This window comes from Bradysia coprophila (assembly GCF_014529535.1).
Source record: "Bradysia coprophila strain Holo2 chromosome IV unlocalized genomic scaffold, BU_Bcop_v1 contig_5, whole genome shotgun sequence".
NCBI lineage: Eukaryota > Metazoa > Arthropoda > Insecta > Diptera > Sciaridae > Bradysia > Bradysia coprophila.
The window spans coordinates 2,970,211-3,042,299 of NW_023503374.1; the positions used below are offsets into that span (position 1 = coordinate 2,970,211).

Here is a 72,089-nt window from a genome sequence, read left to right on the forward strand (position 1 = left end):
CCGGACACCCCAAAATCCGGATGCTTCAAAATCTAGCCGAATTTGTAGTCCGTATTTTGTAGCCACCAATATTTCTCAGTAACTCAATCAAGTAAAGTAAAAATTTATTGTCTGAAACGATAAAATCTAATTTGAATCAGGTTGGTTTGAGTCCTTAAATCAGGTTGGGTTGATGTTTTTGTGCAAAATAATATTCAAAATGTTCCTAGCTAATGCCCGCAATTGTTCATAGCTAATTTTCGCAACAGCTCAAATCTGAACTGAGAAAATCTAATTTCAATCAATCATAGGAAATTTTTGGAGACCATTTGCCGTGAATTTTTATGTTGATGAGAACATTGAACACGGATTTTAATTTTTTGGAGAACACTATACACGACTTTTATTCAATAGTATATAGTAAGCTTATTGTTGTTAATAAAATCATCACAATCAACCAACATCAAAACAACAAATCTAAATTAGAATTCAAAAATCAATAATAAAAAACGAGTAGTGAGGGCTAGAATTCTGTCAACTGTCACTTTTTCGTTGAACCACTTTGTCACAAAATTACGCAACGACAAAACGACTCTTCCACTGTTACCCGCTTCATCGAGGCTGTTTAGTATGAAATATCTGCAATGTCTTGATATATGTTAGAATCTAACATTGTTAGATTTATGTCAATCCACACCAATTACTTGCAAGGGGGGATACTCCCCCCTTGACCCCCCTAAACGGGGGCTGCCGCCCCTCGACCCAGCTCTTTGGTTGGTTTATTTAACCTACGGCCTGCGGCGCGTACAACTACTTATTCATGAACAAATTATCTACATATCTATAAATATTTTTTTATGAAGTACCCTCGCCTTTTTTTGTTGCCTGCTGCGCTATGCCATCACTACAAAACAATTTCAGAAAAACAACATCATTAACTAATGCCGCAATAACATTTAGATTTTTTGATGAAGCATGGGGCTGCCGCCCCCTGTACCACCGCTTCTTTTTGTTGCCTGCGGCGCTATGCCATCGCTACAAAAAAATTTCAGAAAAACAACATCATTAACTAATTCCGCATAACATTTAGATTCTTTGATGAAGCAGGGGGCTGCCGTCCCCTGTACCCCCGCTTTTTTTGTTGCCTGCGGCGCTATGTCATCATTCCATAAAATTTTCAGAAAAACAACTTCGTTAACTAATGTCGCAATAACATTTAGATTCTTTGATGAAGCAGGAGGCTGCCGCCCCCTGTACCCCCGCTTTTTTTGTTGCCTGCGGCGCTATTCCATCACTACAAAAATTTTTCAGAAAAACAACTTCGTTAACTAATGTCGCAATAACATTTAGATTCTTTGATGAAGCAGGGGGCTGCCGCCCTCTGTACCCCCGCTCTTTTTGTTGCCTGCGGCGCTATTCCATCACTACAACACAATTTCAGAAAAACACCATCGTTAACTAATGCCGCAACAGCATTTAGATTTTTTGAAGAAGCAGGGGGCTACCGTTCCTGTACCCCCGTTTGTTTTTATTACCTTCGGTACTATGCCATCACCAACGAAAAACAACAACAACACCGTTACCTAACGTCGCAGTTATTTAGATTTTTACCTTTTTTATTTGTTGCAAGCGAAAAATTTTTAAAATCCTTTACGTTTTAATATTCTGTAACTTCCACTTTGGACTAATGAGAATTAAAAAAAAAATCCGGAATTCCTGATTTTTCCTGGATGATTCTACCGTATTTTGAAGCATCCGGATTTTGGGGTGTCCGGATTTTGAAGCATCCGGATTTTGTGTCGTCCGGATTTTTTTGTCCGTATTTTGAGGCTCCGTATTTTGTGCGTCCTGATTTTGGCCGGTCACCATAAGTTAGAGTCAAATCAAAGAATAATTTAGCGACCGAATATTTCTGATTTATTGAATCTTAAAGCTTTGACCTAGCGACTAATTCGTTTTCCTAATCCTAAATTTATGCGGTTCTTAACCTATGATTTGCAAATTAATGCAAATGTTCACGTGTATTGAAATTACCGAGAAGCGGTATGGTCTATATTTATGCGCATACAAATTTCAAAATTTCACTTACGGTGGAGCTCTTGATGTTCGGTCGTAAGCATTTGGCTGAACGGATATTATGCACCATGTATGACACGAGACCCAAACCAAACAGCGACTGTCCGGAACGCACAACGTTATAAAAAAATCGTATAAGGGAGGGACGGATCGATTTTTTTCGCGATTTTTTGTCACGTATCAGTAGAAACACGAAAAATAAGAAACTGGTACATCGGGCATTCTCAAAATATTGTCTCATTAAAAAGATTTTAAAGAAAATCGATGAAAATAGCACTTCCCACTCAATTTCACACCCAAATCATATCCACTCTGAACTTAGTCAAATATGGCTTAACGAAGAAAATTGTCGTTAATCTTAACATGAGTATTGTTTTTGAAACGTCAAATCACCAACACAAAAATTTAGTGTCGACTGTGAAAATTGTAATAATTTCGGTGATTTCGATGTGATTTAATTCAGATTTTGTGCGGAAATGTGCTTCTTGTGTTTTTTTAACAGTGCAATCAACGGTTGACCTAAAATATTCGTCAAAACCACCGAAATTACGAAAAATTTACATTGAACAATCACGTAAACAAACAACAATATTGTCGTTTGGTGTGATGCTGAAGTTCAAAAGAGATGACCCAGTAGAAAAGCAATCACTTTTGAGGAACTTTACGATAACACCTTTAGTTAGGGGTAGGTCACATCCCTCATTGGAATTAGCACTGTCGATCGGATTTCGATCAGATAACTTTAAACTTTCGTATTTCTTTTCATTTTAATGGGCAACGACGGCCATTTGTTTTTCACTTCTCGTTTCACATATGCGGCCACAATATCGCCGAATTAAATCTGCTTGTATCCTAGCGTATATCAATTTCTCTTTGTCAACAAATTACTGACGCCTGATGAGTTCGGATTGAATTTATTAGTTATAATTTGTGGTGGCCTATACTGGCTTTAATTAATGCTAATATTATTCCGATTAAAATTGGTATTGAATAAGACTGCACGCCTCGATGATCGGAAATGAACTGATCAACCGAGCGAAACGAAAAGAAATCGTCCTCTCTCTCGGACACTTTACAATTTCCGTCTCTAAACTCTACAAACATCTTTTATCACTAAATGTCAATCGCAGGTGACTTATTCTAATTGGCTTGTTTAGTTGTCTAACAGAGGGCTAACAGATTGCCTAATATTTGAATTATATATTTCTTAATCGATTCGGTCGCTGTGTTTATTTATTTTTGTTTGGTTTTTGTGAAAGGGAAAGCATTTACTGGCGTAAGACCCTTCATCTTTTCGTATTACGTTATAATTTAAGCTTAATCTAATACACAATTCTTATCTTAGCTATTCGGCCGCTTAATTACTATCGTTTATTAACACCGGGTATTTCATAAATGGGTGAATAGGTGAGCGAGAGTCGGACCAGATACGGGCAGAGGAGGGATTGATTTATAAGGATGAGATAAAGGGGGCGGTTCTTGTAATGAGTCATTATGACTCCTTACAGGCTTTGAGACTACGTACCTGAAAACGTCTGACTTATTTCACAGGGCGAAGTAAATTAAAATATTTAATTAAAGATACATTTTTGACTTGACGACGCATTGGGAAAAAATATGGACATGGACTGTTTCATTACAAGACGATAGTGGTAGAAAGGCCCTTGATTCACTTGATATTATTCTTGCGTTAGAGGGAGAAAATGACGAAGACGTCGCTGTTGCCGATTTTATCTTAAACACGAAGAATCTAGTGTATCATTACTTGGAGAAAGAGCCTGGCACATTCAATTTAGCAGACCTTGCTGACTCGTGCCACACTCATTTCCGCTTCGACATTACTAGATTAATAGCTGCCTTAGGGAACACCTAACCAAAATATTATAAAATGATGACTCGCATAATGTGCAAATAGCATCTAGCTTAAGAATAACCATTAGGCGTTTCATTCGAATGAAACAAGGTGGAGCCACAGTATTTCGTCTGTATCAAAACCGTAGACTCGGAGCCTCTTAAAAGAAGTGGGTTATTTAATTCATAAGTGTTTGCATACCATGATTATTATGATGATTATTATTCGAATCGTGATGGTGTATCAAAACAACAACTTATAACGTTACGGTTAATAAATTGAAGGAAAAATATTCTCCAATATAAAAAAAAATTAAAAAGAACGAAAAGAAATTGAGGGGATTGAATTTTGTATTAAGTTTTACCATAACATGTGAGAGCAACATTTTCATCTTCTTCCATATCTTAGAAAAACCCTAACCTAATATCTGGAAATGTGTATCTACCTAAAGCTCAAGACAAATAAAGGTACAATTTCTTATCTCTACGAAAAATGCCATCGGCAATTTGATTATAGGCAGTACAAAGTTATATGAACAAAACATGTTTTTAAAAAGACGCAAAAAAAAACTGGGAAGACGAAGACGACCATTTTTACAATAGGCGCTGTGTATTTATTGTGTGTGGGTTATTTTTCTTCCGTTATGAATTGTGTTTTCGACAATGCTGCTCCAACTCATACGTTATTTATCAACGTTATTAACCAGATTGAACATGAAATCGTATTGGGTCGTCGTAAAAGTATTTTAAAATGCGATAAAAATAGAGGAATTTTTCGAATTTCACCGTCTCTATCATGACGACTATTCTATTGACAAAAGTTTAATGGAATGCGAAAGTTGGACGAACTTGATGCTAAGTCAATAAATCAATTCGTGCAAATAAGTTCGTAGCTGAGTAGCATTCGTTCAACTGTCGCAGACGGAATTCAGCGCAAGCATCTGATGCTGATCACGTCGTCGTCACTATGCCGCATTTTGTTTTCATTTAAAAAGGGCATCCCGGACGATAATATCGCCCAGAATTCGAAAATATGCAGTTGTGGACAATATTGTCGCTCAGAGATGATATTATTGATCGAAAAAGCGATCATTAACATCCTAAACACGATAATATCTCCTAGAAAGAGATAATGTAATCCTCTGGGCGATATTATTGCCATGGACAGTAATATCTTTTCAAAGCTGCATATTTTCGTCTTCTGGGACAATAATCACATGGTAGAAATGTGATGTTTTCGGGCATACAAGCAGTTGAAATTTTTTTAGACCGGTACGAAGTACTGGGGTCTGACAGGTTTGCCACAACATTTGCAACACGTCGACATCGACTTCCTTGAGTAAGTAGAACCCCTTACTTTTAACGAAGATTTTACAACGAAAGTTTTACAAAAACAAGGCATCAGAACAGTCGGAGCGTTTGCTGCGACTTAGCCCCGTACAACCCGTAATCCTATTTCGTCAGCAACCATAATACGTCCGTAGCCCTAATAAGCCCGGAACCCTAATACGTCTACAACCCTCTAATGCGTCTGTTACCAAAATGCAAGTCAAGTTGGGCATTGTCAAATTTACTGAAACTGTTCATTTTTAAAATTGCGCATAGCGCAATTACGAAAGCCCGTACGAAGTACCTTTCAAATAAAACCAACAATTTACGACATTATTTTAGAAACCCAAAATTTTTTGCCAACTTTCCATTGGGTATTCAATTACCTCTCAAATGAAACAAAAACTAGCAAAATCGGTTGAGATTTACTCGATTTATGTGCAAAAAATACTTAGGGCCGACTAGCGGCCTTAGTCCAAGGGCCCAAATTTAAAACTTTTTTTGCCACCATTCTATTCGGCATTCACTTATCTCTCAAATGAAACAAAAACTAGCAAAATCGTATGAGATTTACTCGATTTATGTGCAAAAAACACTTAGGGCCGAGTAGCGGCCTTAGTCCAAGGGCCCTAATTTGAAACTTTTTTCGTCACGTTCTTTTCGGTATTCAATTACCTTCCATAAAAAACTAAATCTAGCAAAATCGGATGAGATTTACTCGATTTATGTGCAGAAAACACTTAGGGCCGAGTAGCGGCCTTAGTCCAAGGGCCCTAATTTGAAACTTTTTTCGTCACGTTCTTTTCGGTATTCAATTACCTTCCATAAAAAACTAAATCTAGCAAAATCGGATGAGATTTACTCGATTTATGTGCAAAAAACACTTAGGGCCGAGTAACGACCTTTGAGCCCTCCCAACAAGCCCACGTTGCATCTTACCCAAAAACAATGTTCAGCAACTTTGTTCTACTCGTCAATACCTTTCATTTGATATATCACAAGCAGCTATTGCGTGCGTATTTCGGTAGATATCGTCGAAAGACTGAAAAACACCTATAGGGCCCTAGCTCTGGAGGGGCCGACCCTACCATGCCCATTTTCGAACTTGACCTTACTTTTGTCTATACCAATAGGGAAAAAAAAGAATTTTGAAAAAAGTTTGTGATTTACTCAAGCTAGAGGGGTCACGGACGGACGGACGGACGGACGGACGGACGGACGGACGGACGGATGGACGGACGGACGGACGGACGGACGGACATTTTTTTTATTGCGGATTCGTCATCTATGAACATAACCGAATGCTTTGCCCTTACTGGCTGCTTCCAATTCGACGTGTTACAAACGGCATATTAATCTTATAAGCCCCCAGTACTTCGTACGGGGCTAAAAATGCGTCACAAAGTGGCAGACGATTATTGTCGTATGAGGAGTTTCGTCAGCATCTGCCACTTGTGGCACATTTTTTTTTGTAAAACTTTCGTTGTAAAATCTCTTCGAATATAACTTCTCGTTGACATATTTTCTTGCTAAAATTTTCTTGGTCAAAATTGATTACGTTGAGGCGCAGAATGCGTCACCAAAACTGATATCAAATGTTTTGGAAGTTTAACTTTTAAAGTACTAGCGTCACCTCTTCCTCTTTTGAGGTTTTTAGAGTTAAGCAAGCTCTACAAGTGACACTTTTATCCCAATTCGCTACATGCCCTATAGCCAAAAATATCTCAAAAATACGAAATTTCAAGACAACCGTCATTTTCTTGAAATATCGAAAAAAAAACTTTTCATCCAACGAAACTGTACAAGCGATACTCTATCATCTCAACTATACATGCCGTATAGCCGAAAATATCTCAAAAATACGAAATTTCAAGATGGCCGTCATTTTCTTGAAATATCGATAAAAGTTTTCTGTCAACGAAACTATATGATTAGCAATTTACGTTAACTAAGTTTGTGCCGTGCCATATAGGCCTAAATACAATAAATACAAAAAATTGATACAATTGCCGCCATTTTGTTGGACATTTTAACCCTAAACACACATTCCCCATTGAAACAAGCACACCAAATGAATAAATACCTAAAACTCCAAAATGTTCCAAAAATTTTGTGAAGAAACAAATTTTTCAATTTCATAATCTTCGCCATCTTCGCGTACATTTTATATGAAGCATGGCAACTAGGGGTGGTCGATTTTGTAGGATCGGAAATGGACCCCTCCAGAAAAAATTCTAGTTGTACATAGGTACCAAAAAGCCACATACAAACTTTTTCCAATTCTAAAAACCACCACGACCAGGTTGTACATTTTTTCAACCTTGAAACAGCATTTCATCTTTCTATGAGGTCCACTCTAACTATAAAAAAGAAAAAAAATGAAAAAGTTTACTGGCCGAGTTTTTGTGAGTCATTGAGTTTCGCCGAAGTCCGATTTTCCACAATTTTCAATATGAAAAAAAAACGTTTTTTTTGCCGAATTATTTATAAACTTGTCTTGCGATAGCTCATTGGAAAGGAATTTCCATAGCGGAAGCAGAAATAGAAACATTACCAGAAAAAAAAATCTTGAGTTATACCTGTTACAAAGCCTAAAAACAGGCTAAATTTATCAGTAAGGAGAAAATTGACTTTTTATTTTTTTATTATTTCGTATGGTTTATACATCAAGTTTTCTTTTTACATTTATATCTGTTCATTACATTGCACTTAGCCTATTATACATTCTTACATTATAGTAATTCTATAGTATATTTTGTGTGGATGTGTTGCATTGTACATTCAATGTAGTTGTGTGCCGGGAGGAAGGTGCATTACCAACAATTGTGCCAATGGTTGCTTGTGATCCACGATTCTTTGTGGCTATCATCGTTCACGAATTCTCTCCGCTGTTGTTAGCGCCATCTATGATGAAGTAGCAGCGATAGAGCTTTGCAACCACGTGTTTCCAGTGCATCGGCTTTTTCGTTTCTTCGTACACATTCTTGCAACTTATGAGTGACATCATCAGTGCTAATGATTGTGTACAGTTCGTTACGGGCATCGAATACCATAACTACCCAATTTATGAAGCTTGGGTGAACTTAGGGACGTTATTCTTCTCAGAGAAAAATTCCTAGCAATGTCAGCACCGGGGATCGAACCCGGGCCATTTCGGTGGAAGTCCAGTGCGTTCACCACTGAGCCACCCGACCCGTTAATACAGAAACTTAATGCGATTTTTTGACAGAAATTCATAAATTAGTAACGAAAAATACGTTTATAACCAAAAGAGCGTAAAAATAAGCAAATTAAAAAATCCAATTTTCTCCATGCTGATAAATTTAGCCTGTTTTTAGGCTTTGTAGCAGGTATAACTCAAAAAAAAAAAAAAATATTTCTGGTAATGTTTCTATTTCTGCTTCCGCTATGGAAATACCTTTCCAATGAACTATCGCAAGACGAGTTTATAAATAATTCGGCCAAAAAAAAAAACGTTTTTTTTTTTTCATATTGAAAATTGTGGAAAATCGAACTTCGGCGAAACTTGAACACTCACAAAAACTCGGCCAGCAAACTTTTTCAATTTTTTTCTTTTTTATATGTTAGAGTGGGCCTCATAGAAAGATAAAATGCTGTTTTAAGGTTGAAAAAACTGTACAACCTGGTCGTGGTGGTTTTTAGAATGGAAAAAAATCAACTACTCGAAAATTTTCAAATTTTGATTTTTCGCCACCTGCAGATGATGAAGAAAAAAGTTTGTATGTGGCTTTTTGGTACCTATGGGCCACTAGAATTTTTTCTGGAGGGGTCCATTTCCGATCCCACAAAATTGACCTTTCATATAAGTGCGTTTTTTGGAAATGTTCATGAAAATGTTTTAATTAAATTTACAGAAATTAAGTGAGGTTTACAGAAATTAATTTATTGATTTACCGGTGAAAAAGTCTTAAGATTGAATTAACGTAAGTTTTAGCAAAAGTACGCGCGCAGTTTTCGTAAACAAGTGGTCAGTGTGAACGCGTATATCAAACCCCAGAGAAATGATAATGATATCATTTCTTTCATCAAACCCACATGAAACATTTCTATTAACTCGAATATGGTGAAAGTGCTAAAAATGTGTGACGGTGTTTTAGTTTCAAGTAGTGTTTTCTCCGGATGTAGGTAACCGTTTGTAATGATCTATAGCTCGTTAAACTCGTATTGAAGAGTACTTTCTCCGGTTTAGTATGGAAAAGGTAAAATGTTCCCCTATATGTATATAGATTCCTTAGATCTCCCGTTGGTTGTTCTTTTTTAGGGAAGTCGACCTAGCGTCACAAACCTCCGCTATCGCTTATGATGTCGATAAGTTGGTCGTTTCCGCCAATACAATAAAACTTTATATATGATACACAGACACTCGTTGCTCTCTTGAATTTCATTCCGACCGTTTTGATTTTCATTCCACACTCATGTTTAGTGTAATATACTCTACGGTAGCAATATGGGACTGTGAGCCAATCAACTTTTTACAAAAAATAACTTTTTTTTCTCCTTTGCAGAAGGAAAATAATTTCTTTCTGGATTAAGCAATTCAACAGCATAACTTCCCACTAAAACAAAACATGTTAAAATAACCTTTAGACACCAGAGTTATATTACCAATTTATACTCATAATCGTATCATGTAAAAGTTTGAGTTCACACACTTCCATTAAGCTTTAACTTCTGTTTTCACCAAGATAAAATATAAGTTAGCATCTTGAAAGTAAAAAAGAAGAAGAAGCCAACCACTCAAGTATAACTCCATAAATTTAAATTCTAATCTACAACAGAAACTAAAAACTTTTCCACCCAGACATGTGTATAGCTTTTAATTTGCATGAAAAGACAAAATAATATATTATAGATCTTTTCCCCGAAAGCACACCACCAGCTATCAAGTGCACACACATAACTTCATATAATAAAATAATAAATACATCAGCAAAACAAAATGCTAGTCTCCGAGTGGAAAATAAATTACATTTTCTTACATAACTATGGGTTTTAAACATCGCCAACCGCACCATACATAGTTTTATTACACTTTGCTCGAGTGTTTTTGAAGCGATCATTTGCCTCTGGTGTGTAGTGTTTGGTATAATTAGAATGCATCCCTTGATATTACGAAAATTTGCATATATCGTTATTGCTTGACTTTTCTCATTTCGTAAATTATAAATGTAAATGATTTTGAAAGTATGGTTGAAATAAAAATATCGTTATGCTGGCTGAAACAAACGAACAGGATGTAACTCCTTCGCGCTATAAAACATGGCCCATATTGCTATGCTGATGCTTTGCAATTTTACGTGATCGCTATGTAACATTCAGTTGCTGCACTGCAGCATTATCATAGTTGTCTATAGGACACATCAGTTTGGGAAATGGAGCTCAAATGAAATAGATTTTTGTATCATTCTATTCAATACCCTCTCTAGCAAACAAACTTCGTTTCGACGCTCTCAAAATACCACCATATTCATTTGTTTGTAGAATCGAACACTGTTGACTAATTTCTAATTTTATACGTAAAATGCAAAGGCTACTTTGCATTTTTACCACCTTAATAAATGTAGTTGTACGTAAATCCTTTCACTTTTCCGTGTAACGAAAAATGAGATCGATTACATCATAACTGGCTGTAAGTCAACCGTTAAGAACGTTACGGTCCTAGACAATTTTTCAGCAGGTAGTGATCACCGAATGGTTCGTGCAAGAGTCACGTTAAATACCAGATTTCAAAGATCACAACTAGTTCAAAAAAGTGAAAGGATTGACGTACAACTACATCTTATTTTATCCAGACAAAAAGAAAGTAAGAAAATGATGTTTTGTTGACAGTTAGGGGAAATTGGAAATTCCAACAAAAGAGAAAGTTTGCGTAAAGCAGTGAGGGCCATAATTTGCTCGAGCTGGAATTGCCTATTTTCTCCGAACAAATAACCATTTCAACCGTGCGTGGCGTTAATAACTGTTTTTATCCACGAATCAAAAATATCATTTTGTGTCAACAATTTTACAAAACCAAAACAGTTGCGAAAATGAAATAAAACTGTTGTTAATGGGAAAAACAAGAGCTTAAAAAAAAAACTTTTCTTACCTGAACTAATCACCAGATAGAGCGTCTACAAAATACCATCTTCTCACCGCATTTGATAGGAAAAATAGTTATTTACGTATCGATTGAGGAGGCCGAAAGAGTTACGTATTAAGTTTTGTATGCTTGCTAAGAGGACCGAAAGTAAAGAAATGTCAATTCAAGGGGCGAAAGCGAAAGCTTTCGCCCCGCGAATTGACAGCTTTACTTTCGGCCCTCTTAGCAAGCATACAATAGACATTTTCTACCCTGAACAATAGTGATATGTTGTTGCTTTAAAAAATGCACAAACTGATATTTCGCACATATATTACGACAAATATTGTGTTCCCCACTTGGAGAAATAGGAAATACAAACTCGAGCGATTCGTGGCCCTCGTTCCGCACTGGCCATAAAACTTCGCTATCGTTGGAATTTCCTATTTTCTCCCCTGTTGGAGGGTGACAGCGACAATAGTACATTGAATGACAAGGGGCGAAAGTAAAAAAATTCAACCGTGTGCGAGAGTTGATGCCCGCGCCGAAGGCAAGGGCCTCAATCGCACAGGTTGAATTTTTTTATTTTTGCCCCGAGTCGTTCATACTATTTTTTTTGATACCAACATCGAAAGTTGATACGTATCGCAAACAGCAGAACAAAATGTTGAAATATGAAGGCATTTAGCCAGAAAATGCGGGGGTCCAGGGGGCGGCAGCCCCCTGGTATATCAAAAATTTAATTATTCAGCCATCACAACAATAACACACACAAAAATTAACAAATAACTAACAAATCATTCAGCAACAAAAAGTATCAACTTCGTATGTTAATTTCAATAAGAGCACTGGCGCATGCTTCATTTCAATTTTGATCGCAGTACACTTATTGACAAGAGTTGACTATTACCAATGAAAGTAAATAGATAGGTATGGCCAAACGTTCAAATTTGTTCTAGCCGGAGCACATACGGATTTGCATGGCGCCACCTCAAACGAACTCATTTCTAGTGCAAATTTCCACTAGAAATGAGTTCGTTTGAGGTGGCGCCATGCAAATCCGTATGTGCTCCGACTTGTATGGACTGGCCATACCTACTTATCTACTTTCATTGACTATTACATTATGTAGTCGACTTTCGCATTATGTAAATTGACTTTCGCTTTATGTATTCTTTCTTTCTCCCCGCTCAAACACATAACTTGCATTTTTTTACTTTCGCCCCGGATTTCGAGGGCGAAAGTATCAACTTTCGATGTTGGTATCAAAAAATAGTACATTTCATGCTTCGGGGCCGAAAATGAGGGTAATTTTTCGAATTTTCTCGGGTTTCCGGCCCTCTGCATGAAAACCTACATGTGCACCTGTTTGGGACGGTTGATTTAAGGCACTTTCGCTTGTAAGCCTCACTTCGTTCGGCCTACAATCCGCGAAATTGCCTAAAATCAATCGTCCAAAACAGGTACACAAATAATTATGTATTTTCAAATTATTCAACTAAAACAATTGTAATGGGAACATTCGTGGTATTTATTTCGGTTCAGGTGAACTATAGTTCAGCTATAGCTGAACCTAAGTGTACCAAAGTGTTCTAGGTGTTATTATATAGCAAGATTACTTCCCTGTCTACATTAAAAACGACTACGTTCATCTAGTCATATTAGTTCTTAGGAGTTGTCGGAGTATTGTTTGGAAGTATGTTCTTTCATTTATCCGATAAACCCTCTATAGACTCCACATTTCCGATTGAGACAAAAGATTGATAACAAGAAACGATAATAAATCCGAACTGGTATTTTTTTGTAAACAATTTTCTCAAATACTTTTCAATTTGCTGCTGTTATGTAACTTTGAAATGCGACAGGAACGTTTCATAATTTGTACGAGTCATATAGAGAAACAGTAAATTTTGTACTATCAGCAAAACGTACAAGCATAAATGAGTATAACAAATAATCTAAGCTCGAAACGTCTGCTATATTTACACGACAATTTTGAAATTTAAAGTTTCTGTAAAGTTTGCAGTTTTTTTTTTTTGGAGGGATAAAAACTTCTTTGTGCAATCATTTCCAAATGCAATTCCTCGCTTTTGTTCACAAACACAAGATATTTGTATTATTAGTAGCAGCAGCAGCGATTACATTTATCTCATATATGATACTAACTGGATGAAAAAGCAGAGTTGTTCTTGCTGTGTGTGGAGTGTTGTATTGCTGCAGCTCATATTAGAGTTTTAAAGAGGCAATAAAAAGTTTTTTTTTTCTCTCTGTACATTTGTTGTACCTTCTGAGGAGGGAACTGAAAAAGTATTCCTTCCATTCATATTGGTGTGTAACTGTATGTATATCGTTGGGAAAATAATGTACAAACTAAGAGAAAAAGATAGTATCGCTGGAAATTTGTATGCTGTCAAACGACATGCACGTGATAGAAATTAATGTTGAGTTGACGATTTTTTTCTCTTTTATATTATCGTGAACATTAACGAGTCAAACAGTGTTTGCTCATTGTTCTGGGATAAAATGTATGTGTGCAGGCCCGTAATTGTGATAAAAATTACCATTTGCGAATTCAATTTCACCCAACTAAATTGAATTAGTTTCCGTACAGTCTGATCCAATAGATTTGAAGTTGGACGTCGAGTGGGGTAGTGACTGTATGGAAATTTGGGCTAGGCGAAGTTAGAGATGTTTGTCCTGGAGTTGTTAGCTACCATGCTTTAAGTCTTTAAGTATAGGCTTTCTTCGAATCTTTACTTCTTTGATGAAACTCTGATTTCAAAGAGAGTTTTTCAGCAGGGAGATAAGGTAGGACCTTCTGGTTTCTGTATAGGCAGTATAAAGATGACTCATTCTCTTATGTGAAGATTGAATGGTTGGTATTTAGATGATGTTAACGTGCTTTTAATTGTATTTGAAGATATTAGGGAGGTGTTCGATTTTTGCGACATGTAAGGCCTTTGAATGCTAAGAAGTGTGAGGTGTTTTTGTGAATACTAGTAGAAGGAAGAAAAGGTTCATATGTACTGTCAACACACTCTAAGAAGTGGAGTGAGTTAGTACTGTGAAATTTCTTCTTTGATTGCCAGGGATTAGATAGGTTCATGAGTTCTCGCTGGAAATATTAGGCTCGCCTGTGTTTGAGCTAGGTTTAGAAAGGATGTTTTCATCTAAGATTGAAACTGTCAAGTTGATAGTGTTAAATTGATAGATGTTCATCCCGCTTTGTGTGTCTTTAGAAAGTTTCTTGGTAGTTGTGGGTTTAATTATTTGTTGCGCGTTTTTCTAAAACTTTTCTGTTGAGGGGAAATATAGGAGGTTGTTGGGTTATCAGACTTTTCTTGGGATCAAGCTTTTCTTCCTTTGATTTTTGGGGTGTTAGGTATTAGAAAAGTTGAAGATATTGCTGGGCCAGCTTATCTGTCATCTACTTTCAAGAAATTTTGAGGAAATTTTGTTTTCAAATCGATCTATCTAATATTTTCAGATTAAAGTGAAAAAACGCTCCGCGATTTTATTCCATTACCTTCTGGAAAAGAAAAAGAAGCAAATGAATTTAGATCTACCGAGGATTATGAGTAAGTTCGATGTTTACTCAAGTGAACCTTTTGGACATGCCAGACTGCTTGCGTCATCAACTAAACAATCAAGTAGATCCATCGTGTTAATTTGAAAAGCTTTAAAAGGATGACTTACACGGTTTATCACACAAGAAGTAACAATTTTTGAGTAAACGTTGTCTAAGTAGTCGACGTTGTATTTAAAACAAGGCATCAGAACAGTCGGAGCGTTTGCTGCGACTTAGCCCCGTACAACCCGTAATCCTATTTCGTCCGCAACCATAATACGTCCGTAGCCCTAATAAGCCCGGAACCCTAATACGTCTACAACCCTCTAATGCGTCTGTTACCAAAATGCAAGTCAAGTTGGGCATTGTCAAATTTACTGAAACTGTTCATTTTTAAAATTGCGCATAGCGCAATTACGAAAGCCCGTACGAAGTACCTTTCAAATAAAACCAACAATTTACGACATTATTTTAGAAACCCAAAATTTTTTGCCAACTTTCCATTGGGTATTCAATTACCTCTCAAATGAAACAAAAACTAGCAAAATCGTTTGAGATTTACTCGATTTATGTGCAAAAAGCACTTAGGGCCGAGTTGCGGCCTTAGTGCAAGGGCCCAAATTTGAAATTTTTTTTTGCCATCATTCTATTCGGCATTCAATTATCTCTCAAATGAAACAAAAACTAGCAAAATCGGATGAGATTTACTCGATTTATGTGCAAAAAACACTTAGGGCCGAGTAACGGCCTTAGTCCAAGGACCCAAATTTGAAACTTTTTTCGTCACGTTCTTTTCGGTATTCAATTACCTTCCATAAAAAACTAAATCTTGCAAAATCGGATGAGATTTACTCGATTTATGTGCAAAAAACACTTAGGGCCGAGTAGCGGCCTTAGTCCAAGGGCTCAAATTTGAAACTTTTTTCGCCACGTTCTTTTCGGTATTCAATTACCTTCCATAAAAAACTAAATCTTGCAAAATCGGATGAGATTTACTCGATTTATGTGCAAAAAACACTTAGGGCCGAGTAACGACCTTTGAGCCCTCCCAACAAGCCCACGTTACATCTTACCCAAAAACAATGTTCAGCAACTTTGTTCTACTCGTCAATACCTTTCATTTGATATATCACAAGCAGCTATTGCGTGCGTATTTCGGTAGATATCGTCGAAAGACTGAAAAACACCTATAGGGCCCTAGCTCTGAAAGGGCCGACCCTACCATGCCCATTTTCGAACTTGACCTTACTTTTGTCGATACCAATCGGGGAAAAAAAGAATTTTGAAAAAAGGTTGTGATTTACTCTAGCTAGAGGGGTCACGGACGGACGGACGGACGGACATTTTTTTTATTGCGGATTCGTCATCTATGAACATAACCAAATGCTTTGCCCTTACTGTCTGCTTCCAATTCGACGTGTTACAAACGGCATATTAATCTTATAAGCCCCCAGTACTTCGTACGGGGCTAAAAACACTTAGGGCCGAGTAGCGGCCTTAGTCCAAGGGCCCAAATTTGAAACTTTTTTCGCCATCATTCTATTCGGCATTCAATTATCTCTCAAATGAAACAAAAACTAGCAAAATCGGATGAGATTTACTCGATTTATGTGCAAAAAACACTTAGGGCCGAGTAGCGGCCTTAGTCCAAGGGCCCTTATTTGAAACTTTTTTCGTCACGTTCTTTTCGGTATTCAATTACCTTCCATAAAAAACTAAAACTAGCAAAATCGGATGAGATTTACTCGATTTATGTGCAAAAAACACTTAGGGCCGAGTAACGACCTTTGAGCCCTCCCAACAAGCCCACGTTGCATCTTACCCAAAAACAATGTTCAGCAACTTTGTTCTACTCGTCAATACCTTTCATTTGATATATCACAAGCAGCTATTGCGTGCGTATTTCGGTAGATATCGTCGAAAGACTGAAAAACACCTATAGGGCCCTAGCTCTGGAGGGGCCGACCCTACCATGCCCATTTTCGAACTTGACCTTACTTTTGTCGATACCAATCGGGGAAAAAAAGAATTTTGAAAAAAGCTTGTGATTTACTCAAGCTAGAGGGGTCACGGACGGACGGACGGACGGACGGACGGACGGACGGACGGACATTTTTTTTATTGCGGATTCGTCATCTATTAACATAACCAAATGCTTTGCCCTTACTGTCTGCTTCCAATTCGACGTGTTACAAACGGCATATTAATCTTATAAGCCCCCAGTACTTCGTACGGGGCTAAAAATCATCGAAGACAATAAATAGTTATTTTCGTGTGTGCGGTATGATTTACCGTATTGTCTCTCCTCAATAGGCCATGAGAAAATTCCGTTTTTTGACGATTGGAGAAGAGTAATACGGGAGTTTTCATTTTTATCTGTCAAACTTTTATTACTTACATGATTTATTACTTTATTACTTTGATTAAAGGGTTGCCGCCTTTTATTGTTCATTAATTAATTTATTACTTTATATAAGCGGTAAATTTCTTTTATATCACCGCTTTATATTATAGGGTTGCCGCTTTTTATTGCCCCTTAATTACTTTATATTACCGCCAAATTTTCTTTATATCGTCGCCTTATATAAGCTGTAAATTTCACTTTATATCGCCACATTATATAAAGAGATTGCCGCTTTTTATCACACATTAATTACTTTATATAAGCGCCAACTTTTCTTTATATCACCGTATTAAATAAGCTGTAAATTTCCTTTATATCACCACTTTATATATGCAGTGTATTTCATTTATATAACAGTGATACCACTTTATATACGCGACGTATATCCTTTTGTGTTGTTTTCATCTAGGCGGTATAGTCACAGTACCTTTTACTATAGGCGGTAATTACTTTATATAAGTGGTAAATTTCCTTTATATCACCACTTTATATATGCGGTGGATTTCGTTTATATAACAGTGATACCTCTTTATATACGCGGCGCATATCCTTTTATATGTAAATACACTGTATAATTGATATATTGTTTACGGTATATTTCCTTTGTAAAAAACGGAATATAGGAATATATAGGTTGTAAACATTCTGTGAGAATTTTGTATTACATTTTAGCAAAATTCATGTTTCAGGATCTCATTGCATTGATTATAATATTTCTGTTGTACAGTTGCACAGTTTTTTGTTTCCGATAAAAAAAAATGAGTTTTGGTCGCACATCTAGTATACATTTTCTGGTATTCTTAAAATGCAATGTTATTGCTCTTGTTTTTTTATCACACATTAATTACTTTACATAAGCGCTAAATTTTCTTTATATCACCGCCTTATATAAGCGGTAAATTTCCTTTATATCACCACTTTATATATGCGGTGGATTTCATTTATATAACAGTGATACCACTTTATATACGCGGCGCATATCCTTTTGTGTTATTTTCACTTATTCTAGGCGGTATAGTCACAGTACCTTTTGCTATAGGCGGTGTATATCCTTTGCAAAGACTATGCGCTGAACTATGCGCATATATTCCGTGTATAAACGGTGTTTCTTTTAAGTCCTTAGTGTTGAATAGTTTGTGAAAATATCGGTTTTTTTCTTTTTAAGTCGGTGTATATTCTCAGATGTGTTCCTAGAAGGAAAAATTGTCTGTGGAATAGATCCGTGTGAACGTTGATTTTTTCTCACATTTTTGGTGATATTTTCTGTATAAAAAGGACTCAGTGCAGAACGAACAGCACAGTCTATTTCTGGAGAGAGGTACGATAGGTTGTACTTGTGTTTTGGTTTTTTTGTTGTTATTATTATTTTTTGAATATTTTGCGAAGATAAAAAAGTAGTTGGTGTTGTTTTGCTTTCATCAAATTGTTTTTGTCTATATTTGAGTGACACCTGGCGCTGAGAGTTTCTGGTAGCTGAAAATATAAAATCTAATTCGTTGAGAGAAAAAATCGGGTTAGAAAAACTAATTAGAAGAATAATTAGGGTGAGCAAAACAAAAATCCATTAAAGAAAAATTTTGGTGAAAAAAAATCTCACAAAACGTTTCTAACAAGAAAAGAAAAAATCGCATCAGAAAACTATTTAAACTAATTTGTGTTGAAACACCTGACTGTGTAAAAAATGGATGCACGGAACGATCATCCTATTTGTGAAGAGGTCGATGCGCGCACTGAGAGAGGAGACTGGTTCAATGAGTACTAATTCTTGGAGGTTGACTTGACTGAATGTTCGTCTATATCAGAATCTGACATGAGGGCCTATTATGAAGAAATGGGTCGTGTCATGAATGAACTTATCCTGTGGGCGAAAATGGTGCTGTGCAGTGTATTGATGGTGAAAGTTGTACTGTACCCGGACAAGGAGTATTGAATATGCCTCATGAGAGAATGTCGGTTTCTTCTTTAAAAGTCGGTGCAAATTCTCAGATGTGTCTTAGAAGGAAAAATTGCCTGTAGAATAGGTTCATGTGAGTGTTTGTTCTTTCTCATAGTCTTTGTGATATTGTCTGTATAAAAAAAGACTCGGTGTGGTATGAAGAGCCTATTCAAAGCACCTAGCAGGGTAATAGAGGATTTTACACGTCAAATAGTGTAGTTTAGCAGCCTTAATGGTAATTTTACAATGACATTATGAAAAAAAGGTATGGAAATATTCGCATACTTCGATTAAAGTACTACTTTATTTTTTTCTATTACTCTGCTGGGGGCTTTGGCCTATTTCTAGATGTGTTCTGTGAAGGAAAATTTGGTTTATGAATAGTTCCATGGGAACGATGGTCCCTTCTCACAGTTTTAATAATATTTTGTCTTAATAAGACCTCTATGTTGAAGAATCAGCACAGTCTTTTCTGTTGCGGCAATTTGTACTTGCCTTTTCGTTTGATTTCATAAATGTTGTTTATTGTTATGTTTTTTGTGACAAGTGGAAAGCCAATAAAAATTAGCTGACAAAGCTTGCGGAGAAGTGACATTTAGTTGGAAAAATTTTGTATGATCAGTTTCTATTGTATTTTCCTACATCATTGTGACTCGTATGCAGCGCCGATATCGTCCATAGAACCATGGTTCTTTTTCTCAAACTGTGAGAAACTGTCTTTAAAATAAAAATATTTGAATATAAAACAACTCTGATCGGTACAGTTTTGTTCTGGGGCTCGTAGAGTCAGGCTGTTTGCATTTTCACCAAACTAAAAAAAATCAGTGGTGAGAACAAGGCGTACGATTCTGACAATTCGGAAGGTAAGGACAAATTTTCTGATTGCAAAGACTATATAACTGCACTACTATACAGACGATCAGTGAAGATCCTGTTTTGAAGCTGTGTTTCTTCAATGTCTTTTGTATTGAATATAACTCTTGAGAGAATGTCATTTTTTTTTTAATTCGGTACAGTTTCTCAGATGAAGGAAAAAAATTCCCGTGAATATCGGTTCTTTCTTAGATTTTTTGTGATATTTTCTGTATAAAAAGGAGACGGTCCAGTATGAACAGCACAGCCTATTTCTGTGTTCTGTGAAGGAAAATTGAGTTTATGAATACATCCATGGGAACGATGGTTCTTTCTCACAGTTTCGACAATATTTTGGCATAAAACAGACTCTATGTAGAAGGACCACCACAGTCTATTTCTGTTGGGGCATGCTGTCCTTGCCTTCTCGTTTGATTGTAGAATTGCTGTTGTCTTGTTATATTTTTGTGACAAGTGGAAGTGGAGGGTCAATAAAAATAGGTTGACAAGGTTTGCGGAGTGACATTTAGTTGCAAAATTTTTGTAGGATCAGTTTCTTTCGTATTTTTCCTACATCGTGACTCGTACACATCGCCGATATCGTCCATAGTTCCAAGTAAATAATGGTTCTTTTTTTTAAACTGTGAGAAACTGTCTTTTAAATAGACATATTTGAATATGAAACGACCCTGTGTAGTGAGATCAGTACAGTTTTGGTCTGGGGTTCGTAGAGTCAGGTTGTTTGCATTTTTACGAAACTAAAAATATCAGTGGTGAAAACAAGGTGACAATTTGGAAGGTAAGGAGAAAATTTCTGTTGTAAAACCTTATGAAGAACGGTAAAAAGGGGGTACTGATGAATGAACATCTTTCTAGACCTACACTTTGACCGTACTACAGCTGAGTCAACCACTGTAATCGCTTTGTTGAAATTGGTCAAAGATACAATGAATACCATTGTGCTGCAGCATTTCTTGGAAATCAATAATTCAGCAAAAAATCGGAAATTTAAAGTCTCCACAATGGACAAATTGAAGAATGTTATAATGTCGGACAAGGATGAGTACGGCTTCATAATCAACCTTTCGTCATCGTATTCACCCGGTACTCACTGGGTAGGACTTTATGTGGATAAAAATCGTAAAGGTTCATTTTGCGACAGCTTTGGATTTCCCCCATACATCTATGACATGACAGATTTTGTTATTAGAAATTGTTCAACTTTTGAATCAAACGAGCAACAGCTCCATCAACTTGAATCAAAGTTTGTGGTATGTATGCTGCGTGTTTTGTCCTACATATGTCAAACGGTGGTTCAATGAAATCATTTATCGATAAGTTTTCTTTAGATTTACATCTTAATGACATGTTCATTAATAAAAATTTCAATTATTATATACAAAACTGTGTTGTCAGAAACTTTTTGGCACAAAAAAAAGCGGATCAATCAATTAAGAAAAAAAACTTAAGGAAAAAGATGACGAAGTTTTGTCGTAAGCCAAAATATACCTTTTTAAGTTTTAAGTAGTGAAAAAATTTGATTCAAGAAATTTGATTGGTAAAACTGTGTCAATAAAAAATCGGATATTGATTTACTGGTAAAATTGTACTTTATATTAAAATGAAAACAAAGGAATTAATTGAAGAGCTTAACTGTTACATAATCACTGACAAGTAAATAATTAAAAAAAATCATTGTTGTAGTTGTTGGTGTTGTTCCAGATAAAATCTTAGTACTGCTACAACTTCGTCGTATGTGTATGTACCATCTTCATCGGCTGAGTCGGTAGCTTGACTTTCGGTAGATTCTGGTCCTCCTGAGTAATTGTCTCCTTTGTCTTCTTCTTCTGCATCCTCATCATCTTGATCACTTTCAGTACCAACATTGTCGCTTTCTTGATCACTATCGCATTCTTCAACTTCTTCGTCACTATCATTTTGGATATATTCTGAATGTTTTCTAGAAACATGCCTTTTTAAGTTGTAAGTGGTGGCAAGAGTGCTCGAGCAATGCGGACAGGTTACAGCCATTCTTTATCTTTACTCGCCACCGTTTGGAGTAAAACTGTGGTAGTATTATTCTGGAACTCCTTATTTATTACAATGATGCTTATGAAACCGAAGAATTGCACGAAGCTCTTTATATGTATAACTTTGGAGGTCTCTAAGAGTCCCATCGCGTAACATCCCGTTTCCAGTTGTCAAGTCTGTTTCGAACTGTTTTGTTTCATTTACTTTCAGAGGGATTCTTTTGAAAAACAGCCTACCGAAATCGGACGCATTTTCCAGTGGACTTTTTTATATGTACCTAGAAAGGACTTCGACCCTAGAACCCAAAACCACTTTCAAAAAAATTCTTCGAAGCTTTTGTGACTGGTGAAAGGTGATCAAAAACCGAAAACTTGCACTTTTCTTACCAAAATTTCTCCGGGTACACGTTTCGTACAGGGTCGTGTGGGGTGTCATTAGAAAGGTAATCACATGTACTATTGAGCCGTATAGAGACTCATTGGTTTTAAAATTGATCCACACTGAAATATGTCCAGTTGAAGTTTTCAACCGAAAACTTGCACTTTTCTTACCAATATTTCTCTAGTTACACGAGCCGTACATGGTGGTGTGGGGTATCATTTGAAAGGTAATTTTATGTGCTTTTGGGCCAAATAGGGTCTTATGGGGTTTGGATGCATATGCGATGAAATATGAGAAGTTGAAATGTTTAAGTGCCGACGGCTGAATGCCAATTTTTGTTTCTTAGCCAATCAATGAGAAACGCTAAGATGGCCTTTTTGTCGGCATTGTGTACGTCATCACTAGTACAGGCAGTTTTGTAAGCTAAATCGTGTTCTTTCGCAATTAAGTCGTCACTATCAACCGGAGCACCATTATTCAATTCATTGCCTGGACCAAGATATTTGTGCCCCGGAAACAAGAATATGTTACCAAATGTCATTCTCATCAGTCTTTAGTAGTTGAAGCTTTCATTATCTTTAACACTTTTTGTGCTAGAAAATTATTTTTCGAAACTTTTTTGTCAGAATTTTTTTTTTTCAACATTTTTTTTTAACAGAAAATTGTTTTGTCAATATTTTTTCGTCAGAATTTTTTTTTCAACAATTTTTTTGTCAGATTTCCTTTTTCAATATTTTTGTGTTTATTTTTCAACTCTTTTATGTCAAGTGAGAAGATTGCGACGAATCACTCGGTAATGAGCTGCTAAATGATTGTAGCTCTTTATAAAATGAAACTTGTCCCCTTCCATCGTTGAGGAGGACAAAGACCAACCCCGTCCCCCGACCAATAATATATACACGCTTCAGCCATGTGGCCGGGGGACGGGAGGAGCCCCAGAACAAAACTGTACCGATCAGAGTTGTTTTATATTCAAATATTTTTATTTTAAAGACGGTTTCTCACAGTTTGAGAAAAAGAACCATGGTTCTATGGACGATATCGGCGCTGCATACGAGTCACAATGATGTAGGAAAATACAATAGAAACTGATCATACAAAATTTTTCCAACTAAATGTCACTTCTCCGCAAGCTTTGTCAGCTAATTTTTATTGGCTTTCCACTTGTCACAAAAAACATAACAATAAACAACATTTATGAAATCAAACGAAAAGGCAAGTACAAATTGCCGCAACAGAAAAGACTGTGCTGATTCTTCAACATAGAGGTCTTATTAAGACAAAATATTATTAAAACTGTGAGAAGGGACCATCGTTCCCATGGAACTATTCATAAACCAAATTTTCCTTCACAGAACACATCTAGAAATAGGCCAAAGCCCCCAGCAGAGTAATAGAAAAAAATAAAGTAGTACTTTAATCGAAGTATGCGAATATTTCCATACCTTTTTTTCATAATGTCATTGTAAAATTACCATTAAGGCTGCTAAACTACACTATTTGACGTGTAAAATCCTCTATTACCCTGCTAGGTGCTTTGAATAGGCTCTTCATACCACACCGAGTCTTTTTTTATACAGACAATATCACAAAGACTATGAGAAAGAACAAACACTCACATGAACCTATTCTACAGGCAATTTTTCCTTCTAAGACACATCTGAGAATTTGCACCGACTTTTAAAGAAGAAACCGACATTCTCTCATGAGGCATATTCAATACTTCTTGTCCGGGTATATATAGGCCAGTAGTAGGTGCACAATCGTAAAGGTTAAATAGCCTCAATACAGACAACACACACTCTACGGATAATAGCGGCAGAGTCGAAGTTTTGCTTGATTTTTGCAAGTGGTTCCAGGTGGTTCCGGGTGGTACCTGTGGTCCAATCGAAAAGTGATGTATGGAAGGTGCCCCTTATTTTTGATAATGTACAAGTCGTCCATACATCATTTTGTCCAAAAACTTCAAATTTAGCCCATATAATTTTGGGTCATTTTGACTCTGCCGCTATTATCCGTTGAGTGTGTGTTGTTCGTATTGAGGCTATTTAGTAAAGGTTACTCAACCACGCACCACTCGAATCTACAGCTGCATTCGTATTTTCAACATTACCAGATTGGACAGTACCGTATTGTATACCAGTACACGCGGTAGTACCCCCTACAGTACAACTTTCACCATCAATACACTGCACAGCACCATTTTCGCCCACAGGATAAGTTCATTCATGACACGACCCATTTCTTCATAATAGGCCCTCATGTCAGATTCTGATATAGACGAACATTCAGTCAAGTCAACCTCCAAGAATTAGTACTCATTGAACCAGTCTCCTCTCTCAGTGCGCGCATCGACCTCTTCACAAATAGGATGATCGTTCCGTGTATCCATTTTTTACACAGTCAGATGTTTCAACACAAATTAGTTTAAATAGTTTTCTGATGCGATTTTTTCTTTTCTTGTTAGAATCGTTTTGTGAGATTTTTTTTCACCAAAATTTTTCTTTAATGGATTTTTGTTTTGCTCACCCTAATTATTCTTCTAATTAGTTTTTCTAACCCGATTTTTTCTCTCAACGAATTAGATTTTATATTTTCAGCTACCAGAAACTCTCAGCACCAGGTGTCACTCAAATATAGACAAAAACAATTTGATGAAAGCAAGACAACACCAACTACTTTTTTATCTTCGCAAAATATTCAAAAAATAATAATAACAACAAAAAAACCAAAACACAAGTACAACCTATCGTACCTCTCTCCAGAAATAGACTGTGCTGTTCGTTCTGCACTGAGTCCTTTTTATACAGAAAATATCACCAAAAATGTGAGAAAAAATCAACGTTCACACGGATCTATTCCATAGACAATTTTTCCTTCTAGGAACACATCTGAGAATATACACCGACTTAAAAAGAAAAAAACCGATGTTTTCACAAACTATTCAACACAAAGGACTTAAAAGAAACACCGTTTATACACGGAATATATGCGCATAGTTCAGCGCATAGTCTTTGCAAAGGATATACACCGCCTATAGCAAAAGGTACTGTGACTATACCGCCTAGAATAAGTGAAAATAACACAAAAGGATATGCGCCGCGTATATAAAGTGGTATCACTGTTATATAAATGAAATCCACCGCATATATAAAGTGGTGATATAAAGGAAATTTACCGCTTATATAAGGCGGTGATATAAAGAAAATTTAGCGCTTATGTAAAGTAATTAATGTGTGATAAAAAAACAAGAGCAATAACATTGCATTTTAAGAATACCAGAAAATGTATACCAGATGTGCGACCAAAACTCATTTTTTTTATCGGAAACAAAAAACTGTGCAACTGTACAACAGAAATATTATAATCAATGCAATGAGATCCTGAAACATGAATTTTGCTAAAATGTAATACAAAATTCTCACAGAATGTTTACAACCTATATATTCCTATATTCCGTTTTTTACAAAGGAAATATACCGTAAACAATATATCAATTATACAGTGTATTTACATATAAAAGGATATGCGCCGCGTATATAAAGAGGTATCACTGTTATATAAACGAAATCCACCGCATATATAAAGTGGTGATATAAAGGAAATTTACAGCTTATTTAATACGGTGATATAAAGAAAAGTTGGCGCTTATATAAAGTAATTAATGTGTGATAAAAAGCGTCAATCTCTTTATATAATGTGGTGATATAAAGTGAAATTTACCGCTTATATAAGGCGACGATATAAAGAAAATTTGGCGGTTATATAAAGTAATTAAGGGGCAATAAAAAGCGGCAACCCTATAATATAAAGCGGTGATATAAAAAAATTTACCGCTTATATAAAGTAATAAATTAATTAATGAACAATAAAAGGCGGCAACCCTTTAATCAAAGTAATAAAGTAATAAATCATGTAAGTAATAAAAGTTTGACAGATAAAAATGAAAACTCCCGTATTACTCTTCTGATTGGTCGAATGACAATTCTAGTGAGAAAACTGCAACACTATTCTCCCTTGAATCGTCACTTTGTTTATTAATAAAAATGTTGTTTATGTTTTCAAAAATGGTATTCAATTTTCTCAACTCAGTGACGAAAAGTAATACTTTCGTCGGCTTTCTTGAGAGAAACGTTGTATGCAACTCGGTCATACCGCCTTCGTGATCGACTCAGAAGTGTCTTAACCTGCCGTTCCACAACCTTGGGAGTATAGCAGAACTTTTCGGCTGTTTTAATTGTTCAAATCATCCTGAACTCTCGTCGAATGGAGACGTCTCACAATTAATTCGGATTTTTCGATTCGAACAGAAAACATCTCGTGTTTTATTACTCAAGTTCCCGCAAAGCTGCAACAAAGTCCCTCTATGGCCTACTATTAATCACATTATTTGAACGGTAGCTAATTACATTCAAATTTCGAGAGCAGCAAAATTACCTCGACTTTAAACTCGCAACGTTTTGTAACAACAAGCCATTTCCACGCCCATTGTAAAAAGAAGTCAACTTTGAATTATACCTCGCAGGCATAATAACAATAACTTTAGATCGCTGGCAAAATTATGAAGATTACAGTTCGGTGGAATGCGTAATACAAAATTAGCAAAATGTCGGCAAAATGTTCTGTTACAGAAAGCAGCGTTAGACAGCAGCATTTTGAGGTATCATAAAAATTGATTTAACCGTACGCTAGCAACCAAATGATGTTTTGTTGAGGCACTTAAGGTTATGCAATATTCGGTAAACCATAAAATAAAATTATTTGATGATAAAAATTAATGACAACGTCGGTGGTGGCAGCGGTGGTGATGGAGTCTCTAAATTTCGCCAGCATCATCCAATTATTTTGCGGCTCTTATTAGAAGTTTAAATCATTACATTTGGAAATTAAGACAGCAATTTGAGCAATTTAATCGAAAGTGCTTTTTCCTTCGTCAATAGAAAAGTGTTCCACTACCATGCAAGCAAATGTAAAGTTGGAGATCGTGGAAATAATCACATCTTTGCAAATATTTTCGTTAACGTTTGTTTGGTAACTACATCTCATTATAACTTGGGAAGTGATTATATCTTAAGGAGGCTTTTCCATTAACGCTGCTTTTCGAACATAGCTGCTCACATACGACATACATCTACATTCATTCCATGCAATAAGTTATTGCCACACACCGAATGCCATGCATAAGCCATTTAACAATATCGTCCCGCAACTGACTGTTATTTCAAGTTGAGTAATAAATTCTCTCCCAGTTAAATTCATTCCCCGTCTACTACATACACCAATCTAATATACTATAAAACGTGTCTGAAAGATAACACACTGGAATTATACCTCCAAACGTTTCGCATCGAGCTTTGAGAAGTTCTTCAAACAACACACGTTTACCATTCGTACATTCGTATAATTGCAATGATTATTATCAACGACACTATTCGGATAGATGGTATAGGGAACGTGTGGAACCGTGCAGCTTGAAAAAAAAAAATCTTTTTGCAATTCAGTGAACGAATTCTATACTTACGACGACCCAAAACACTGAAGGTAATTGTCAAGGTAAATATATGGGCGGAACCGAATCAGATGTGCAATGGAACGAAAGTTCGCTATAAACGCCATCTCTCCATTTCTTTAACAACACAAAATTGCTTGAAACATGGGCCATCTGTTTTATGATAGGTACAACATTTTGTGAGACACAAGTAAATCATTATCTAGCTGGAGGAGTGATGTTGCGGCCCCTCAGTTGTTGTGTTGCTTACTTATACGACCATGAATAGTCAACCATTTTAAAAAAAAGAGTGTCATTAGCATCGAACTATTGTGCTAGGCCGCGCGTCCGAGTGACATTACCTCCACCCATATATTTACCTTGGGTAACGCAAATGTACAGTAACGCACGGATCCCTACTTTCAGGCAAATTTAGCTTTGGTATGTTGAATTGGTTTGCATAAATTTGCAGCTAGTGGTGAGGGGAATTCGATTGAGTACAAATTTAGCAGGTGCACCAACATTAGTCAGAACATTGTTCCTAACGCATGCTGATAGGCTTTTGCAGTTAGTTCGATAGCAGAACTCGCCTCCGGCTCGAAAGAATCAAGTGGTATACTGTCATCGATATTTTATATTGATTTTCAATGAAAATTTTGCTTTTGTTTCTCGTTTTCGTGTGTTTATTGACCTCGGCTACGCCTCTGATCAACAAAATTCACACAAAACTCTACTTTTCAACTTTTTAACCCTTGTCATGTAATGTTTATTTTCCTAACTAGTGTTGAAATATCGTGACTTCGTCGCTTATTTCCCACGTCGTTTAGGAAAAACGGTGTTCCTAACTTATGCTAAAATGCTTTTTTTTAGCGAATTCGATTTCAGCACTCGCCTCCGGCTCGAGCTGGAAACCTCTCATTCGCTAAAAAATCATTTTAGCATTCGTTAGGAAAATAACTATTATGACATCGGGTGCAAAGTATTTTATTTAGGGTTCCCAGATCGCAAATTTCAAAGAGAGTACATTTCCTACTTGAAAAAGAGTACAAAAGAGTAAATTATGCGGAAGTGGAAAAGACTAGGTAAAATTAATTTTGCAGAAAGAAAGGCTTCAATCATTAAAAAATTCTTCACGATTTATGTTCTAACAATTTCAACATTTGTGACGAGTTTATGATTATTGAGCAGTGAAACTCCGAATTAAGTTTTGCGCTTGAGACGCTTTCATTAAATCATATTAAGCTTCAATCGTCACTATTGTTTCAAGGCTTCAGGCACCCCGTTCTTTGACCATTAGTCAGAATTTCTGACTCAGTTTCGAAAAATGAAAGGTCTTCTTCAATTTAGTATGCAAGATTTCTGTACAATTAATGTTGCAGAAACATCTATACTGTAGTACATACAGAATGATTAGAGTAGAAGACTGTTGCATTCTTTGTTCGAAAAAGAGTACAAAGAGTACATAATCGGTGAAAAAGTAGCGGGCTTGCTGCAGCCAGTCAAAAGTAGTAGCAGTGTCGAAAAAGAGTACTCTATGTTATAAATAAATATGTTATCCCGTGAACTTGCTTTTCTACATAATTTTTCTTCTTTTTCCCGAGTTGCTCTGATCATTTCTTATAATTTTGTCTTTTCTATATCTCATCTCAATGCTAAGTTGTTTCACTGTTTCTTTAAGTGTTTAGTGTTCTCATTCAACTGATTCTCATGTTATTAGGCTCTAGACTCGGCTTCAGATGTGTAATTATGACACGAGCATACAACGATTTATGCAACAGCGGCATATAAAGTTTGCAAATCTGGACATCTCACTGAGTTGCCCAAAAACGGTTCAGACGGTTCTTGTTTCAGAAATAACTACTTCCACACTCAAACCAATTTACATTTAAAAATTTGAATTTTAAATTGAGCTGATATGGCGAGGATGATGGTTTACCTACCTATATACAATGATACACTTATTACATTATGTGAGTAGCAGTGTGTTCACTTATAAAACTGTACTGCAAAAGTGTACAGATGTGGATTTTTTTTTTAATTTTAATTGAGCTGCATTTAGTTCTTGAACAAAAACACCCAACACCCCATGAACTACATTTCAAAGTAGTAATGATTACGTACAAATCAGAAGCCGCATATCTTTGTGTCTGTTTAAAAGTTGAAAATAGCCCAGTTTAGCAATAAATTATTCGCCAAGAGCCCGTATAAAAAAACCGTTTTTTCGTCGCCCAGCCGAGTCGATGAAACTAAATTTGGCAATTCTCGTAAGCGACGTAAACAACATTTGTTTCATTTCACTGTTTGAACACGATTTTTCGTATAGAACGTTACGACGTTATGCTTAAAGAATCATTCGAATCGATTTTGAATATTCAAATGACAAATCCAAATCATCTTTACCAATAAATCATGGAGGAATTGGAATTAGACATGCCACCCACATTGCTCTGCCTTGCTTTTTGCCATCAATTCATGAAGTTTCCGATTTGGTGGACAAGCTGTTATCTTGACTCGACTTGTCTTGACTTTCGCAATAACAAGCTTGCCCCTGTGGGCTCACCCATGAGATTATTTGAACGTGAGGACTTTGACTTGAATGATCACGAATGAAAATCAAGTCCTAATCCTCCCTTTTCTCTCTCCTAGACTCGGTTCATTGTACACCAGAGAACAATCGTGCGCTTCCTCTCGTCGAGCAAACTCATTCACATTCGCACTCTGCCTCCGGCACTTTGTGTACGATGAACTTTGTCAGTGGTGGGGCCACTACTTGGATTACTTTGACTTATATACCAAGGATGAACCAAGGTAACTAACTCAACCACCGTCGTTCGATCTATGTGGTCGGACTAACTACACGGCAGTGGGGAGATGAACCAACCACCTGAGCTCTTTCATTGCTCAGAAATATTTTTGTATAGAATTGGTATCGTGAAGAAAATTACCTGTAGCAGGAGACTTACCAAACCACACGTCATACAAACCATTCATTCAGATTCATTGTTATTTCGACCATTTTCAAGCGTTGGTGCGTAATCATTCTTTTGATTTTCGTATCATTCAAGAAAGCGTTCTCCAATAAGCCATTAGCGCGTGAAACGAGAGAGATAACATTAAGATCAGATATACATATCTTTAGCAGAAGGTAACACAGCCAAATTATTACATAAAACCGTTTACACTATCGCTAGACAAAGAAACGAGAATGCTCCCATCAACAAACGTCCGAGAAAAACTGGAATCGCCGTTCCGACAGACACCGCGCAACGGGAATGCTACGTGTAGAGGATACGCTCCTCTTAGGGAACGTGCAAGAAACGCTCAAACTCAGAGGCTGCGAAGCCCTTTAACTTTACGGATAGAATAGTTTCTACAAGCGAGGCAAACGTTCCCTTCAAGAAACGTTAGAGAAAAACTGAAGGCTAACGAGCCATAACTTTGACTTGACATACGTCGACAACCATCAAAACCAACAACAGGCCGAAACTCGAAGCGCGCAACATCACGGAAAGAAGAAACTCTAGACAACAACAAATTGCAAACAAATTGTACTTGTGCACGTACGAAGAGCGAAAACAAGAATAAGGCACAGGACCATCGGTTAAGTATCTGTTTGCCAAAACTGGTAAAACGGCATATCCAAACCAAAAGCGTAAATGCTCCATACAAGAAACGATAAAACAAAACCGTGAGATATGACGCATTCAGAGAATGGTAACTGTAAAGCATCAACCATTCGCTCATCAAGTTACATCGCACGTACCGTAAACCGTTACCCTATACAAACCGTATCTGCTTCAACTGGAGTCAGAGTTTTCTCCAAACCGTGCTGCACTGTGTCCCGAGCGTGTCATTTCAGTATCATTTACGCGGGACAAACCGGATTTGCAACACATTGACACCACGACCAGAGCCTTCGTTCATCATCGAGTTTCACTGGTTATACAGCTCCGTTCGATATTTCTCCTGTTAGTTTTCGCATTGGCATTCGGCCTCTATTTCTCGGCATTTCCCTCAAATTCATGAATTCCATTGAGCAACTTGTCGAGAAACAATGTTGGTAATCATCCCGTTTCACCGCCTAAGTCTCCGTCCGTCGAAATTTCATTCGGGAAAAACTACAATCGCTCGCGAAAACAGTCGGACACAATTGTAAACAACTTTAAAATCAAACAAACCAAAAAAAACAAAGAAATAACTTGAAAAACTAAGACAAATTCGACGAGCAATAATTTGGTGGACAAGCTCCAGTGATGGTGGAAGCAGAAAGAATTTGGTACGAAAAGTTTGGGGAGTTACCGGAAGTTAGGAATATCCAAAGAATTTGGGAGTCAAATGAAATCACAAGTAAAGTCGATTCCATCAGCAGTTCCTTGAAAGAGAAAAGTGATCTGTACATGAAGTGCTTGGCTGCAAGCATTACCGTTACCACGAAGGCGACATGCATTTTTCCCCGGGGAATTATCACCCAGGCAGACAAAATTATTGACCAGACTGGTTGATGAGAATTATCACCCGGGGAATTATCACCCAACTATGAGAGATATATCACCCAGCTAATATTCAATTTACTAGGTTGATTGTGCAACCCTTTAAACGAGTCCACAATGTACTAGGTCGATTGTGCCACCAATTTTATATAAAAAAAATTACACAGACTAATTATTAGACGATGCAGGCCCGTAACTAGGATCGAATTCAAGGGGGGCACAGAGGGGGCAATTTTTTTTAAAACCTGGTGTTGAAAAAAGTCCTTCTACATCATTCTTACAAATCTTGATATATCGAAATGAGTGGTGCGGTGGTGTCACTGGTTGCATATATGCATATCGAGATATTGGAACCTCAATCGGGATATAAGTTTATGACCATTTTTACGCATTTGACTCTATATTGAATTTCGATATATCAAGTACTGATAAAAGGTGCACAGATGACTTTCTTAAAAAAATATTTCTAAAATTGCGTAGAATCAACGCTCTTCAAGCAAAAGTGGTACTCTAAATAGGGTACTGAAACTAGACAGTGCTCCATACAAATTTTTCCACTGTAAAAAGAGTGGTGATAAAATTTCATACAAAATAGTCTATTTGGCAGCTGTCATTAATAGCACTTTTGCTTGAAGTGCGTTGGTAGAATTCAAAAGATCTATTCCCGGGTGAAAAAAAAGTGGTATCTGAGACCTATTTTAGACCGGTTCGCTTGTATGGCAGTGAGACTACGTATTTTTGACCTTTGAGACCGAAAATTCATCGAGATTGTTCATCGGAATTCATCCGAGAATGGTGAGACGTCTCATTCGAGAATGGTTTTGAATTTGCGAGACGTCCTGAAACTAAGTGAGTGGTCTCGTTTTGGATTTGCTAGACCTGGTGAGACTGACTGAGTGGTCTCGTTTCGGATTTGCTAGACCTGGTGAGACTGACTGAGTGGTCTCGTTTCGGATTTGCTAGACCTGGTGAGACTGACTGAGTGGTCTCGTTTTGGATTTGCTAGACCTGGTGAGACTGACTGAGTGGTCTCGTTTTGGATTTGCTAGACCTGGTGAGACTGACTGCGAATTGCTATTTTAAAGACAGGAAAAAAAAGATTTTTTTTAGACTGTTTGAAACGTCTCTCATATTCGAGCTTTTTTTAGACTGTTTGAGACCTCTCTCATATTCGAGCTTTTTTAGACTGTTTGAGACGTCTCCCATATTCGAGTTTTTTTAGACTGTTTGAAACGTCTCTCATATTCGAGCTTTTTTTAGACTGTTTGAGACTTTCTCTCATATTCGAGTTTTTTTAGACTGTTTGAGACTTCTCTCATATTCGAGTTTTTTTTAGACTGTTTGAGACGTCTCTCATTTTTCGAGTTCTTTGTTCGTATACTTCTTTATTGAGTCAACAACAGATGGCCACCACTTTTCATTTTTTTATATAATTCGCTATTGTAAATGTAGAGAAGTGTTAGTAAATTTTATGAATTTATGAATTTTATTTTTACCTTTTTTTTATTTCGTGATGTTTTTTCCGGTCACCCATCCAAGTACTAACCGCGACCAATGATGCTTAACTTTCCAGTGCGGACCGCCAACGACCTTACGCTTGCTGCTAAATCTGACATATGTACTGGTAGTTCTATTTTTGAACTGTTGTTACAAATGCTGAGACTGGATGAAAGGTCTCATTGTAGTTAGGTTTCCAGATCGCTTTAGACTAAGTGCGTAGTCTCATCGCTAATAAATATGGTTGGACAGTGCGAGACCGGTTGAAACGTCTCTTTGGTAGAAAATATTGTTTCGGATTTTTGAGACCGGCGGAGACGCCTTTTTAGTAGAAAATATTATTTCGGATTTTTGAGACCGGTTGAGACGTCTCTTTTTCAGAAAATGTTTTTAGCCCCGTACGAAGTACGAAGGGGCTTATAGGATTACGATGCCGTGTGTAATTGATGGAATTCGAAGCAGACGGTAAGGGCAAAGTGTTTGCCTATGTTCATAGATGACGAATCCGCAATAAAAATTTGGGCCGTCTGTCCGTCACGTCGATATCTTGAGTAAATCAAATCCGATTTCAAAAAAAAATTTTTTCTTTGAAAGATAGTCAAAATAGTGAGGCTAAGTTCGAAGATGGGCATATTCGGGTCGGCCCTTCGTGAGTTAGGGCCACCTAAGTGATTTAAGGTCTTTTGGTGATATTTATGGCAAAATAAACGATGGAAATGACAATGACACGGCAAATGATAGGTATTGTCAATACCAGTCCAGGAAAAAAAAGTTTTTTAAAATCGGGTGAGTGGACCGTGAATGGGGGACTGAAGTTTCAATAATTTCGATAGACAACATTATTCTAAGCAACAAATTATTCTAAACTATCGCAAAATTATAAACATTTATATTTTTAATTAATTGTTTTCTGATTTTCAAGGATCAGTCAAACATAAAAAAGACTATACGTCTCTATATGCCTCTCTTTTCTTCTCATGTCATTTTTTCTTAATTCTCTCACGAAAAAGGTTTGCTTTTAGGTTGAATTTGGGTCGTAGCCGTAATTCAAATATGAATTAAAAGTACAAAACTTGAAAATTCTGTAATAGTGTAGAACAATTTTTTGTTTACAATAACATTCTTAATCAAAATACAAAAAATGTCAAAAGTTCAATGTCCCATTAGGGCCTTAGAAGTGAAAAGCTACTAGGGCCCTATGTGTATTTTACATAGAACTCGAGCAAATTTCATTCGTTTTTCGTAATTTTTGTGTCATTTGGAAGGTAATCAAAGGCCGAATAGAATGTTGTATAAAAAAAATTAAATTTGGGTCCTCGGACTAAGGCCGCTACTAGGGCCCTATGCGTATTTTACATACAGCTCGAGTAAATTTCATCCGTTTTTCGTAATTTTTGTTTCATTTGAAAGATAATCGAACACCGAATAGAATGTTGTTGAAAAAAAAATTAAATTTGGGTCCTCGGACTAAGGCCGCTACTAGGGCCCTATGCGTATTTTACATACAACTCGAGTAAATTTCATCCGTTTTTCGTAATTTTTGTTTCATTTGAAAGATAATCGAACACCGAATAGAATGTTGGTGAAAAAAAAAATTAAATTTGGGTCCTTGGACTAAGGCCGTTACTAGGGCCCTATGTGTATTTTACATATAACTCGAGCAAATTTCATCCGTTTTTCGTAATTTTTGTTTCATTTGGAAGGTAATCAAAGGCCGAATAGAATGTTGTTGAAAAAAAATTAAATTTGGGTCCTTGGACTAAGGCCGTTACTAGGGCCCTATGTGTATTTTACATATAACTCGAGCAAATTTCATCCGTTTTTCGTAATTTTTGTTTCATTTGGAAGGTAATCAAAGGCCGAATAGAATGTTGTTGAAAAAAAATTAAATTTGGGTCCTCGGACTAAGGCCGCTACTAGGGCCCTATGTGTATTTTACATATAACTCGAGCAAATTTCATCCGTTTTTCGTATTTTTTGTTTCATTTGGAAGGTAATCAAAGGCCGAATAGAATGTAGTTGAAAAAAAAATATATTTGGATCCTAGGACTGAGGCCGATACTAGGCCCTATGTGTATTTATACTCAATAAATTAAAATTTTAGGGCTATTTGAAATTTTTGTTTTATTTGAAAGGAACGTCGTACGGGGCTTCGTAATTGCGCTATGCGCAATTTCTAAGATGTACACATTACATAATAATTTTACTTTAACTACTTTAACCGGCGCATAGGCTTAAGGTCAAAGTAGGGTGACAGACGCACTAGGGTCACGTACGCAATAGATATACGGGTTTGTACGGGGCTCAGTCGCAGCAAACGCTCCGACTGTTCTGATGGCTCGTTTTTTTCACTTCTGAGACCGGTAGAGACGTCTCTTTGCTAGAATACTTTTTGTTGGACTTCTGAGACCGGTTGAGACGTCTCATTTTCAGAAAATATTTTTTTCCGTTCTGAGACTGGTGGAGACGTCTCTTTAGTAGAAAATATTATTTCGGATTTTTGAGACCGGTTGAGACGTCTCTTTTTCAGAAAATGTTTTTTTTTCACTTCTGATACCGGTAGAGACGTCTCTTTGCTAGAATAATTTTTGTTGGACTTCTGAGACCAGTTGAGACGTCTCATTTTCAGAAAATATTTTTTTCCGTTCTGAGACTGGTGGAGACGTCTCTTTGGCAGAAAATATTATTTCGGGTTTTTGAGACCGTTTGAGACGTCTCTTTTTCAGAAAATGTTTTTTTTTCACTTCTGAGACCGGTAGAGACGTCTCTTTGCTAGAATAATTTTTGTTGGACTTCTGAGACCGGTTGAGACGACTCATTTTCAGAAAATATTTTTTTCCGTTCTGAGACTGGTGGAGACGTCTCTTTAGTAGAAAATATTATTTCGGATTTTTGAGACCGGTTGAAACGTCTCTTTGGCAGAAAATATTATTTCGGATTTTTGAGACCGGTTGAGACGTCTCTTTTTCAGAAAATGTTTTTTTTTTCACTTCTGAGACCGGTAGAGACGTCTCTTTGCTAGAATCATTTTTGTTGGACTTCTGAGACCGGTTGAGACGTCTCATTTTCAGAAAATATTTTTTTCCGTTCTGAGACTGGTGGAGACGTCTCTTTAATAGAAAATATTATTTCGGATTTTTGAGACCGGTTGAAACGTCTCTTTGGCAGAAAATATTATTTCGGATTTTTGAGACCGGTTGAGACGTCTCTTTTTCAGAAAATGTTTTTTTTCACTTCTGAGACCGGTAGAGATGTCTCTTTGCTAGAATAATTTTTGTTGGACTTCTGAGACCGGTTGAGACGTCTCATCTTCAGAAAATATTTTTTTCCGTTCTGAGACTGGTGGAGACGTCTCTTTAGTAGAAAATATTATTTTGGATTTTTGAGACCGGTTGAAACGTCTCTTTGGCAGAAAATATTATTTCGGATGTTTGAGACCGGTTGAGACGTCTCATTTTCAGAAAATATTTTTTTCCGTTTCTGAGACCGGTAGAGACGTCTCTTTACTAGAAAAATTTTTGTTGGACTTCTGAGACCGGTTGAGACGTCTCTTTTTCGTGTGGTCTCACAATGGAAGAAATATTTTTTCAAACTAGTGAGACTGACTGAGTGGTCTCATGATGGAAGAAAGCAAAACTTTGCGTAAATTGAACAAAAATTATTTAGTTCGTTCGCTAAAGCTTGCACAGACTGAATGTCTCTGTTGTTATTTCTACATTGCACTTCGATTTCAAAACCCGAAGTACAATTTTCGTTTTTTTTTTTTTTTGATTGAATGATTGTTTGTACGCACTAACACTCACAAAATTTAAAAAAAAAAAATTTCCATCGTGGACCACAAGTCTCACAGTTCTGAAGAAAATTTTTTAATCTTCACGCTATAAGCGCATTTCAGAATTTGAATGATGAACCAATGAATCAAAAAATAAATGACAATAAAGCGAGTAGATTAAATTCAACGATTTGATTTAGCTGTTGTGCGTTTCATTTTGAATTTACAGTGGACTTCACGTGAAACTTTCTTCCATCATGAGACCACTCAGTCAGTCTCACTAGTTTGAAAAAATTTCCATTGTGAGACCACACGAAAAAGAGACGTCTCTACCGGTCTCAGAAACGGAAAAAAATATTTTCTGAAAATGAGACGTCTCAACCGGTCTCACAAGTCCAACAAAAATTATTCTAGCAAAGAGACGTCTCTACCGGTCTCAGAAGTGAAAAAAAATATTTTCTGAAAATGAGACGTCTCAACCGGTCTCACAAGTCCAACAAAAATTATTCTAGCAAAGAGACGTCTCTACCCAAGGGGGTAATCACTAGTAAATCAGTAAATCAAGTAAATCACGGTAAATCACAAAAAATTTTGAAAAATTTTTGAAAACTTTTTAATTGTCACTGGATTACATTTCGAAGTATCGTGGCCGTAAACATATAGGATAAATTTCATGAACTAATACAAATTGAAGTAAATAGATTCAAATTTAGTAGAAACTTCATTTTTGATTTACTTGATTTACTGTGATTTACTGTGATTTACCGTGATTTACCGTGATTTACCGTGATTTACCGTGATTTACTGAGCTAGTAAATCAGTGATTACCCCTCGTCTCTACCGGTCTCAGAAACGGAAAAAAATATTTTCTGAAAATGAGACGTCTCAACCGGTCTCACAAGTCCAACAAAAATTATTCTAGCAATGAGACGTCTCAACCGGTCTCACAAGTCCAACAAAAATTATTCTAGCAAAGAGACGTCTCTACCGGTCTCAGAAACGGAAAAAAAATTCTGAAAATAAGACGTCTCAACCGGGCGCACAAGTCCAAGAAAAAACGAAATGAAAACATAACTACAATGAGACCACTTGTCCAGTCTCACAAGTCCAAAGAAATATTTTTTCCATCGTGAGACCACTCAGTCAGTCTCCACAATTCAAAAAAATATTTTCTGCCACAGAGACCACTCATTCAGTCTCGCACTGTTCACAAATAAATGTTAGCAAAAAGACTATTCGTTCAGTCTCAAGCGATCTGGAGATATAACTGCTACGAGACCACTCATCCAGTCTCGTACAGATCACGCATAGATGTTAGCAAAGAGACTACTCGTTCCGTCTGAAGCGATCTGAAAACATATAAGCAAAGAGACTACTCGTTCAGCCTACAGCATTCTCATTCGTTCATCCAAAATGTATTTAGCACACAAAAAATATTTTGAGACCGAAATGAAAATTCCAGCAATTTTGAGACTGGAGTTAGACCGTTGAGAATACGTATTTCGTGGTCTCATGAGACCGACATTTTCACCCGGGTTTCCTTTTTTAAGCGTACATTTTAAATTTTTTTCATACAGAAATATACATTATAGGCCCACGCTCTTTATTTTTGTAAGAATCGAGGCTTACACACCTTTATCACAAAGGATTTTGGGACCGAGGTGCATGGGTTATTACTGGGTATGTATGTACGCCTGCAACAGAGAGGTTTTCAGGAGATTTTAATCTTAGATGATAGTATTCTACACTTGAGGCAGGAATTTTACCCGACTACCGAGAAGTCTGGTGTTTTTATTTTTCAGTAACATAGTAATAGATTTCCAGACCCCTAACATATCACTACTTTTGAGTCGTTTTCACCTAAAATACGTTACTCATCGAAAAAAAGAAAAACTTGTGGTGGCTAGATTCGACAAACGAATAAAGTTGAGCTATGGGTGGGTTTAATCGGCTAGCCCTTGTTCCACAACTGTCTAATAAATTCGCAAAAGGTGAAAACTCTGGCACCTATATCATGCACGATGACATACAGAACATACAGACAAAGGAAACGAAAGAACAACGAAAGTTCAACTATGCAACCGATTCGAATAATGAAATTTATGGTGTACCTACGCGTTTTGTCTTGAAGTAAACATATACTTCTTCCTGTTTACGGATAACCTTAAAATATCCTTTGGGGTGGCAACCGAAATCTCTGGGGGGGGGGGGCAATGTTACCCCTAGCACCCCTCTAGTTACGGGCCTGAGACGATGCGAGAAAAAAAGAATTTAACTCCTAAGTTACCGACACCGTTCCGGACTTGAGGAATAATTTTCGGATATTAAATCTCAGTCTTTGAACGGACATAAAAGTACACAGCGTAACAAGATTTGAAAGCTACTGCAATTAGCTGTCGATTGTCAATCTTATACTCCCATCTATTCCTTACACACCAAAAAAAGAATCACGAAAAACAGTTAATTTTTCACTGAGATTCTTCTCACGCCGTTTTTTTTTTTGACTTTTGAAACATTGCGCGAATGTGCCAATAGTATCGAAGAGAGACTATTGACACGCTTGTGCGAATAGTACCCAAGATATACTACTTGCACGCGTGTGCGAATAGTGTCGACGTTTCACTGACTATTTGCTGTGCAGATAGCAGCTAAAAATTGTTACTGCAGCAAGATGTAATTAATCAGTAGTGACGGGATTCAAGTATGCGAAAAACGTTTTTGCTCAATTTTTCTGACTCTTTTCTCCTCCCTTTCCAATCAAGGCCAAATTCTATCATTCTCTAATAGATGTGCTTATCACCCGTCACTTAATATAAAGAAAAGGAAACACGATTATTATTCTGTGCCAACACACCAACAATTCTTTAACAAATTTATTTCAACTATATTAATGGTTTCGCAAGAAGCTCACGCCGCCACTAATTGTACAACATATGCTTCTAAGCGACTCTACAAGCTGTACTTATATTTCTGCAAATAACGAATAGTTAACAATTCCGTCCGTGTATCGCACATAAAACTTAAGTATCCGAACAGCCCCATTCATTATTAATAAAAACCAATTTCCGTAAACCATAAAATTCTTATTGAATCTATTCATGAAGAATGGTTACATGATAGTGAACACACTACTTTACGACACATATTTTATTGGAGCAAAAGCGAAATTCTCTCTTCCGACTGCCACAGTGGATCTTTAATAATAACATACATTAATTAAATTTATCGATCAATTAATTTATTTTACGATGACCACGTAGTACACAACACAAAAGTTGTGTACAATAACCGTCCCCCCGCCCAAACAGTGACCGACTTTTATTATATATACAAATAAGCAGCACACAAGAGTTTATGTGGACTGTAAATCGTTTTGACTCCCTGCGTATAAGGATAAGTGAAGAAACTTTTCAGACGAAAGTGCAGCTGCTGGTTGATGCAGATATTTGTGTATGATGTGGGGATCAGGTTTGCACGTGTAACATGAAAACTAGTAATTAAGAATTATTAAGAATTTTTTTTTTTACAAGAGTTTATTGATTTAGAGCTATGAACCTAATAAAAAGTTATATCAAGTGGTGATACTGCAACCCTCCGAACTAAAACTCCTAATTCTAAACAAGCGAAAATCTTTTTCACACCCAACTTCAATCATGCCCGAACGTTAGTAAGCTACCACTACCAAAAATGTTTTAAAAAAAAAATTGAGGACGGGGGAGCATATTTACAGCAACTTTTTGAATTCTCCCCCTTAACTCCAACTTAAAATCTAGGCATCCATACGAGTTCAATAAGCTATCACACGTTACTGCATCTTCATCCTCATAAGTGAGGTGTTTAGAGGTTGGTTCCTAAATTTTGGTATGACAGATGATTCATCTGGCACTTCCTAACTTTCATCTTCAAAATTGACCGAGATATTGAATTTGGAAATATTGATGAATGAATGAATACTTTATTGAGCATTGCTATTTATAATACATTGTGTTACGCTACTTTACATTTGAATCGATCGTAAGTGTTTCTCGAGTTGCGTCTTAAAAATTTTTCTTCTTTAATTTTCACAGGCAATTCGTTAAATTCATATAATCCCTTGTAGTACAGACAATTTTGGGATGATGACCGGGAGACCTTCGTCAGTCTGAAATCGTTGTTGTTCCGTAGATTGTAGCGTTGAGTCTCTCCAACGTATTGTATATTCCTTGACAGATATTTTGGCAACTTTCCGCATTTCATTTTGTGTATAAATGTCATTGAAAGAAATTTAACACACTGTTTCACACTCAGAAATGATAGAGCGCTTAACATATCACTTACGCTCGTCGTCAATTTACACCTCAATATAGTTCGCATCGCCCGATTTTGTTGTTTCTGTAGTTTATCAAAATCACTTTCATTACCGAGGAACAGAATCGAGGCGCAGTAATCAAAATGCGGTGCTATCAATGCCTTGTAGAGAGTCACTCTGTTTTCGAAATTCATCTTTGCACTGATTCTATTGAAAAAACCGATTTTCTTTGCCACTTTTTTACACACATAGTCGACATGTTGGTCCATTTTTAACATTTCATCAATTATCACTCCCAGGTATACTTCATCATTTTTACCCGGTCAATGTTCTCTCCACCTATACCAATACTTATCACATTGTCTTCGATTGATTTGTTGCCGATAATCATAGATTTGGTTTTTTGCGTGTTTAGTTTCAATTTGTTGACGTTGATCCATTTGTTTATGCTCAAAACAAACGAGACATTGAAAACGTGTTTTGGTCCTAGTTTTCATTGACAGATGCAGCAGTCGCGATTTTGAATAGAAAAAGTTCTAATATAACTTCATTAGACAGTTTCGAAAATTTCGTCATGAAAAATAGGAACAAAACACGTTTTCAATACCTCGTTTGTTTTGTGCATTAACTGTTGTAGGTCTTCGTTCATTGTTTGTGATGCGTTTATAATGTCTGCATGTGATATGTAGAGTAATGTATCATCGGCAAAAAGTCCAATTTTACAGTGATTAATTGGTGTGCCGATGTCATTTATGTAGATCAGAAATAAGATCGCCGCCAGTTTAGCTCCTTGTGGTAAGCCATAATCGTTGACTAGTTTCGTTGAAGTCACACCATTGTACCTCGTACATTGAGTTCTGTTTGACAAATAACTCATAAACCAATTTAGTTCCTTTCCAGTCACTCCATATTTCCGTAGTTTCGTCAGCATCCGAGCACGATCTATTGTCTCGAAAGCCCTCTTAAGATCAAGAAACATCGCAATGATTGACTTTCCTTTTTCGATTTCAGCTTTCCATTCCATAATAATGAGATTGAACGCTGATTCACATGAGTGGTTCGGCCGAAAACCAGATTGTTCCTCGATTATTGCTGCTGTCTTGTCCAGATGCATTTCGAGCTGTTGTTTGACTATGTCTTCTAACACTTTTTCATATATCGACAGCATATTAATTGGGCGAAATTCGTCACATTTCACTGTACCGTTTACTTTCTGTATAGGAGATATCGTCAAGTTTTTCCATCCATCGGGAAACCATCCGGCTTTTAGTGATGAGTTAACTGCATCCACCAACTGGTAACCCACCACATCCATGGCGTCCAGCATCACTTTTTTTGTTAAAAATTCGGTGTCACATTCTGATCTGATGTTGTTCAATGACGAGATAACGTCTCTTGTGCCGATCATCTTGAATGTAAAAATCTCCTGACTATGACCGTAAAATTCAAAGCTAAAATCATCTACTTCATCAGGAATGCTGTCTCTAATCTCTTTAATGCTCTTAATGAAAAACTCGTTAAAACTGTTGGCAATTACGTCTTTGTCTGAGACAATTTCGCCGCAAAAATCTATACCAGCCGGTTGCTCACTACGAATTCCATTGACAATTTGTTTTAACACTTTCCATGTTTTCACTTGATCATTTTTCGCATCGAACAGTTTGTCGTGATAATACAAATTCTTTGTTTTTTGTATATTAATTGAATAGTTTGTACTTATCTTTTCGAATGCTGTCCAATCTTCAATGTTATCAGTCAGTGTGGCTATCTTGTACAATTCATTTTTCTGCTTTCGTTGAATCCGTAGATCTGCTGTGTACCACATATTATCATAATCACGTATCGGCATACTCTTAATGAAAGGCTTCACACAATTCGCCAGGTTTTCACTCACAAACTTAGCTTTATCGTTTACATCCATAGTGTTCATTGTCCACTATTCGATTTTTATAAGTTCACTTCTCAGTTTTTCACTTGAATAGTTCACTAGTCTTTCACTTGATCCGCTAATTCTGTTTCGGTTTTGGCTATTCGGTAATTGATGTTTGTATGAAAATAAGCAAAATTTTGTATTTTCAGATAACTCAAATTGGCTACGTTAAGTTAGTTAATATGAAAAAGTGCGGAAAAGTGCGATTTCGTAACTCCTACGATTTTCATGAAATTTTGATTATAGTTTAATCTCGGGCCCAAAATCAAAATAAGATTTTAAAAAAATGGGGCTATGCAAGCGCTTTTGAGAGCTAGGACTCCCGGAAGTTTCTATACAATACCATATAACAGCGTGTTTTGTGTGTGTATTTTGTTTCAGCTAGTAATTATGAATTATGATTGGTAAATGTTGGAAAAAGTGTTTTGATGGATATGGGTTATTTTCGTCATAGGTTGTGTGTTCCAAGGTTGGTTCCTAAATTTTGAGATGAGAGATGATTCATCTGGCACTTCCTAACTTCCATAGGATTTTTCGATGGATCTGGGTTACCTTCGATATAAGTGAGGTGTTCCAAGGTTGGTTCCTAAATTTTGGGATGATAGATGATTCATCTAGCACTTCCCAACTTCCATCGGATTTTTCGATGGATCTGGGTTATTTTCGATATAAGTGAGGTGTTTAGACGTTGGTTCGTAAATTTTGGGATGAGAGATGTATTATCTGGCACTTCCTCACTTCCATTGGATTTTTCGATGGATTTGAGTTACTTTCGATAAAAGTGAGGTGTTCCAAGGTTGGTTCGTAAATTTTGGGATGATAGATGATTCATCTGGCACTTCCTAACTTCCATAGGATTTTTCGATGGATCTGGGTTGCTTTCGATATAAGTGGTATAAGTGGTATATAAATTCCAAGGTTGGTTCCTAAATTTTGAGATGAAAGATGATTATGATTCATCTGGAACTTCCTAACTTCCGTAGGATTTTGCGATGGATCTGGTGGGTTACTTTCGATATTCCAAGGTTGGTTCCTAAATTTTGAGATGAAAGAAAATTCCTCTGGCATACTTCGCAACTTCCATTAGATTTTTTGTTGGATTTAAGCTGTTGTCGACATGAGATGCTCACAAAAACATAGCTAACGCCGACCCGTACGAAACACCTATTTGTATCAAAAGACTTTACTGTGAAACTCTTCATTTCTTTTACTTCATTCTCTACTGAAAAGCTATTCGCGCTTTAAAATCACTTGCATTATCCACTCTTTGCCTTGTTATCATATACAAATAAATTGTCGGATGCAATATAGACAGCCCCGTACGAAGTCAACTTTCATAAATTGCTATTTAAACAGCTATATACCGCTATATTTACCTACATTTTCCTATAAATAAACATTTCACAGATGAATATGCTATTATATAGCTCTATATGCCTGTATATAGCTCAATATAGGTGAATATAGATATATATAGATGTCTATATATGGAATGCCTGAAACACCCCACACACATAACAAATTATTTCCATGTTAACAGAAACTCTCTAAGTACCATTTTTCCCAAGATATATCACTTTTATTAAAATCTAATATGGCCACCGGCAGCCACTTCACGGTGGGGCTGAACCACATTATTTTTAGACTTCCGTGAACATGGGGATATTGGCTTGGAAATGATTGGAGAATGTTTTTCGAGTGATTTGACCGCAAAGTCAAAATCGTTTGGGTGGGAATGCTCGCAAAAGCTATATTTGTTGCTCAAAATGTAATCGATGGAACACTCCTGATTAAGCCGCGAATCAGAATGTTTTAGAATAATGTTTTAAGGTTGTAAAATGATTTGTATGACTCAAATAAGTCTTTATTATTCAACTGAAACCCATTTCACAGGTAATTAGACGATAAAAACTTAATTTTAAGATATTTAGTGTCCCCCACGCCCCTCCTCAGCAAAAAAGAAGTTTTTCCGAAATGTACCCAAAAACTAAAAACGCACATCGATTCAGGGATCTTTTGGGAGCTCAGAACAGCATTCAGTAAAATCGGACCAGCTCCTTCCCTATACAAAATTTTTCATTTCATGAAATTTCATGCACCCCTTCGAAACCATTTTGTCACAAAAGTTCAGTGAGTGGACATATTTTGATCGAAGTTAATTTGTATCTTATAGTCAGAGGTCATACCTTTGTAACGATACGTTTGTAACACGTCGAATTGGACTCCCTGAGTAAGGGGAAACCTATTGTGGTTGTCTAGAGATGCCAAATCCGCGAAAAAAAAATGTCCGTCTGTCCGTCTGTCCGTCTATCCGTCTGTCCGTCTGTCTGTCTGCACGATAACTTGAGTAAAACGCATCCGATTTTGAAAATTCTTTTTTTTCCCGTTTGGTAATGTCAAAAGACAGGCTAAGTTCGAAGATGAGTGATTTTGGATCGACCCCTCCCGAGCTGTGGCCCAATAAGTGCTTTACGGTTTTTCGAAGATATCTCCGGACATTTAAACGTTAAACTTGTAAGTGATACGTCAAATAAAAGGTATTTACAATACCGATCGACAAAAAAAAAGTTTATGGAAATCGGATGACCGACTCGTGAGTTAGACCCCTTGGTGTGGAACAGGCACAGGGCGGCAAGCAGTTTTTACTTGTAGGTCGGCCACATTTGAACATATTTCGTCTGTTTTAGCTTTATTAGATAGGTATTGACCGTACCAATCAGGGAAAAAAAATTTATGAAATTATGTTCTCCGGAGCGTGAGCTAGGTCTCTTGGAGTGAGCTCTTATCTGGCTACTCGGAAGTACAGTGAACGTTGTGTATTTTGACAATATCTCGAGTAAATTTTGACCGAATTTCATGAATTTTTTTTTGTTTGAAAGGTATTAACGAATGTAAAGCGTCGGTACTATTTCCGGTCTCCTAACAAAATGGCTGCCGGCGGCCATATTGGATTTTAGTAAAATAGAAATATCTTGGGAAAAATGATACTTAGAGAGTTTCTGTTAACATGGAAATAATTTGTTATGTGTGTGGGGTTTCAGGGATTCCATATACGGACATCTAAATATACCTATATACAGCTATATTGAGCTATATACAGGCATATAGAGCTAAATAATAGCATATATTTATCTGTGAAATGTTTATTTATAGTGAAATATAGTTAAATATAGCGGTATATAGCTGTTTAAATAGGAATTTATGAAATTTGTCTTCGTACGGGGCTGTCTATATTGCCTCCGGCAATTTAGTTGCATATGATAAAAATATCTCACGTAAACCCTCAAACCTCAACGTAGTCCTCATGTCTAACGAAAAATATCTCACAAAAATTCTCAAACCTCAGCGTAGTCCTCATGTCCAACAATTAATATCTCACAAAAAATCTCAAGCCTCAGCGTAGTCCTCATGTCTAACGAAAAATATCTCACGAAAATTCTCAAGCCTCAGCGTAGTTCTCATGTCGAACGAAAAATATCTCACAAAAATTCTCAAACCTCAGCGTAGTCCTCATGTCCAACAATTAATATCTCACAAAAAATCTCAAGCCTCAGCGTAGTCCTCATGTCTAACGAAAAATATCTCACGAAAATTCTCAAGCCTCCGCGTAGTCCTCATGTCTAACGAAAAATATCTCACAAAAAATCTCAAACCTCAGCGTAGTCCTCATGTCTAACAATTAATATCTCACAAAAACTCTCAAGCCTCAGCGTAGTCCTCATGTCTATCAAAAAATATCTCACGTAAACCCTCAATCCTCAACGTAGTCCTCATGTCTAACGAAAAATATCTCACAAAAATTCTCAAACCTCAGCGTAGTCCTCATGTCCAACAATTAATATCTCACAAAAAATCTCAAGCCTCAGCGTAATCCTCATGTTTAACGAAAAATATCTCACGAAAGTCCTCAAGCCTCAGCGTAGTCCTCATGTCTATCAAAAAAAATCTCAAGAAAATCCTCATATCTCACCATAATCCTCACTTTTAACAAAAAATGTCTCACGAAAATACTCATGTCTCACAAAGTCTTCACGTCTGCAGCGCCACAAATCCTCAATCCTCAAAATTTAAACTTTACCAATATCTCACCAATCCTCAATCAATCCTCAGCCAAGATTTGAGACTTTGAGATAGCTCAAACCGTTCTCAATTGAGACTTTATTTTTACTCGGGTTATTCTACACATTATTCTACTATAATGTCTAGGGCTGCTCTGACTCCGGGGAATGTGGGATATTGGGCTCAATGAGGTGTTTTTCTGGTCCGGAAGGCTTAAATATTGGACCCATATCTTTTTTTAGAATTTTAAAAAATAGTTTAGGCATGGGGAGTGAGGCGTTTTTACAAATGTACGAAAGCGTTGGTTAGAAGAGTAAAAAAGATATACACCATCATTCTCTTCTCTTCTAACCAACGCTTTCATACATTTGTACAAACGCCTCGCTCCCCATGCCTAAACTATTTTTTAAAATTCTAAAAAAAGATATTTATTTATTTTTATTTATTTTCGTTTAAAGACCAAATAACAGGCCAGAGCCCAATAACAATTCAGTCTATTATGACATGAGATATGGGTCCAATATTTAAGCCTTCCGGACCAGAAAAACACCTCATTGAGCCCAATATCCCACACTCCCCGGAGTCAGAGCAGGCCTAATAATGTGCACTATTTTTATGTCTTTACAAAGACATGGACCCACAGTAGTATAGATTGTAGCCATTTGAGGATGGCCTCGCGGCTTTCACGTTTCTTTGCTACCAACATATTTGTTTTACCACGCAATCCACAAATCTTTACAAAAATTACACAAAAAAACCCTAAACAAAACTTTTGTAACTTTTAACAGTTTTTAAGGATTTTGACAGATATCGTCAGCTTTAAACGAATCATTTGATTCTCCGCATATATGAATTGAATCCTCCAAAGGAAAAGATACCTGAATTCCTCCAACAACAAGTCCGCCCTAAAAGTCTTGTCTGGCCACCGAACCGGTTCACTTCTGTTATTTGATTTCACCAGTACCACATTTCCGTGCTGCTATCGGTACAATGAATGGACAAAGAAAATATCAACATTCTATTTCTATAAAAACTGGCAGAACTGTGTCCCATTTCCAGCGTGTTCACAACTTTTTACATTATCATTACAAAACGAACTGTATATTTTCACTTTTATTTAAAAATTTGTTAATTTTCAATGTAATTAAATAAACTTTTACGATAAATTTGCACACAAAAAAAATAATATTTTTCTTGGTTCTATGAATTATAAAAAAGTTGAACTCCCGATTCCCGGAGATAGAGGGTTTCATGTTTTTCATACCATTAAATAAACGTTGAATGTGAAAGATGAACTTTTCTGAAAATTTAATTTATCATTCCGTTGAGATTTTCCGTTTTAAGTAACATTTATACGCCGCGCCATATTCGAAACGATTTTCTGGGTGAGCAAAAAAAAAAGTTTGAGTGTATATATGCTTACAGTATTCATAAAAGTGGAATATCACTGTACTTCAATTACATAAAGGTGTTAAAATAGGTTTCATGCAAATATGTTGCCAAAAGTAAATATTTTCGTACGGTTTTTGGTGTTACCGATACTTTTTCTAGCACAATTAATTATACTTCGTTTTGACGCTGTCACTTCTAACTATTATGGTGTCGACCGACATAACGATCTTTTTAAAATTTCGACGATGTTAGAACTATCAAAAATGTCGAAAATACAACCCCCAAATACATAAGACAAGCAAAAAAAGGCGACGTCAAGATAGAAACAGAAAGTCAGAATTACTACAGTCGTTCCACTGACGTCAAGATAGAAACAGAAAGCCAGAATATACTTAGGATATATATGGCAAATTGATGTGCATAACATCGAAAAGAAACTGTTTCTGCCTCAGGTCGCAATATTGGTCTGACCATCATCACTTGCTTTCTATTGCACCTTGTGCATCTTGAATGACCGCATTTGAACAAGTTAAGCGTTCTAAAAATGGTTTTGATTGGTTTGTACCGAGTAATTCTGATTGCTAGGAATGAAGCTTAGGGAGCAACAAAGCAGATAAGACAACAATAAGAAACACAAAAAACCTTATAAAACGCTGATCTTATTCACAACAACCAATCCGTCATACCATAAATCTTACCTTGAAAACTGCAAACCTAGAGTATTTACCGGATTAAGGAGCGAAGCGCCGTAAGGCTTTGTTCAAATGCAACCAGCAAAAGCTTTCTAACGAATCGGTTTCCCACTGTTTCCAAACGAATGAGTTTCTCGACGTAACAACAGATTTTGAGCAGATTAATCCTTTTAACAATAGGTTCTTTAATGAGGAGGATGACTTCAACTAGGAAAATTTTCTTTCTTACTTTGAACTACACGTCAATATCGCTTAAGACCACGGCAGAGTAAAATAAACCAGGCAGCGGCGCGTCCCTTTTTGGAAACGTCAAATAAGGGACCTAATACACTGATCACTGATATAAATTGAAAAAAATTATTCGCAGAAAATATAGGGCTACTAGATTATTCAGGTCCCTAGTCAAATCAGCACTCCTGCCTCAAAAGTAAACGTCATTGTAAAAGTCATTGTCAAACTATCCAGGCATTTCAATGTTCAGACTGATAGAGACTAGGGAGAGCAGTTTTTCGATGTTTTTGCACTTGCTTCGGATGCAGAGGAACTGCTTGAAGTTCACAACAAAAGTATTGAAACTTTACCCATATTTTCAACTGATCATATCTCAGTGAGGGTGAATTTTCAAAAATGTCCTTAAGAAAAGTGATTGTTTTCGGTTTACAATCACTTGCCACCACTTGAGGATTTTTTGAAAGTGGTCTTGGCTTCTAGGGACCAATACCTTTCTAGGCAAACATAAACAACTCCACTGAAAAATGGGCCCGATTTCGGTAGGTTGTTTTTCAAACAAATTCCTCCTGAGATTATAATTGCAGTGAACAAAGAATGTTTCACAGATAAGATAAACGAATAATTGATCATTTTATGAAATGTATGTTGAAGGTAGTCGAGACCAAATACTGGTAATGCAAACCCTCAGAGAAATTACGGATCCCAGGCGTTTCAGGTGAATTCATTTTTGTATGTTGCCAACATGACATTTTCTTGTGATTAATGTTGTTGTACCTGCTAAGTGTTAATGGTATCGAATTCACTGTACCACTAGCTGCAACTTGACGCAAACAAATTCAATATGTGCAATATAATGAAACTAAATTTACCTGAAATATCCATGGAGAAAGTGGGTGTTTCTGTCGCTTCGCTCGTTTTTTTACCTCTAGTTTACAAACGCATTTCGGAACTTGTTGCACAAATAACTATTTCGTTTTCGTTCTGTTTTCTCGCCACTTTTTTTCACTGTGCTGTGCGTTCTTTATTAAATTTATGGAAATTTGGATATTTTTTTCGGATCCGCGTTCGGGGATTTTGTTGCGTATTGAACGTAAAGTAAAATCGTATCGCTGCCACAGCATTGCTTCTGTTTTCGTTCGACAATTCACTAAACAAACCATTAATAACCATACTCCCATTTAAATTCATAATACATTTTCGTCGAGAATACTCATAATGAATAAGATATATTGCAATCATCCCCAGCAGCACAGCACCACACACCGTAACTCCGTGTAAACCGTTTTCATTTCCGCTATAATATTATGAAAAATAAATATCTTTTGCTTACAACTGTACAACTGACTGGGAAATGTTTTTTTTTCTCTCTCGAAATTATTGCCTTTCAATAAATAAAGAACCGCCCCAAATTGAAAACTTATTTCTTTCGGTGTCCTTACTGTTTCAATTACTGCAGACAGCTGTTTTTCATCGCGTGAAAAGCTGGTTGAAGGGGACCAAATACTTTAAAATTGATTTGACCCGAAAGCAACCAGCTATACACAGCTTTGAGTGGTGTTCTCCGCAATGTTGTTACTTTTATGTGGAACCATTTATTATATTGGAAAAACTTTTTTTTTATTTTTCTTGTTTTACGTAACACATCACTTTATTTATACACACAGTTGGGGCTACGGTTTATTCATTTCTAAGGTGCTGAAATGAAATGATTAGATCTACGTTTCTACAATTACCTTGGTTGTAATATATGTTCGCTCGCCCGTCCTGTAAAAATTAAGTAAAATTTTAAAGGAGAAAACATTCCTATTCAGTCTATGATACTTTGGCGGGAAATTCGAATTCGATAAGACGTGCTAAGACATCATTGACTGGGAACATTGATGACTTTTAAGTATGGTTTAACAAAAAGTACGACGTGAGTTGTGAGAGAGATATAGCTGTCAAGTGAACAAAACAAAAACTGAAGAAATTCAATTTTGTCTTGGATTACTTTTTTTGCTAGGTGGAAATCAAGCCTTAAAACTCTTAACTCAACTCTACTGGGTCAGTTTGTGTCAACCATTTTTCAACCAAAACAAAGTGACAGTGTCAAAACAGAAAAAAACGGTTTTCAACCCCATGGGAGAATAATATGTTGGAAAAATAAAAATTTACTCACCTGAACTGTCATCAGAGAGTGAGCATCATTTGAGTGGAGAAAATAGGGATATTCAAACCACACGGATGAAATAGATCTTTGTAAACAAAGAAGAGAAATAAAGGAAGTTAAAAATTTTATTTCGACGATGTGATTTGTGGCCAGAGCGTAGTGAGCGCCACAAGTCACCCAAGAAATTTAAATTTCCCACTTTTTTCAACGAATTTTGGTCAATATCTATCCACACGTTCACGTTCCACATCGCTATTGTTACTCATTGTTACAAAAACGATCGTGGAAGAAGAGTATTCTGGATCTCTTAGTATACAATTTGTTTCGAGGCGGGCACAATGAGTGTCACTCATCGGTCCCTAACGTTAGGAATGTAAATAAACTGACCACAATGTCTTTTCTGTATTTTTTGTGTGTGTATTTTATGAAAACAATTTCTATTGTGCTGATGTCGAATACAGAATGTAGGGTAAGAATGACACAATGTATTCTGTTACACTGTTTTGTTCATAGCATGCACACAAGAGATTGTAAGCTGGAAAGACCGGGCTCTGTGCTGGATTTTTGTTTGTCTTCTGTTCATCCATTCTTATAGAGATTCAGAGAATGATAGGTTGATGCTAAATATATACAATACACTAATGGAAGCTCATACGACGACAAAATTTAATTGTTTCGTTCAATTCACTTCCATTTCATTCACGAAACCCGAAATCAGCATGATCCCGGAAAAAGTATAAAAGAAAAGTTTTTTTTTACTTTTTGCCGTTCGTTCTGCGATATTCTGTCGGAAAAGGCGAAAGTTTTTTTTTTCTAAAATTAAAAATTATATTTACTGTGTGCATCTGTACAATGTTATAGCATTTTCAACAATGGTTTACAATCAAGAAAAACTTGGTTAAAATGAAAAGAATAAAAAGAAAAACGAAGTCAAACAGGAAAATAAATCTAGCGTGTTTCTCCACAATAAAATAATCTCAGCGTTACGTTGGGTTGTCGGTTGTTTTCTTTTTTTCTGGTTTACGTACCGTACTTTCTTTCAAAACATTAAGTATTTAGTTAAAACGATACGGCTGTTTAACTTATTTGGGATTTTAATAACAAAGCAAAAGATTTTATTCATTTTCGACATTAAGTTGCACCATCAACCGTAATATACATTTATTTCATTTTTTTTCAGTCACGCCATTTGGGTAAGTAATGCGAATTTTATAGCTCTGGTAACACTTAAGGGACAACCATTTTATGCCTCCCACACTTTTTGGGATGATTATTATTTCATTGATTTAAACTTGTTATAAAAGTGTCGTTGATGTGTAAATCGATTGACGAAGATAAAGTTAAAGCGAATGACCCGTTTTGTTGTTCGTCATGCGATTAGGGAAATCATACGTTTTTTAAGCACGGCAGAGTAAAGTAAACCAGACAAAAGCGCGTTTTTTTACTCTGCCGTGTTTTAAGTGTTTCTCAGTTTCCGTTTTAGGGGCACCAATTATAGAAGAGGGAGAAGAGAGAAAGGATTCTGACAAAAATGAACAATAAGTTGAAAACCAGGCCCCAAAACCAGTCTCAGATATTTTTTATCTTTCATACCTAGCTGGTAGTAAGTGGCCAAAAGTCGAAAAATGGGGTTTCGTAGTCCGGATTTCATTTTCGTAAGGTGGCGATGACACGGGCGTGCATGGGTTCGTTGGAAAGCTGAGGTCGAGCACTATCGGGGCAAATATAAATTTCTAAAAATGTTATTAGAATCGATGGCACCTCTGTGAACTTTGACGAGGACTGTGACCTCACTAATGCAACTATTTGATTAAATTATTGTTTATTATGAATGTGGAGGACCTCAGCGTTACAGCGATAACAATTTTTAGTAGTTTGGCACGTGACTACTTAACCAAAAAAAACTGTCTGTTCCACTCCGCCAAGCAACTAAATATGGGTAAAGCTGAGGTCCTCAACATTCATAATAAGCTTGTCAGAGAAGAAGGAAAATTTCAATTTCAATTCGGATGCCGACAAAGCAAGATATGTGTCATTAACATTAGCAGAATCAAATTGATGGTTGGCGGCACTACCATCGAAACATGTAGGAACCCTGTTGGACAACAACAATAGCATTGCGTACTGGCAGGACGTCACTCCCGACATGCTAAATTAAATAACATGAATACGCCAACCGCTAATAATAAGCTTCATGACTACATCTCGATATTTATAAGGCTCAACAATCAGTACATTTTCCTTCAATGCGTGAACCAGGGATGATACGAGTAGTTCTGACTAACTACGAAACTTTACTGAATTCACCAATTTGTTGGTATGACTGCATTCTCCAAAGGATATCCACTCTGGCGGTAATGATACTAAATTCTTCATTGACTTAAACACGTCCACACAAAATGAGATATTTATTGAGAGAAGCTTATACAGATAATGCCTACATGATCGAAAACGTATTTAATCTGAATTCAATGCAACATTGATTCCAATAATATACACCGGACACACTTCATTTACACCTGCAACTGCATCACTGGATATGCTGGATACTCAACGCATCGACAACGACTTCTAAAATCAGCATTGAGCTACAGCTATAGTGTAGGATTATCATACCCGCGCGTCAGCAATAACAAGACAAAAATGAAATAATTTTTGTCGGCTGCGGAATTACGGCCGAGATATGAATCTGAATGGCTACCAGTACTTCGTACACAACTTAGGTACGAGTGTCGTCAGTTATTGCTGACAGATTCATTATTATGCAAAAAACTGTTCCAGGTTAATTCTCAATGTAACAAAATCGAACGCCATTTATAAGACCTTGTAGTTCGTGCGAGTCTAATCAAAATCATCATTACTATGCAATTCAGGTACGGCTAACAATATCTCTTCCACGTTTTCACGTTGAAGTGCCATAGTACACTTCCACATAATGTTCAAATCCATAACGGGAATATGATGACTACGTAATCGTATGTACTTAGGCATGCCCATTTACTACATTCACAATAACGAAATCATCACGTTTTCTGTAGTTAAATGAGATTTAATAGATCCATTCTTTTACGGCTTTTTTTTATAACATTGCAGGTGTTGAGGGAGTATAATAGCGAATTAATGATCTGATAAATCATCCAACCAGATCCCAGACAACCAACACTATTAAACACAATTTTTTTTTTTCGGTGAGTGCTTAATGCTCGTTATGGCTTATGCATAATTCGTGGACCTTGAACCATTTCTAAAAATGGTTTCGTTTATAATGATTTCTGGAAATTTTCGATATTTTTTTAGCCCCGTACGAAGTACGAAGGGGCTTATAGGATTACGATGCCATGTGTAATTGATGGAATTCGAAGCAGACGGTAAGGGCAAAGTGTTTGCCTATGTTCATAGATGACGAATCCGCAATAAAAATTTGGGCCGTCTGTCCGTCTGTCCGTCTGTCCGTCTGTCCGTCTGTCCGTCACGTCGATATCTTGAGTAAATCAAATCCGATTTCAAAAATTTTTTTTTCCCTGAAAGGTAGTTGAAATAGTGAGGCTAAGTTCGAAGATGGGCATATTCGGGTCGGCCCTTCGTGAGTTAGGGCCACCTAAGTGATTTAAGGTCTTTTGGTGATATTTATGGCAAAATAAACGATGGAAATGTAAATGACACGGCAAATGATAGGTATTGTCAATACCAATCCAGGAAAAAAAAGTTTTTTTAAATCGGGTGAGTGGACCGTGAGTTAGGGCCTTAGAAGTGAAAAGCTACTAGGGCCCTATGTGTATTTTACATATAACTCGAGTAAATTTCATATGTTTTTCGTAATTTTTGTTTCATTTGAAAGATAATCGAACACCGAATAGAATGTTGTTGAAAAAAAAATTAAATTTGGGACCTTGGACTAAGGCCGCTACTAGGGCCCTATGTGTATTTTACATATAACTCGAGCAAATTTCATCCGTTTTTCGTAATTTTTGTTTCATTTGGAAGGTAATCAAAGGCCGAATAGAATGTTGTTGAAAAAAAATTAAATTTGGGTCCTCGGACTAAGGCCGCTACTAGGGCCCTATGTGTATTTTACATACAACTCGAGTAAATTTCATTCGTTTTTCGTAATTTTTGTGTCATTTGGAAGGTAATCGAACGCCGAATAGAAAGTTGTTGAAAAAAAAATTAAATTTGGGTCCTTGGACTAAGGCCACTATTAGGGCCCTATGTGTATTTTACATAGAACTCGAGTAAATTTCATTCGTTTTTCGTAATTTTTGTGTCATTTGGAAGGTAATCGAACGCCGAATAGAAAGTTGTTGAAAAAAAATTAAATTTGGGTCCTTGGACTAAGGCCACTATTAGGGCCCTATGTGTATTTTACATTGAACTCGAGTAAATTTCATTCGTTTTTCGTAATTTTTGTGTCATTTGGAAGGTAGTCAAAGGCCGAATAGAATGTTGTTGAAAAAAAATTAAATTTGGGTCCTCGGACTAAGGCCGCTACTAGGGCCCTATGTGTATTTTACATACAACTCGAGTAAATTTCATCCGTTTTTCGTAATTTTTGTTTCATTTGAAAGATAATCGAACACCGAATAGAATGTTGTTGAAAAAAAAAAAAAATTTGGGTCCTTGGACTAAGGCCGTTACTAGGGCCATATGTGTATTTTACATTTAACTCGAGCAAATTTCATCCGTTTTTCGTAATTTTTGTTTCATTTGGAAGGTAATCAAAGGCCGAATAGAATGTTGTTGAAAAAAAATTAAATTTGGGTCCTCGGACTAAGGCCGCTACTAGGGCCCTATGTGTATTTTACATATAACTCGAGCAAATTTCATACGTTTTTCGTATTTTTTGTTTCATTTGGAAGGTAATCAAAGGCCGAATAGAATGTAGTTGAAAAAAAAAAAAATTGGATCCTCGGACTGAGGCCGATACTAGGCCTATGTGTATTTATACTCAATAAATTAAAATTTTAGGGCTATTTGAAAGTTTTGTTTTATTTGAAAGGAACGTCGTACGGGGCTTCGTAATTGCGCTATGCGCAATTTCTAAGATGTACACATTACATAATAATTTTACTTTAACTACTTTAACCGGCGCATAGGCTTACGGTCAAAGTAGGGTGACAGACGCACTAGGGTCACGTACGCAATAGATATACGGGTTTGTACGGGGCTCAGTCGCAGCAAACGCTCCGACTGTTCTGATGGCTCGTTTGTGTTCGCCTGAAAATTTTGTTTTGTTTTAATAGATTTTCGTTTTTCTTTTGCTTCAACAGCAAAGTCAATTTGATAATTCCTTTATTTAAGCATACTTGAAACGGCTCGTCCGTTATGAACGGATATAATGATGGTATATTATGTCATCAGGATTCAGGACCAAAAAAAATAGAAACAATAAAAATTGAAAGAATGTACATGGGACGTCAGTGAAATATTGGCATGGATTTTCTACAAATGTTCTACAGCTGGTAAACCCATTAAATCGAAAGCACTTGTTTATGTTTGTAAAATATGCAGTTGGACGCACATGCGGAGTATAGCAGCAAAACCGAATAATGACGTGTTAGCAGTTTTGTTTATTATGTATGGACCAGGACCAGCTGAAGCAAAATTCATATTTTATTCCCTTGACTGAAAGTCAAGGGTCTTATGCCAGAAAATACCCTAAAATGTTAGTAACCATACAGTGTATGGAAAATTATCAAAACTTTAAATGTTTGAAATATTTTTTTTTTGTCACGACGATAACTTGAGTAATTCTTAACCGATTTTGATGATTTTTTTTTTAATCGACGAGGAATGAAATTCCTGAGGTTAAGTTCGAAGATGAGCCATGTCGGGATAAAGTTCTGGAAACTATGCCAGAAAAACATGATTTTATTGATAATTTTAATTGTTGATAATTGTAATTGATAATACAGTGCTGATAATTGATATTTTGATAATTTAATGTGTTGTGGTGATATTATTATATAAAATGTAACTGTAATAACTGATAATTGGTAATAATAATATTGTTCCCTTGGCTGAAAGTCAAGGGTCTTACGCCAGAAAATGTTTGTAACCTAACAATGTATGAAATGTGAAGGAAAACGTAATTGTTTGTAGCCTATTTTTTTTGTAATCACGATAACTTGATTAATTCATAACCGATTTTTATGATTTTTTTTTTAATCGACGAGGAATGGGATTCCTGAGGTTAATTTCAAAGATGGGCCATGTCGGGATAAGGTTCTGGAAACTATTCCAGAAAAACAGGATTTTACTCTGTTGATAATTGATAATACATGTTAATTGAAAATTAATATTGATAATTTAATGTGTTGTGACATTTTATGAAATGTTATGAGAAACGTAATTGTTTGTATTGAATTGAATTGAATTTATTGACACCGCCAAAAAACTGGCTGAATATAAAAATGTACAAAATATACAAAATATACAAACGTAGATAACATAAATACTTAAGACTACTTCCGTCAAACACTAAAAACCAAGCTCCTCTAAAATTAAACTTTTAAACGTCGTTCTATTCTCACACCTAGTCACAACCGCTTTATGCTTATTAATAAGTCTAATCAGCCGAACGATCGGTTGTTCTGATAAATACACATTCGAAAACCGCGGCTCAACCAGCAATTTCATAGTAGTCTCTCGAAAACCGTAAACACTTTCACTTCGAACAAATCTAGGCGAGATAATATCATCAGTCACGTTTCCTTTATACAAATCAAAAGCAAGCATTGCATCAGCTATTGTTCGACGAGTATCCAAACTTTGTAACTTCAGTTGCTTGCATCGATCCTCGTAAGGAGCCAGCCTGTATGTCGTTGCGTTACTACGGCTTTCTAGCAAATAGATAACGAACTGTTTCTGTATAGATTCAATATCGTCTTTGTAGATTTGCGCCGCAGGATTCCAAATTGTTGATGCAAATTCCAGCCTTGGACGTACATAAGCCAAATAGAGTATACGTTGTGTCTCTTTGGTAAAATTGCCGTTGGAAAAATGTTTAATGCATCCAATCATCTGGCGACACTTCATTCCCATATGCTCAATGTGACTGCCCGGGTGAAACCACCTGTTGACCAAAAATCCCAAATCGTTCATTTCTTCGACTCTCTCTATGACGTGATCACCCATTGTGTAATCGGCTTTGATGAACGATGATTCACTTCGGTAAATGCTGAATATGTAACATTTGTCCTTGTTGAATTGAAGACGATTCTCTGTGTTCCATCTATTAACGTTATCGATATCTCGCTGCATTCGATGTATATCGCTGTGATCGAAGATAATGGACGCCAACTTGATGTCATCCGCAAATAGTAGAGGGCACACAAATTCAAGAACGTCGACTACATCATCGATAAACACTGTGAACATTTGTGGGCCTAGAGAACTTCCGGCCGGTACTCCAGATGTAGATTCGTACAATCTTGACTTAAAAATGCTGATTTGAACGTAATTGGTCCTCCCAACCAGATATTGACACATCCACCTTGCTGTTTTCTTCCCAATACCAAATCTCGCAAATTTCACAATTAACAAACGTATTATCACTTTGTCGAAGGCAGTTTTGTAATCACCGTAACACAAGTCGAGTTGACATGATCGTTCGAACGCATTGTGAGCCATAATTGATAGACCTAGCAGATTGGTGACAACTGATCTCTTATTCCTGAATCCATGTTGCGCGCTTTTCAGTTGAGGTTGAATAATCTCACTAATCTTCTTCTTCACTGCAATATCATGGATTTTTAGTACGATCGTTTGGATGGCTACGACTCTATAATTCTTTACGTCTGCTTTGTCACCCTTTCTTTTGTATACCGGAACGATTCGTGATATTTTCGATGTGGCTGCTATTTCACCAATATTGAAAGATTTTTGATACAGCAACCATATTGGCCATGCAACTGATGATGCACACATTTTCAAAACCGATGGTTTTATCTCGTCTGGTCCAGCTCCACTCTTCCATTCCAGTGTATGAATCGCTGCTTCAATGTCAAACAACGAGACATTAATTTCTTCAGCACTACTTATCGGAACGTAAATATCGTCAAAATCCCAATTCTCTTCATCAGGTACGTAAATCGATTCGAAGTAATCAGCAAACAAGTCTACCACTTCTTCCGTTGTATTGCCAATTTTATCACCGAATTTTAGTCTGTCAGGGTACTTTTCGATGCCACCATTCATTTTCGCAAACTTCCAAAATTCAGCTGGATTCGATTTGATATTTTCTTGTGTCTGGCGGATATATTCGTTGTATCGACGGTCGCTTTCCTCACTGAATAATTTATGTGCCTCTTCATATTCCAACGTTGTTGATTCGTTTCTGGCTTTTCGTTTAAACAACTTGTCACGACGATTCTTAAGACGCTGTAACTCTGGAGACCACCATTTCGGTTTGTTCGAGTATTTTCTGACTGTTTTCTTTGGCACGTTTTGTTCGATTAGAGATTTAATGGTCTGAACGAAGAATTCGTATGCTGCGTCAACATCTCTGATATTAAATTCGTGTTGGAAATTGATCGCATTCAGTTGGCATTCCATTCTATCATAGTGTCCGCGTGCATATTGATACACAGTAACGTCTTCGGTCTTTACAGAGGAATTAGCATAGTAATCCACCATTATTTCGTAAGGTACGTGGCTTGGATCTTGTTGATTTTGTTCGATGATAGTGAAGTTGTCCTTGCTGAGTCTGAATTCGTTTGAATTTTTGACAAAAACCAAATCCAAAACATTCGAAGACGTGTTGCGAAAATCCGACAGTTGAGACAATGACAAACTGAGCATTTTGTCCAAAAAATACAGAGCATCGGTTTGGTAGTTTGATAGGCTCCCATTCGCAGTGGCATTCGTTAACGTGTGTGGCAAATATCCATTGTCATCATCGTAATCAGCTGTCCAAACAATATCATGAAGGTTGAAGTCACCGACAACTATGATCTTGTGCATACGGTATTTTTCTACGATGAATTTAACACGTCGATAATGTTTCATTGCTACTTCTAGGTCGAATGTACTTTGGTAGCAAACGTAGACCACCATTGCCTGGGGCTTGATGAGTATTTCAATAGCCAAAAATTCACTGTTTAGGTCGACGTCCTCAATGAAATCGAATACAATTGCTCTGCTGTTTAATGTGTGAAGGACCAAAATAGCAACTCCACCTGCTCGCCTTAAATTCTGGATAATTTTAATTGTTGATAATTGTAATTGATAATACAGTGCTGATAATTGATATTTTGATAATTTAATGTGTTGTGGTGATATTATTATATAAAATGTAACTGTAATAACTGATAATTGGTAATAATAATATTGTTCCCTTGGCTGAAAGTCAAGGGTCTTACGCCAGAAAATGTTTGTAACCTAACAATGTATGAAATGTGAAGGAAAACGTAATTGTTTGTAGCCTATTTTTTTTGTAATCACGATAACTTGATTAATTCATAACCGATTTTTATGATTTTTTTTTTAATCGACGAGGAATGGGATTCCTGAGGTTAATTTCAAAGATGGGCCATGTCGGGATAAGGTTCTGGAAACTATTCCAGAAAAACAGGATTTTACTCTGTTGATAATTGATAATACATGTTAATTGAAAATTAATATTGATAATTTAATGTGTTGTGACATTTTATGAAATGTTATGAGAAACGTAATTGTTTGTAATCTATTTGTCACGACTTGAGATGGCTTGAGTCATTCTTAACCGATTTTAATAAAATTTGTTTTAATCGACGAGGAATGGAATTCAAAGATGGGCCATGTCGGGCCTAAGGATCTGAAAGCTATTCCAGAAAAATTCATTTTACGCTGCTTATAATTGATAATTGATAATTATTGGTAATTGATAATTCCCTTCACTGAAATGTTTGTAACCACACAAAGATAGTTGGAAGATAGGTCATGTGGGCCTAAGTATCTGGAAACTATTCCAGAAAAACAGGATTTTACTCTGTTGACAATTGATAATTTAATGTCTTATTCCCTTGACTGGCAGAAAATAGTGAAAAATTTTGGTTCCTAAAATTATACATCTGACATTTGGAAGGTTAAGTTCGACGATAAGCTATGTGTGATCAACGCTTCGGAAGTTACCCCAAAAAATAGAAATGCAATGTAATAAATGAACAATATCATTGATATTCGATTATTGGTATTTGATAATTGATAGTTGATTTTTATATTTGATAATTAACAAGCAGCATATATCTATACAGTGAGTATATAGTATTACAAAAGTCAAGCAATTCTAACATTAGGCAACTTCGACGAGTGTGAAGCTAATTCACACGAGTTGCGGTATCATATTGCAATATTAGACAGCTCGGCCTTGCGAGAAGTTTGCGATTAGACCAAACCTAATATTAGACAACTGACGAGTGTGAAGTTTGCGGCCCGAGCGAAGCGAGGGTCGTAATTCACACGAGTTTCGGTATCGTATTGCAATATTAGACAGCTCGGACAAGCAAGAAGTTTGCGATTAGACCAAACCTAATATTAGACAACTCTGACGAGTGTGAAGTTTGCGGCCCGAGCGAAGCGAGGGTCGTAATTCACACGAGTTGCGGTATCGTATTGCAATATTAGACAGCTCGGACGAGCGAGCAGTTTGCGGCAAAGTATCAAGCAGAGTAATAGAAAAAAATAAAGCAGTTAATTTTGGCGGTGTCAAATGTCATTTTGATTTGGTAAGATTTTTACACTCGTAAAATTGCGATGAGAGCCAACGTATATTTGAAAAATATGCACGAACGTTCTTTCAATGAAAATGTGATCACTGAAAAAGGCTTTAAAACACAATAGAATTTCATTGTGTCTTTATCGGATGCGCTTCTTTGTCACGTTGTAGACGATTAATCTGATATGAGATGAAAAAATCAGTTAAAATAAATTAAGATATTTATAATAGTGTAATATAATTGGTTAATTATTTTGGAAAAATTATCAGTCAAGGGACCCGACCCGCCCAACAGGTGGGACCTAGTTTCGATGCCGAACGTTATTTGAAGTATTTTTGCATTATCTTATGCATGGAAATTTTGCGTAATTAATTTTTAATTCAGTAAAGTATCTTGAAAAATTAAGAAAACAAGCAGTCAGAAACCTTTGTCAACATGCATGCAGCGCGCCATCTTTTTATTCAGTCGAAATGGCGAAAATTTACATATAAAACAATCTAGATATTTAGGAAAGATGTAAACAAAATGTCCTTCTTCATTTGGCAAATGACCCTTCTCCATCGGGTTGTATGAACACAAAATCAGCTTTATTAAAAAAAAAAAAAACTTTTTTGTTATGATCTAAAATAATTTTTTGCTCATAATAATATTCTTAATCGAAATAAAATCATGGTTTGTAACTCAATTACAGTGACGTCCTCTGATTATAGTTCTACCAATGTTGATATGATAGTTATTTATACAACCGAGTGATAAATACTTGTTTAGGCACTAGATGTGAAGCCTTTCTAGTTTTTCGTAATGGGAGGTCCTACTATTTTTGTCACTTGTTGCGAAAACATTTGATTCTATTTACAAACGTGAACAAAGTGCCTGCTAATTTTCACTGCACATATTTTAGGTTAGGTTCTCTTTGGATGATTTTTGCAAGGATTTTTGACATTTCGGATAATATTGGAATAACTATAAATGAAAACCGCAATGTTTTTAATAATATACGGCTTTTATTCCAACTCGGGTTAAACGTTTGACATTACTGTGACATTAAGGAATTGCAAAATAGAAATTTAAATTATTTCTTGAACAAAAGGCGTTCACGCTCAATCTATTTTACGTACAAGTAACGAACACAAGAAATACTCAATTCACGTACCAAATATCCGTAATGTTCTTTTTTAACATTTGCATTTTTATAATCTCTCCCCCCCTCCACACAAAAAAAATTCTTTCAAAATCAAACTTTCTCAAAGGTTCTGCATTCAAATTTCGCGACTAGAAAAAAATCCCTGTTTTTCTACTGCTATTCAAGCTATACAGATAATTGAATGCAAAACTCGACATTTCTAAAATTTTGCAGTATGCGCAAATAAATTTTATGCGAATGGCAAGGAAAAATAGAGAAATTCCTTTACAAAACTGGGAAAATATTGAATGTTTAATCGATCGGAATAAGAAGTCATTATGTAAAAGAAGATGGAAATTCTTGACTCGGTATTTTTCTATTTTCTCTTGGCGTTTGTCTATCGAACAGAATATCGCAAGTTATACAACGTGTTTATATGGTATACTCATCGCAGGAATTGGTTTAAATATAAAACTGAGATTGAAAAATATCGATAAAGTATTATAGTAGAATGTATAGGGAATAGGATGGAAATATATTTAAACAAAACGTGTTGTCATTAATCTTTTGTCATTCATTACAATACTTCATAAAGAATCCGTATTCTTAGACTAAATCAGATTTATTCTAAATGTAAGTGAGGAAATACTTTCCGTTCCTTTACGTGCATGAATATGGAGTTTTTTGAATTTTTTGATAAAAAGAAGTGTAATTTTCGTGAAATACAATCGAATTCACTTTAAAGGTTACACTTGCCAGCGATGTCAAGGAAAGGCATGAATTCCTTGACATCGCTGACTGTGTAAGTGAATTTCCCTCCAGTACAAGTACGATATTAGGCCTGTTCATTTTAGAGAAATAGTCGCAAATTCATCTGGCATGGTGTTTATCTGGTCCGGAAGGCTAAAATATTGGACCCGTATTTTTTTTTAGAATTTTAAAAAATAGTTTAGATCTGGGGAGCGAAGCATTTGTTCAAATGTACGAAAGCATTGGTTAGAAGAGAGGAGAATGATGGTGTATATCTTTTTTACTCTTCTAACCAACGCATTCGTACATTTGAACAAATGCTTCGCTCCCCAGATCTAAACTATTTTTTAAAATTCTAAAAAAATACGGGTCCAATATTTTAGCCTTCCGGACACCATGTCAGATGAATTTGAGACTATTTCTCCAAAATGAACAGGCATAATGCATAAAACCATAGGTTTTTTTCCAAATAACTGTAAACCTGAACTTTGACAACAGTAACGCCGACTATTTCATCCACAGAGATGAACATAACCTAAACGTCAACAAATTTCTTTGTAAATTTTTCGTCATCCTGAAATTTGAGGTTAAGCTGCCTTCTGCGGAAATTTGACATTTCAAGATGACCTTGGAACAAACCTATATAGTTGTACTTGATAGGTGGCATGGTGGCGCTGTCGATCACAGTAAACAATAATGTTGAAATAATGACAGCGCCATCTTGAAATCTTTCGAGTGTAACTCTTTTGACAGTTTTAACCAATGAAAGTATACTTTATAGCCTTTATAGGTATGGTCTAATGTCAAATTTTGTATTGGAGCAGATGAAATAGCGATTTCATATAAACAAGCTCAATGATTTTCATTGAAAGGTGAGTTCGTTTATATGAAATCGATATTTCCTCTGGTTTGTATGGTTAGACCATATCTAAGACTACCAATATCGCAGACATGGGTAGAGGAGAGAGATGTATAGTGTGAAAGTTGTAACGGACTAAATGCAACAGTATAACTCACCCACAACGCTATTAGGCAATTGGACTAAAAACATTGAAAGGATTTTTGAAAAGATTCGAAAAGAACAAAATAACAGAGCTGTAATGCCTACAAAGAGGTACTGAAAGGAGCTAAAATGCCCATAAATTTAAGAAGCTGAAATGCCTATAAACTTAAGTAACTTAAGCTGAAATGCCTACGAATAAACTCTTAAGAATTCACAGCCAAAACGCTTACAAATAAAAAGTGAAACAAGAATGTCCACAAATTCAAAGAGTCAACAGTTAAAATTCTTACATAGATCATTTTCATGACCTTGTAAACGTCAGGCACGATCCCACCTGTCAGACATGTCGAAAAATATCGAATGAATAGAACGAACGATTTTCATGTAAAAACCAGTAAATTGAACGCAGTCAACGTCAATTAATTGAGGTTAAGGACTACTGGACGAAACATTTAGTGGGGTTACGTTGACAAGTACCGTATAATGAAAATGATCTATATCCAAAAACCAACAAAGCAAAAAACCTCTTTACTTACCCATATGGATCACGTAAAGTGAAAACAATGAAGCAAAGATGCTGTTTCGACCTCGGGATTCAGTGGCGGTCTGAGGCTAGTGTGATCCAGTCATCATCAGTTCTTTCCACTGATCCCTTCCCAAGACAGCCGTGAGTCTGCAACGTTGAACGAGTTGCTGACAAACTCACTAAAAAATGCCATCTACTGATGGAAAGTTCGGAAAGTCGTGGGAAAAGTGCTAAGAAATTCAACACAAAAAAACGCAGCAAAAACAATCATTCAAGTACGTCCTAACCAAAGCTAAGTTGTCAATGCGTTGCGAAATTGACAGCTTATGTTATACAAGAAAGCGCTGTAAGCTCATATTCGCGTTACGGTATTTCCAGACGTATAACCTCACTTAAGTTAAATGTATACATTAAAGTTTAACGAATTTGCAGTACGAAACTTGATTGCCGAAAATCCGGTCCATAGATTGACGTCTAGATGTGGCTATATTGGCATATGTAATGTAACATTTTATGTGAAAAATGTGATCGTAAAATTGTAAAAGATGTCATTGTTTTCGTTGTTTTCTTCTTTGAAAAATTGAATTTCCTTCTTTCTATACGAAGCCGATGAACGTCAAGAAAAAAGAAAATTGTTTGCATAAAATAAACATAACACAATGTATCTTGATTCTGCTGTACGTAGTACATACACCACCACACATACACACTACTCTCAGTCAGAGGAGTATAATCGCATTATAAAAAAATGCCGTAAGATGTGGTTATTGCGTGCCATAATCTAAAAAAATGTTAGATATGAATCATTTCTGTTCAAAAACGATTTCATAACTCTAATAATGAAAATATAAAACCTGAAATATATACGAAAATTTCCATAAAAAGGATATTTTCATAAAAAAAATATTAAAAAAAGGGTTTGTTCCATATACACGATATAATCATTGGGTTTGGCTATTTCGCAAAGTACTTTTTCCCTGACAAAAACAATGTTTGGCTTAGCAGTAATCCAGAGATAACCGATTTTAATACATCGTTATTTGGAACAGACTTTAATTAAATAAATTTTTATCCACAACGAATCGAATGAATGTAAAAAAGTGAACACAAGATCATTGTATGTGTACTATACATACATGTAGTACAGACGATCAACTTATCGATTTAATACGACCAAATGATATAAACCACTAATGGCAATTCTGGTAAGTCAAACCTTGAGTCAAACACCAGAGGGTGAAACGTGAAACTCTGCGCTTTTGTCATTTCCTCTGCAGTAAAAATTGACTGACCACGTTCACTTTTAATTGCCATTGCGGAGATGTTTTATGAAGGCGATCCGGCAGGATCATTAGCCTTTAGTCTCGCCATTCAACCAATAGTCGAAGAAGTCACAACTGATTTGAATGCATGGTACTTGGATGACGGAACCGTTGGTGACTCGATAGACATCGTGTACGAAAATTTCAAGATGATAATTGAACGATCAAAAGCCTTAGGACTAATGATTAACCCTTCAAAGTGCGAGCTATTCTTTTGCTCAGGTACAGTGGATGAACGTATCGTCGAAAAATTCAACGAAATATCTCCGGGCATTCAAGTGGTCGATCAATCGAGCTTATCATTGTTGGGTTCACCGCTTTTTGATCAGGGTTTTGAAACAGCAGCAGCGGAAAAACTTCGTATGTTGCAATCAATGACTTCAAAACTAAAGAATCTGAACTCACACGCTGCCTACTTTTTGCTCAAGAATTGCTTCGCCATACCGAAGTTAACTTACTTTCTTCGTACGTGCCCCTCCTGGAGGTTTTCGGATTTTTTATCCGGCTTTGATATTGAGATTCGTCAAAGTCTGGAAAGCATTTTGAACATACAATTCGATGATAAAAATTGGATTCAGGCAACATTGCCAATCAGTCAAGGTGGAATCGGTGTCAGACGCGCTTCTGACATAAGCTTGCCGGCATTCCTCGCCTCAGCCTTTGGTGCTAGACCTCTCGTCGCTAACATACTCAACAATACGGGCAACGATGTTTCTATTCACCATTTGGATGAGGCTCTGCATTTGTGGCAAACGTTAAACGCTTCCGATATTCCTCAGAACCCAAATTTTCAAAGAAACTGGGATTTATTAAATGTTAAAAGGATTGTCGACAAAGAGTTACATTTCGACACGGCTAAGGATATTGCCCGCTTCACCGCTCTGCAGGCACCAGAATCAGGCAAATGGCTAAACGCTCTGCCAGTACCAAACAACGGTACAATGCTTGACAACAACACCATCAGGATATGCATCGGTCTGCGACTAGGTGCAAGAATCTGCCATCCACATTCTTGTCGGTGCGGTTCATCGGTTTCGGAAGACGGTACACACGGCCTAAGTTGCACGAAGAACAAATCAAAATATTCCCGCCATTTCGAGATCAACAACATCCTGCACCGTGCTTTATCATCAATCAACGTACCATCCACGTTGGAACCACCGGGTTTGTCTAGGAAAGACGGCAAACGCCCCGACGGCCTGACATTAATTCCTTGGGCAAACGGTAAAGCACTTATATGGGACGCCACGGTACTAGACACATTGGCCAATTCGTACGTGCCTAAAACTTCATTACGCATCGGTGCGGCAGCTGAATTAGGCAGCAAACTCAAACACAAAAATTATGCAGAACTGAAAGCTGCAAATTATATTTTCGTGCCTGTTGCATTGGAGTCGTTTGGCCCTTGGGCAACGGAGGCAAAAGATTTTATTAACACAATCGGTTCCAAGCTCAACAATTTGACCGGTTCGAAAACGTCCTGCTACTACCTGCATCAGAGAATATCGCTTGCAATTCAACGCTACAACGCGTCTTGTGTTATGGAAACGATCCCGGCGACGTCTCCTCTAGACGAAATTTTTTATGTTCTATCAAAACGACCCCTGGTCGTTTAACTTTCGGTTTTTATGTACGAATCAAATTTTACCTTGAATAAAAACTTTAAAAAAAATTTATGAAGATCGCCAACAGAGAGATGTTAATATGACGACTGGGTAATTTCGACGGATAGAGGGAATACGTCGAATGACAGTTGGGTTTTTGAGAGAGAATTCAATACGTTTTCTCTCAACCAATTTCAAAATCATTCGACATATTCCCTCTAGAGGGAATACGTCGAATGACAGTTGGGTTTTTGAGAGAGAATTCAATACGTTTTCTCTCAACCAATTTCAAAATCATTCAACATATTCCCTCTATCAGTCAAAACGACTAAGTCGTCATATTAGCATTTCTCTGATCGCCAAACAAGAATTTTGAATTAACGGCGTATGTCAAAGTATATTGAATTTTATGACACATAGTAGAACAGTCAAACTCCAGACAAATGCTTAAGAGATTTTGAAAGCCTTACCTCACCCTCGCAACCACAATCAACCATGAATGTGTGTTTCTCTCAATATATAAACACAAAACTTGGAATTGCGACAGGAAAAAACGAAACCATTGAACAAACAACCCAAATCGGTCAAATTCAATATTAAACCCCCAGATACACATAATAATGTCCACACACAAAACCAATATCAAGTTTGACAATATTAGAAAAAGTTTTTGGAATCGTTTCTAATGAGGAAAACTGTCACAAATGACATTCACCAAAAGTTTACGACAGTTTACCAACGACAGCATTTTCTAGGTTGGGATTTCCAATGACGAATTTTTCAATATATTTTTTAAGCCGCAACATGGTTTCATATTGGAGGTTTGCATCAAATCATCAAATAACGAAAATGACTCCGTTCAAAGAATTTTTTTTTTATATCAGAAACGACACTAACCCACATTTTTCGAGAAAATAAATACCGCTAGTTACCGTAGTTCTATTCATAAAAATCTTCACACATTGACGTGAAATTCTTTAGGAGAAATGTCTCGAATTGAATTGAATTACTTTTTTGTTATGTGTATTGTTGAGCACTTGTTTACCTTTAACTAAATTTATTCAAATTTAAAACCAGCCGGAGAAATGGAATTATGACACAAAACGTATGACAGATGGCCCGTCAAAACGGACTGGTTGTATACTTGACTTAAGAGTTAACTTAACGACTAAATAGCGCGGTGTGTAAGTTCAGACTTCACATTATTATTGAATTGCCAGTTGTGGGTTCGAAACTCGACCGCAATGGTAGCACATATAGTTCGTTTCATCAGGTTGTTGTCCTCAATAGATCATTGTCCATGTCGTTTTAGCTGTCAAATAAGTTGTCAATTTCACAAAGCTAACCTCAAATCGAACAAAAAAAGTATTGGATAGTGAGACGTCACACAAATTTTCATAAATTTCAAGGGGAGGCTATGTGAACGAAACATCTTTTAAGGTTTGCTTTGTGAAATTGACAACTCATTTGCCACTTTTTGAGAGAAGACACCGCTATTTGGCACTGATTGACACTGATTGAATCGGTTATTGTAATATGTTGCGTCTTGGATTTAGTACCGACAACGTCTCTTTGTGTTACATGTAATGGAGTGTTATGATCGGAACGAGACGACCTGGGTTGTTTTAAGTTTAGAATCTTTAGGCCTCTAAAAAAGTTATTTGTTCAATGAGGGAAAAAGTTAGAAATTTAACTTCGTGGGTGTTGTCACACGAGAAAATTTAATGAATATTTTCTCGCCTGCGCTTTTGTAATTGAGTTTACCACAACAACAAAAAAACGTTTTGCCTAACGACACACTAGGATTTTATTGGTACAGTTAATCCAATCGAACATTAATAACGTGGAAACTGAGGTGTTTAGTGTAAGATTTATACAAAGTACATTAATACTAATACGATATATAATTGTGTAAGCGCAGCGTACGCTACACAGGTCAATAAACGATCAATTTGTCGATATTAATCAATCAACGCACTTCATGAGTGGTACTCTAAATAGGGTACTGAAACCTGACAGTGTGTCATACAACTGTAAAACAATGTAAAAAACCATTTCGTACAAAATAGTACTCTACGGTAGTTTCGTGAAGTTTTACCCTCAAAATTACAAAAGCGCCACAGAACATTTCCTGACAAGTCAAGAAAACGTCAACAGGATCCAAGCTGAAGGTTTATGCCCCTCGCACATAATATGAGTGAATTACACATCATATTAAAATTGCCATACCGTTTGACAGATAAACTGTCAAATAAATATTGCGAATGTTGAAATTATTAAAATATTGTTTCATGCCTAAAAAAGCAATAAAATGATTTTTCTGAAGGATGATTCATTTCTCTCCTGCGGCTATGCAACTAATTAAATATGTTGTATAGCATCCTGCATCCATCCACAGAGCAATGGTATCAAAAATGAACCTACACAGTAACATAAACAATAAATAAAACAAAAATTGGTTGATTTTTATGATTTACTATTAGCTCGCATGAACCAAATCTCGCGCTCAAATACGTACACAGCTACGGCAAACGTTGGAATTTATTGTGACATTTCTTTTGTTTTATCTATCTGGGTTTGAATCGCATTG

The 72,089-nt window shown here is 36.4% G+C and overlaps 2 long non-coding RNA genes across 2 annotated transcripts; both read left to right on the forward strand.

Annotated features, from left to right (window-relative positions):
- The first annotated feature begins 12,372 nt into the window (after positions 1-12,372).
- On the forward strand, positions 12,373-29,286 carry LOC119071607. The gene is made up of 3 exons (XR_005086690.1): positions 12,373-12,383; positions 14,245-14,248; positions 28,970-29,286. It is a non-coding gene; the product is annotated as an uncharacterized LOC119071607 (long non-coding RNA).
- Positions 29,287-29,292: 6 nt separating this feature from the next.
- On the forward strand, positions 29,293-53,285 carry LOC119071610. The gene is made up of 4 exons (XR_005086693.1): positions 29,293-29,414; positions 35,584-35,586; positions 42,154-42,158; positions 53,274-53,285. It is a non-coding gene; the product is annotated as an uncharacterized LOC119071610 (long non-coding RNA).
- The last annotated feature ends 18,804 nt before the right edge of the window (positions 53,286-72,089 follow it).